Here is a 72089-nt window from a genome sequence, read left to right as displayed (position 1 = left end):
TATATGAGCAAGGGTGTAGGGTCAAGATCATGATGGGAAACCCCATAGAGACAACTGCCCTGAGCTAGTGGGTGCTCATGGATCCTGGACTGATAGCTGGGGAGCCTGTATGGGATAAACAAGGTCCTCTGAATGTGGGTAACAGTTCTGTGACTTGGGCAATCTGTGGGGCCACTGGCAGTGGGACCAGGATCTATCCCTGGTGTATGAACTGGCTTTTTAGAGTCCATTTTTTTTTTTTTGATGGAAGGATATCCTGCTCAGCCTTGATGCAGGGGCAGGGACTTGGTTCTGCCTCAATTTGATATGCCAGGCTTTGTTGACTCCCTATGGGAGGCCTTACCCTTTCTGGGTGGGTGGATGGTCAGGGGGAAGTGGCAGGGGAGCAAGAGGAGGGTAGGGAGGGGGAACTGTGGTTGGTGTGTAAAATGAATAAAAAATTTAAAATAAAAAAATGAAAAGTCAGAGAGAAAGAAAAAAAGAAAAATGAAGGTTATGGGGTATATACTGTGGCCCAAGTAACTAAAACAGTGTAACAAGAATGTTTCATTCATACCTCGATTTTTCACCTTCTGTCTCTAATTCCTTGTCAAATGTACTAATTTGGGTCTGAAGTTTCCATTTTCCCTCCTCCACAGGTCAGCCATCCCCCATGCAAGTGCCCTATCAAAGACATAATCAACTGTTTAGATGCTTATTGGAAAAGTTGATGTTTAATTTTATATTATATTAATACGCTTTTCTCAAAAACAACTTCAAGTTTGGATTGTCTTGACTTACACAGAACCTATTACTATGATACAGTTAACTGAACAACGTGGAAAGGGGGAACTTTTCTGAAAGGGACCCGTAAGTTGGGTTTTAACGCATTTTTGTGTTCTTTCTAGTTTCCCAGGAAAAGAGAGCTCCACATCACTCAGAAGGACTAGCAAATAAAACTGAATATTTTTAGGGTTATTTCTGCCTAACAGCCACACTTTAGGAGAACTGAAAGAGCTCTGCTAAGAAAGTCCCCTTCCCCACTGGCGTTTTTTTTTTTTTTTTTTTTTTTTTTGATTTTCGAGACAGGGTTTCTCCGTAGTTTTTGGTGCCTGTCCTGGAACTTGCTCTTGTAGACCAGGCTGGCCTCGAACTCACAGGGATCCACCTGGCTCTGCCTCCCGAGTGCTGGGATTAAAGGCGTGCGCCACCACCGCCCGGCTCCCACTGGCGTTTTTAACGAAGGTTCCAGTCCCAGGGTAAGATGAACTGTCATCCAAGTAGAAAAAACCTACCGAGTTAAGTCCTAAACCAGATAGGCATGCTTTGGGCTTTGCAGAGCTACCAATCTAGGAAGGAGGCCGCTGTTGAAGAGTAAAAAGCTGTGTGTGTCTAAGAGGAGAAACCCAGAGTGCCTGGGAAGGCGCTAGAGAAGAGGCCTGGTGGGCGAGCCATTGACCGTAGCACCTGACGGCCCACCGTGCTGACTTGGCACTGTTGCGTTGCTTCACAGGGATCTTGATTGGGCTGTCCTTTGTCTCATCACGTGTCTTCTGCACTGTATGCTCCCCAGGTCCCCGACAAACTTAAATCAAACGTCCTAAGGCGTTTAGATGTCAATTCTAAGCCTAGAGGAGGATGTAGTTTGTGTTCATCCTATCTTTTGATGGTTTTATTTCAAAACCAGATCCATCTCCACTCCAGTCGGTATGAAAGCAGCGAGAACCTAAACGCAAACACCTAAAGGCCGGGCCTAAGGAAGAGGAGTCAAGAGGTCTGCTCTCTTTTCATCTGGGCTTTCCGCCAAGGACAGAGAAGGAGCCTTGGAGAGCCGGGTGAGTCAGCTGAGCTCACTAGGCCCTGCTTTGGTGCCAGAGGCCTGCCGAGAGGAATGTCTGTGCAGGCCAACCTTGCAGTGGTCCCAAGAAATCAAAAGATGGACTGCTTTTCAAGGCCTCAGGGGTCTCAGAAAGGCTTTCTTCTCACTGAGTTCGTAAGACACCAGACACACGGCAGGATGAAAGCAGGACCAGCATTTTCCTGTGGGAGATGCACTCCACTGTTTGAAGTGTTTTTCCTGCTCTTTTAGATGTGGGCGCCCACATCCATACTTCCCATCCTTCTAGGGGAGGTAGATGTGTGTTCTCATGCCTCACGGTCAAGGCCAGGCTGAACCCGACCCTGTCCCTCCACATTTCCCAGAACAGTTTTAGCAGGTGTGCCTAGCCTCAGGAGACTGCATTTTAAAGTCGTTTTGCTTTCATTTTCAGAGAGAAGGCTGACTGCAAATCCTGGGTTCACTATCTGCCAAGCACGCGATCCTTGACTGTTCCTGAGAAAACAAAGCCTCCTATACATTAACAGTTGAGAACTGAGACTGAAGGGCACATCAGTATGCTAAAATCAGAGAAACCATGGCCAAGAACGTATCAGATGCCCAGAACAAGGGAATGATATGGACACCTAATACAGCTTCTCATGGCACAGCTTCTCACCAACCTATCGTCTGAAACGTGGTTTGGACAGTGAGGATTGAGAATCCTGGACTGAGGGTAGGTCCCCTGCTACTGATGCAGCCCTTTCAATTTCCTATCTGTCCACCTGTTCCCTTGTCTATACCTGTTCCACATCCTGCTCTGACTGGGTCCAGCCTTTTCACGACACAGCTGAATTCTGCAGCTTTGCTCTCAAGCCTGACTCCCACAGCTCTTCCAATAGCAACACCATCAGCAGTTCCCTCCCAGCCGGGGCTGGCCCAGTGCCTTATCTACACAGACGCTCTCAGGCGACTTCTGAAACCCTGCCAGCTTTGCTGCATACTTTTGAAGCTTGTAGTCAGCGTTCTAGGCTGATGCGCGGATAGCTACCTGTATTTACTGTGTGCTAAGTGAAGTGTGGTGTGAGAATATTTGTAAATAAGATTGGAATGAAAAACTGTGTTTGCCTTGCCCAAGGTGCCAAGGTATGCAGACTTTAGAGCAAAGTGCTAAACTTGTAAATTTGTTGTTATCCAATAAATTCTGACCTTGTGGAAAGGCATGCTGTGTTCATGTATGTTTCTGGCATAGCATGGTCATTCTGTCACAGGGGTTAATTGGGCTACCTTTGCCAGGGTCAAAGCTTTATCTGGGTCAAAGCATAGGTCACCACGGCCTTGCTTCCTTCTCTGCTTCGCAGCAACCACCTGGTAAGATGGTATGGGGATAGAGTCTGGGGTCAAAGGCTGAGCTTCCTTTCTTCCCACCCTCTTGCTGAATTTGTAGCACAACCTTGGACTCTTCACCCAAACACAGGTGAACTAAAGAAGCTTCCCCTGATGGACTTTTCTTCGCACTTCTTAAGGGTCTTATTGGAGTCACAGGGAAAAAAATTAAATAAAGGATGACAGAGGGATCCTAAAAGCGAGCCCTCCAGTCTGAGACTACTCGGGCCAATAGGCTCAACATAAGAAGAAAGTCTTTCGTATGCGCAGTCATTTTAACTAGACTTCTGGACTGTGGCTAGAAGCCAATTCCCAGCTAATAAAATTTTTACTGTTGTTCTTTTATTTTCTTCCTTGCTCAGTTGCTTGTGAGACTGGACCTCTCAGAGGTACTAAGGGAGAAAATAGGTGCTTGCAGAAATTAGAACGATATTCTTAATACTCATTGGGAAAACAATGTTCAGTAGTATTTTAGATGAGATCTGGTGTGATCTTCTGTAACCAGGCAAGGCTCCCAGTGGTGGAACTGGGACACTAACCCAGCCACAAAACCTATGACCCATACCTGTCCTGCCTGCAAGCAAGAGGCACTGGGGCAATGTTGGCTCAGAGCTCGTGGGGGTGACCAAACAGTGATAGGTCTAATATGAAGTTCATAACACAAGGACCCATGCCTGGCACTGCCTGGATGGCCAGGACCTGGGATCTGGATGACTCAGCATCCTAGGGTAAAGGCCAAAATTATATTCTGCAATACTCATAGATCAGTGCCTAGACCAAGCATCAGAGAAGCTTCCTCTAGCAACTGATGGGAACAGATGCAGAGACCACAGCCAAACATTAGGCAGAGCTCAGGGAACCCTGCAGAAGAGGAGGAGGAAAGATTTTAGGAGCTTGTAGGAGCCAGAGGATTCAAGGACACCAGGAGAACACAGCGCAGCTTCACAGATACTGAAACAGCAACCACAGCCACAGCGCCTGCATTGGTTTGCTCTAGGCCCTCTACGTACAGGTTGTTAATTCTTTAGCTGAGTTTTTTTTTTTTTTTTTTTTTTTTTTTGTGGGATCCTAACAGTCGGCGGCGGCGGGGGGGAGCTGACCCTTTACCTGCTTTGGGAACCCTTTTCCTCCTACTGGGTTGCCTCATCCTTGATGTGAGGGCTGCTGCCTTGCCTTATTGCATAGCATTGGGCCATATTCAGTTGCTATCCCACAGGGGCTAGTTCTTTCTGAAGGGAAACAGAGGAATGACGGATGGAGGGGGGCTAAAAGGAGAAGGAGAGAGGGGAGGCTGAAGTCAGTGTGTATTATATGAGAGAAGAATAAAGAAAGAGAGAAAAAATAATATTTTGGTTTTTGCAAATTTACTTAAAAAGCCTGAAAGCTTAGGATTAAAGGATAAGAAGGGTTGAATGTGTGACTCTGTTGTTCAGTGTTTGCTTTGCAAGCACACAGACCTGAGTCTGATGCCCCAGGACCTCTGAAAAAGCCAGGCATGGTGACTTGCACTCATAATCCTAGCAATGAAGGAGCAGAGGCAGTCAAATATCCAGGGCTGGCAGCCAGCCTAGCCTGCTTGGTGAGGAGCAGGCTAGTGAGGGGTGTGGATCAAGAACAAAGGTAGCAACTGAGAACAACACTGAAGGTTGTCCTTTCACACACACACACACACACACACACACACACACACACACATACATGCACACACATACTAAAGTGCTTAAAGCAAAATGCTATTTTGTTGTAGAATCTGTTTTACTAATAAAGGCATCAGGGAAAACCCTGGCCTTCACTGTAAACAGTACAGCATACAGCAGAACCAGGTGCTTACAAAAGAGTTGTGAAGGACAAAAACACCCTCACCATGAACCAAAGACTGTTCCCCTTTAACAAATGGTACCCCTGGTCTTGCTGCTGCTCCTCTGGCCTACGAGATTTCCAATCACTGAAAACTAAACGTTGAGACAAATGAACACGGGTAGTGTCTTAGTTAGGGCTTCTATTGTTTTGAAGAGACACCATGACCACGATAACACTTACAAATTAAGCATTTAATTGAGGGGACTTTCTTACAGTTTTGAGGTTCAGTCCTTTATCATCATGATGGGGAGCATTGCAGGATGCTCTGCTGGAGGACTGCAGCCAGACATGGAGTTTTGACCAGAAGGCAGCAGGAAGCTGACTGACTGTCACACTGAGGGAAGCTTGAGAAAAAGACCTCAGAGCCCACCCCACAGTGACACACCTCCTCCAACAAGACCACACCTACTCCAACATGGTCACACCTCCTAATAGTGCCATTCTGCTTGGGGGTCATTTTCTTTTACACCACCACAGGTAGGATCATATCTTTGCCGTGAATCACACTGTAGTCAAGGCTCTCAAGCTCCTCCATAAATGGTGACGTACCAGAGGGTAATAAGCGTAAAGACTTCCCATTGCACAGGGTTAGATGCATTATCTCTTCCTAGCAACAGTATCATATAAGTTCTGATATTCTGAGTCTCAGAGATCTCCACCTATATAGCTTTCGCGGCAGTCTGAGCCACCCTGCGAGGTAGGTGGACCAGTGGTGGATCTTCCCTTCGCGGAGTTCGCACGCTCAATCGGGGGCCCCTTATTCTTCATTAGAGGGTTTACATGCATAGTTTAAAGTGCACACGAGAGTTTCCAGCACAGCCTCATGTTGCGCAACATCTGGGATTCTCTACAGTATTAGACAGCTCAACCTGTCTCCAGCATAGTGTCCTTGACGAAATCTAGATGATATACAGGTGGCACAACACTCCATGTGACCTCTTGACATGATTAGGAGACACAATGGAAGGAGAGAGAGAATGTGGATTGTTGGCAGGGCACAGCATGTTAGGAACCCCAGGGCCTCAGGCCCACGGGGGAGGCAAACCCTTCGCCAGTTGAGGCTCCAAAGGATGACGAGACTTCCTTCGGGTCCAAATATGAATTCTTGACAGCTTGTAAAGAAAATGTCCACCCTTGCTTTTGTTTTTCCCAGATGTTTACAGACTAAAGACTGTTCCCCTACAGAGTCTGCTCCGGATGAGATTAGCCAGGTCCTTGTTCAGCTGTAGACAACAAACTGAACTGTGAACTGTATGCAAGAGCCTCACCTCTATGTTCAAATGAGTATAAGGCACATGAGTTCCTGGGATGCTGCAGCTTCTCCATCAGAGAGCTCGGACCACAATTAAAGCTCTTCTGTGTCTGTGTGTCTGTCTGTGCTTTCTTTGTTTATTCACCTGGAATCAGGGTTCCTGGACCCACACTGTGCGAGGAAATGGCAATGCAGGGAAAAGGAGATGAGGCTGCTCCACACTGCTTCACAGAAAACTCTTATTAGCAGAAGGAACACGTGTTAAGACGATGATTCAACAGTAGAGCACGGTAAGTACAGCAGCCGGGAACATTGCTATGTATTATTACCAGGTGCCATGTATTATACATAATAGTATGTGTTCCACTTGTATAACTGGCCACGCAGTAGCTGTGGCATCACCACAGACACGTGAATCATTAGGTGTTCAATACAGTCACCTGGGGACAAAAGTGTGCGTGCTGCATTATAACCTTGGGAAGTCACTGTTGTTTGGGTGGCCCACTATTGACAAAACCATTATGCTGCATGTGACTTTAACTTAAAAATGAAACCAAATTTTTTTATTTTTAGCTTTGGATCAGGACTTCTCACACTTCTTTCATGGTGATGCATTTTCATCTGAGAAACATTTATACAACCTTGGGAGTAAGCATATATAAACAAGGTGTATAAATCAAGTATTTACTGATTAAAAAAACATACAGAATTTTATTTTAAAGCATTTTTGATATGTATATCAAAATTACCAATCATTTGCAATAAAAGAATATCTGCATATTAATAAAAGATATTCTTATTCATTTTGCATAAATAATAAACCTTGTCAGATTATTTTATATTGCAGGAAAATAGATCTTTTTTTTAAAGTTCTCAGAGTTTTTATGATGTCATCATCAGCATAAGAATATAAGATTGCTTTGCAAGATATCACAGTTATGCTTAGGAAAATTTCAGAAATTGTCTTAATTCTAAACAACAGTCATTTAATACTTTCTTTATGATACCCAATCCAGCAACTCAACCAGCAAGCTTTAAAATAAAATTTAATAATTAAATTTAATAATTTAATTTAATAATTAAAATAATTTAATATTATTCTAGCATAATACAATCCAAAGAATTACTTATTTAATATATGCCAGGGACGGTGGAAGAAAAATACTGTCACCTTCCCCACAATTAAAACATTCTGTTTCTCAAAACCTACAAAAGCGTTGTATGTACAAGAACATGCAATAGTCTTATACCTAAGACAGGTTCCAGCCCGGTGTTTGTTGGCGCTGTTTGAACTGAGAACTATTCAGGGTGAAGGTATGTATTTTATGTTCAGAATCAAGGATACAGGGGTCACACAGTGTGGCACAGACAAGCACTGACAGGAATGCTTTGGGGGAGATGGAGGAGGGAGGGAGGAAAGGGGAGAGACAAATACAGAGCAGGAGGGGCACAGTGAAGAGCAAAGGTTAAAGTTTTCCATGGCAGGGGCAGGAAGGTCTTGAGTTTGTTCACAGGAGGTTGCCTGTGGAGCGCTGAGCAAAGTGCAGCAGGGATCACACCAAGGTCCTTGTGTGTGATTGGTATTATATTTCCAGAGTGTGTTCTTTTTTCCCTAGCAAATCTCATCTACTTCCATGAATTAAAGAATCATTAAATCACTGGCACCCCCAAAACTGGATCTCTAGGCTGAACTTCTCTCCCATTTTCTGACTGATGTGTTGGCTTGCTTAGGAACTCCCTGGAAAATACCCCGGCTCAACTTGCCCCGTGCAACATGAATGGGACTGATGCAACAGGAAGTTTCCTCAGCCACATCTATAGATAGACAGGCTAAAAAGAAGGCAGGCTATGCAGGGACCAAAGGCAGATGGGCACCCACAAGTCTGAAGTGTCAAAACTACTTCCTTCTATTCTCTAGAACACATTTTCTGTGTCTGTGGAATGTTAACACATTTCATTTTAATTTCAAATCATTTTTGTTCTTCAACAACCACCCAAAGTCTGAAAAAAAAAAAAACCAAACCACTGGTCTGATTCCAGCAGACAAGCACGAGGTAGAAGTGGAGAAGTGGATTGATCTATGATAGACATAGACCTTCCACAGTTGCAATGTCTGTATCAGTCAAACAGAACCAGGGCTTATCTGGGGATCTGCTGCTCTGCAAATGTTTACACAATATTTGTAAGGTAGAGCTGTAAGAGCAAACATTATCTGATTTTTTTACAAGAGAAATAGCAATCACTCTGATTTTTACAAAAATGAGTCTCAAAAAACATAAGTCAGAAGATAAGTAGAACATGGAAACAGGAATTCCCTACCAAAAGCAACCTGTAGATTCAATGCAATTCCCATTAAAATTCCAACACAGTTCCTCACAGATCTTGAAAGTACCGTTTCTAGCTTGCAAGGAAGGAGAAGTAGAACACAGTATCATGGGGAGTTAAAGGGGGAAACTGGTATAAGAGGATAAATAGGGAGAGAGATGGGAAAAGAGGGTAAAAGAGGGAATATGGGGAGGGGCAATTAGGGCTAAAGGCCTTAAAGTTATTTCGAAACTTATCACTGTAGGCGCTTCCTAAATTTTTATATGCATAAAAGGCATCTAAAAGGAGTCACCTCAAAATGGGAGATAAAATACCTCAACCTGACATCTTAAATCACTCCATAAAACCTCTAGTGCCATGAATGAGTTCCATTTTGTTGAGTCATCAGCCGAAGGTGTCCTACAGAATCCCACAAACATCACAGGCCTTTGTTGAGGTTCTCAGTTGCTCTCCACAACCTGTTGGGGAGGTCCTACTGACAAAGGCAACACTATTTATGCCATTGAACACAGAGAAACTTCATCCCTACTGACCACATCCAGGTTACTGGACGGCACCCTACTATTATTATTTTGCTAAAAGAAATGACTCCTAATGACATGTTGCTGTCTTCCAAACACAACAGGAACGGACACACATATGAACTTACAGAGACTGTGTCTCCTCATTAGTGTCCAGTAAATTTTCTAAATTCAAACCTATTAAACTATTTCTTGAATTGCAAGATTTGCATGTAGCACCGTAAGTCAGCATCCAAAAACTGAGAAGTGTTTCTTAAAATGTACTTCAAAGACCAGCTGCACCTGGCGATTTGTAAGCAATGCAAATTCATACCCACTCTCCTCAGTCACAGACCTGCAAAACCAAGGTCTCTGGGGATGAGGTCCAGTGAAGCATGCTTTTCAAAGCTCCCCAGGGAAACGTGATGCACACTCAGGTTTGGAACACTGCTGCAAGGCCAGTGTACACTGGTGCTGGTCCCATCCTGTCCTGCAGGCTCACAGACAAACTCTGCATCTACTTCCAGAATATCTCATCCCATCTCAGCCCTGTCTTGCCCTTTGTGTATCCATCACTTGGCACTTTTTATGACTTAAAGATTTACACTACTCTTCTGTGGTGTGGGCTGATCCCATAGGTGATCTTAGATCCTTACATAGGATATAACACTATAGAATATGGACACCTAGGGCCTGTCCTGGGATCATAGTATTTCATTTGTTACTTTTGCTCATTTTCACTCTCTCCCATTTTTTTTCACTGAGATAAATCACCTTTCAGAGAAGATTCCTCTTTAACTAAGGGAATAATTTGACTATCAGTTATCAGTCACATTAAACCTAAAGGCCAGCAATAACTATTAAGTCCCAAATTCATATCTAATAAACTGGTAATTTTGAAATAAACCTAGGTTCAAGTTTAATTTCTGAAAATTCTTTTTACTCTTAGATTTATTTGTTACTTTATGGAAAAGTTTTAAAATTATGTATTTTTGAACTGCTAGAAAATGTGCAATTCCCTTTCTGTCAGTGTGGCTAACAAGTGACTGACTGGCTGCTGAGAAGGTCCAGTGAAGAAAGACACTGGCGCCAGAGACTGATGGCTGATTTCATCCCTGAAACCCTCGTGAAAGTGGAAGGAGAACATGGATTCCAGGTAGTCTGCCGACTTCCACGCTCGGCCACAGCATGCATATGCTGGCACACACATCATGCAAACAAAATACAAATTGAAAGTAAAGAGATTTTTATTTAAGAAGTTATATGTTTGTCTTGTAGAAATTTTATACATCAGTCTTTCCTGTATTAGAAAATGAAGTCTTGTTGGTAATAGGATATTCTGAGTTTTTCCTTTTTGTTCAACTTTAAACAAGAATTTAAAGACATTGTTTGTTCATTTTTCTTCTTAATAAGATAGTGTTAGTGTGGTAGCTAGACCAAATAGCACCTTGTGTGAACATGACCTTGTACAATAACAGAAACAAAATAATGAAAAGATCTGGTATTTTCATTCATTATAAGTGATCAACAGTTTTCTCTTTGGAATCCTGAAATCCCTTTCCCTCAGAGTTTGGACTAGACAATCTGCAAACATCAAGTCATATGACTGCTCTGGACTAAAGGTTGCATCTGTAGAGTCAAGACCTGTGTGTTTTCATTCTCTTCCTGTGAACAACAGTTAGGCAAACATTGACATGGCCGATGTGAATCTGTCCCTCCATCACGCTCTTCTTCTTCAGGGTCAAGCGAATGTGTCGTGAGGTGTGATGTGTGAGGTGTGGTGTGTGAGCTGTGGTGTGTGAGGTGTCGTGTGTGAGGTGGGAGAGAGTGGAGACACTCAGGAAGTTGTGCACTTTCTCAAGTGTGGCCAGACATGCAAATGATGGTGTCGGATCAAGCTTAGGTGAAACTGCAGTATTTTGGGCTAGAAGAGAAGAAGCAGTTGAGGTTGGCTGCTTTCCCAATCAGCTCAAGTGCTGAAGAAAGCCTTCAGCCTGAAGTGTCTAGTGACAACACTATTGGAAAGTCTCCGTATGTCTGCCACCCTAACCCTCAAGTGGCCCTTTGATGTTGTTGTCACAAGGGCTTTGCAATGGAATTATTGTTCTCTATATTATAATAGGATTGCATTCCCCAATGGTAGAAGTGACTTTAATTCATCCTTTTGCTCTTAGAGGAGTCTGCCACAGAATATATTCTCAGTGTATCCTGTAATAAGCTGAAAACCCATCATTTAGAAAGAATTAGTGATTAGCTTAGAAAGGCAATGTTACGCAGGATCCGGGTATATTGTGCGTATTTAAATCATATAGCTCCAGTGAGCCTGAAAACAAAGACACTTGTCTCCTATAAAGTGCACCCAAACTGTTTCCCTCACTAGAGCCACTGAAGAGTAGCACTGTCATCCCAAGTCCACCTGCCTGTGTGTGTATGTTTGACTGTGTGGAGGGGGAAGGGGTCTCACGTATCCCACGATGACTTTATACTTGCTATATAGCCAAGGATGACTTTGAACTTCTGCCACTAATTCCCCAAGTGCTAAGACTACATGCATCCCCCAGCCCTGGTTTACGAGGTGTAGTTAAGGAGGGACCTTGAGCTTCTGCCTCAGAACTCCCAAGTGCTGGGATTAAACGCATACCCTGTCAGCTCTGGTTGATGAGGTGTTGGGGGTCAGGCCAGTGCTTTGTACATGCTAGAAAGGCATTTAATCAACTAAGTCATGCCCCCAGCCCACAAGGGCACCAATTGATGAAGGGTTGTATACGCACCTAGCTGTAGTCTTGTCTGGTACATGTGTTTACTTGATAGGAAGGTGAGCAAAGAACTCAAGACTTCTGGAGTTTTTTAACAAAATAAACCAAGTCCTAATTTGAGCCCAGAATGCTAAAATATCCCCAAATCTACTATTTTAAAAGTCAGCAAAGGAAGGCAAAAACACCCCAGACCACCATGCCAAAGCAAATGGACACCTAATTTCACTTGAGAGATAATTGGCCAAGTAACACCAAACCACAGTGAACTGTTATCAACAGTTTCAATATCCATGTGTCAAAATTATTATGGATTTACTTACCTTTATGTAAGTATATATAGAAAATACAGCACATAGAAAACCATAGTTTAGATCCTTTGGAGGGTGGAGAGTAATTTGCCATTCAATTTGCTTTTAATAGCACCTTCCATTTGGCATTTAAACAAGATTAGTTAACAATGTTCTTCCACCTACATTACAAGGAACTTAAAAACCTTTGCCTTTTGTATGGTTGACAAAAAGCTGGGACCATAAATCAGCTCTCCTTAATGTTCAAGAAAATTTATGAACACTGCCCCAGCCTATCAAAGGAGAGACAAAACTATCTGCATTCTTCCAACCACAGCCAAATAAAACCTCAAATGACAGAGCCCATTCATGCTATACAGGATGGAAAACAGGAGAAATGGCTCCCCTCTGACTCTTAGAGAAAATGTCTTGTCTGCTGTAATCTACTCCGTATCTTAATCCCCAGCGTCTCCTATCTCCTGCTCAACCTGACACAGCCCTTACATCGTCTCTTGCGAGCCTTAACCTAAATTTGTAAAGATAACCGGAGTATCTGAATATCTGTATCCTTCTTGCCCTGCCTTAACTTTTAGCTCCCTTCCCTTCTGTGAAGATTATGAAAAGCTATTGAACTTTGTTCCTTCATTGCCCCCTTTTACTTACACTCATGCTTTTAAGAGAAATACGTAAGGGATCCTCACTGGCCCTTTTCTCGCCTTGATCTTTCACTACCTTGGGCGATATTGGTCTTCCTTCCCTTCCCTCTCAGCTTCTCTTTCCCTTGTATTTCTAGTATACAAAGGTTTTCTTGATTCCTTCTACTGCTTGAATTTATTTTTACTTTGAAATCCAGTCCTACCACATTGCCTATGTGGCCTTGGCTAGGTTACATGAAAAACAAGTGTGGATTGTACTGAACTGGTCAGCCTCTGACTTGCCTCTCAGGGTTCCCCCGGCTTTTGCCTGGAACAGAAGCAGCAGTGCAGCTTTACAGCTTCTTGTGCCAGCCCGACTGCATTGAACGGTCTCTAGATGATTAATAAAGTGTGTTTTGGGGTGTGCCTATAGAGGTGTTTACAGAGAAGACTGGAGTGTTGGTGAGACAAGTGAGGAAGATGGACCCTGAATTTGGAAAGTACCACATGGGTGGAAAGGAAAGGAGAACAGAAGAATCCCTGCTGCCTTGCAGTCTGCTCCTGGAGAATTTTTGATGTTATTTTGATTTGGGTTATCCTTGATGCTGCTATTCCATGAGAACCTGAGATTTGGGAACCCTGGGATTGGTTCTGTATCATTTGATCCATCTTGTTAGGAGGATTCCCTGGACTGAGCAGCTACTGCTGTCCTGTACTCTTCCGTCTTCCTTGGCATACAGGCTAGGGTTGGTTGGCCTCTGATGACATACATCATTCTCTCTCTCTCTCTCTCTCTCTCTCTCTTTCTCTCTCTCTCTCTTTGAGACACGGTTTCTCTGTGTAGCTTTGGAGCCTGTCCTGGAACTTACTCTGTAGAGCAGGTTTCCCTTGAATTAACAGAGATCTGCCTGCCTCTGTGTCCTGAGTTTTAGGATTAAAGGTGTGTGCTACCATCGTCCAGTACATAAGTCATTTGTAATATAGCTCTTCACATTTAAATATTCTATTGGTTCTGTTTCTCTGGAGACTCCTGACAAATACAATCGGCTTATCAAAGAAGTAAGGGAATGGTGAAAAACCATTGTCAGAGTTTAGAGAAAATTGGGAACTTAGGAAATAGGAGTTCTTTCTAGGTAAGGACACAGCTAATGCCAAAATCACAGAGAGAACTGGATTACCTTTTATTCCCCTCCTCCTATCTTCTGCTGGTGCTGACCATTACTCAAACCTATGTGGGGTGGCTGATACGCTAGAGGTCCACCTACTTAAGTGTCTATCAAGGCAGGAAAGGATGGAGGGTGAACCTTGGTGGGGGATCAGCCGAGGATGGGCAGAACACGGGCACACTGTCCACACAAGCACACTGTCCACACAAGCACACTGTCTATCTCTCCTTGATGCACGCAAAAATATTTATTCTATCACTTCTGCATAAATGGAAGATCAGATGTTGTCTCCATGTGGCTTGGTAGAAGAAGAAAGTTTGAATAAAAATAGGACTCTATTCCTGTGGGAAACAAATGAATGAATAATTAATAAGTTTATCTCAGTGAAATGTACAAATTTTCTCTATGGATCAGCATCCAGGAGAAACTGTCAATTGTCCCTCAAGACAATCATGCCTGTGCTACTGAGCTAGGTCAGGAGTGAATGTGAAGGTGATGTGACTCCCTATTGACATGAACACTAAAGGAGGAGAGGCCAGAGAAGGCTGGCATAGAAGGACATGCACGCCTGGCATCCCATGGGTGAAGGCATGATCAGAGAAGGCTGACACGGATGGATATGCACGCCTGGCATCCCATGGGTGGAGGCATGACCAGAGAAGCACTGCCTTGGAGACTATGGCTGAAGTGCAGCTTGGGAACATGAAGGTGAGCATCTAGAAGCAGGTCCAGGCTGAATTTTAAGAATATGCCACCTCTGACAATGCCTACATGAGTGAAAAGAAAATCAGAGATGAGGCCTGGAAGAGAATGCAGATATTATCTACCCTGATACTAAACCTGGATAAAGACACACAATTAAAGAAAAATATAGTAATTTCCCTGATAAGTATAGATGCCAAGAGTAAGGAATCATCAAAGAGTTCACATATTAAGATGAACTTGGTTGAATCCTAGAGATAAAAGATTGATTCAACATAGGCAAATAAATAAATGTAATATAAAACATAGTTTAAGGACAGAAACCATATGATTAGCATAATAGAGAAAATCTAACATCCTTTCATGATGAATATTCAGAAGAAACTCAAATATAAGGGGCATATTTCAGGTCAATAAAGGGTCCATACCACAAACCAATAGCCAATATTATACTAATTGGAGAAAAATTGAAGCATGTACTCAAACTTGGAATGAGACAATAGTGCTCACTCTCTCCACCTTTATTTATGGTAGTGTCTGAAGTCTTAGCTATGGCAACAAATCAAGAGAAAGAAATAAAAGGGATACAAATATGAAAGGAAGAAGTCAAATATTATCACAATTTGTAGCTGGCATGATCCTTTACTTAAAAGATTCTATAAGGAAAAGATCTAATAAACACTTTAAGAAAATAAATACAAAATCAATATATAAAGGTCTGTAACCTTTCCCATATGCCAATAAAAAAAATTTGCTGGAGAAAAATATCCTATTTAACTTAGCAAAACAAAACAAGAAACACTAAGACTAAGCCCAAAGTGATAAGTTGTTAGTATTGATTGTCAGCCTGACAGATAGTAGACAGGGGTCCATATCCGTATCTGTGAAGGGTTATCTGGAGCACATTCATTGGGGGAGAACACCTGTATCCTGGCTGGGACTCTGGGCTCTGTGAGAGGAGAGGAGGAGCTGAGCAGCGGCAGGCATTCACTGCTCTCTGCTTTCTGATTGAGGACGTCATGTGACTAGCTGTTTCAAGCTCCTGAGGATACACTGTGAGACAGAATAAACCCCTTCTCCCTGAGTTACTTTTGTCAAGGGTATTTTATCTTAACAGGAAGGCAAACAAATACCTGACCAAGGATGGGAAAGATACATCCTACAAAAACTTTAAAACATTAAAGACAGCAATGGGAAAAAAATGTTAGGGATGGATTCTCATTGCTTGTGGTTTGGCAGAATTAATATTTTAAAAAGGCTACAGCAAAAATGATCTATAGACTCAATGCTATTCTTAGCAAAATTCACTCCAAAGATATACTTTATAGAACCAGAAAAAAAATTTAGTTCACAGGAAAGCACAAAAAGCTCTCAAATAGCCAAATTAACCTTCAACAGAAAGAATGATATAATTAATGAGTCAGAATAGAAAGATAAGGAATAGTGGCAACATGGAGGAATGGACACACTCTTCCTAGACCTTATTGCCGAGAAAGGTAGGGGAGTTGAGACTTATTTGTGGAATAATCTTTTTGTACACTGTGAAGATTTGTCACTCAGAATGGTTTAATGAAAAGCTGAATGACCAATAACTAGGCAGTATTTTGGGGGCAGGGAGGAAGATGGGATGAAGAAGGTGGAGACATAGAGAGACAGGGAACGAGCAAGACATACATGAGGAGAGGTAACAGTCATGAGTCATGTATCAGCATATAGAAAATATAAACGGGCTAATTTAGGTTAAGTGGACTAGTTTAGGTTATAAGAGCTAGATAGAAACAAACCTAAGTTTTGGCCGAATTTTTATAATTAATAATAAGTCTCAGTGTGGTTATTTGGGAGCTGATTGGTGGGACAGAGAAAGACTAGCTAAAAATGGTGTCCAACATGGAGGCACGTATTTCCACATAAGACCTGGGAAAGCTTAAAAAAAGGTTTCAAACACACACACACACACACACACACACACACACACACACACACACAAAGAAAACCGAACTGAAAGCTGCTTCCTAGTCCTGCAGTCTCTCATGTGGGCTGCAGTACATAAGTTGTGTGGTCGCTTAAGTTTAAGTTTCTGTTTCTCCTGGAAACAGAAAATGTTACAGATACACAGAAAAGCAGGTTCAGACAGAAACATCTTCTCAATAGGTTATACTGTGTTTAAAAAAATGTGTGTACGCTTTAAAAAGAAAAGAAAATGGGTATAGACAGTCATAGAAAAAAATAGTTTATAAATAATAAGGTAAAGTCTTCAAAAAGAAAATGAAATATCAGAAGGATAAGCCATGGAGAGATGAGAACTACTCGGGGACTCTGGATGCTGTGTGGTGCTGCGTTGACTTTAAATCTTTTAATTGTTGAGACACTGAATTATGACAACTGTCAAATTAAACCAACCTATATATTTTAGAAATGTCTTAATTTCAGAATGAAGGTGGAAAATAACGTTGAGTTGGGGAAGAGGCTATGTTTTTGTTTCCACAGAAAATGAAAGGGTGTGTATTCATTCAAAGTTGATAGAGATCAGATTTGATTGGCAGACATGCCCTAAAATCCTGGCTACAGACATAAACAAAAAACCCCAGAAAAACTATGAGACAGGTGATGTATACTTTAACTGATCAAACATAAAACAAAAGAATCATCTTTGGCTCATTTATATATAATATACAGTCTGGACTTGTATTAATACATATATGTATATTACCTTTAAAACCTTGTGTGCTTCCTGAGCAAGGGGACCAGACACAAAGGAAAATGGGTGGTCCAGGTGATCCAACTTCTCAGAGTGCCTCTGTTGCAGTTTCCTCAGAGTTCTATATCCAGAATCGCTTCAAGGCTGCTGGTTGAGATGGTACACCCTCACAGACTATTCGAGCCAGGTTGTTTTCTTGGCCATTATCCTAATTTTCTCAGGGTCTCCTCAAAGATTCCAGTGCTCACAGACAACAGGAGACAATCTAGAGGATATGATGCCTACATTCCTAAGAGGTGGGGTGGGTGGTTTTGGTTATTTGGTGGGTTGAAGATGTTTGTCATTGTTTATTGGGGTTGGTTACAAGCTGTTGTTGAGAATGGTCAGAAAAAAAAAACTGAACAAAGAAGATTAGATTCAAGGATCTTGTTCTGAAAAAGAGGGGCATAAGAATGATAAGATAAAAGGACAGATTATTGAATCTACTTTTAAACTACAAAAGCAACTGCTAGCTTAAATATTTTATAGTAGTGTGGATTTTTATATTGATACAATTTTAAGGTATTTTTAAATTATACTTAGTGTATGTTTCTTCTCTCGTTTAAGGTACTGTACCTATGCAGTTCATTTAAAGTAAGGTAAAGTTTTAGTCCTTGAAAGCTATTACTATAAATCATTTAGACTAATTAAAAGCACAAGTTAGTAGTTAGTCATCTATAACAATCAAACCTGTAGTTACATTAGGTGGGTTTTCAAGATCACATAGACATACATTTTAGATAGATAGATGGCCTTCAAACATTTCAAAGATCACAGAATATGCATTTAAAATATCCTGCTAACCTACAGCTTTTCATGATGGTGGGAGGCATGTCTACTTCTGACAGCAACAATCTACTAAAAGGAGAATGGGCATTGAAGAACCTTCATGGACGGTTTGCTTTCACTGTAGCAAAGCTAGTCATTTGATCAAGAAACTGCTCTTGCTTTGACTACTGACATTATGCTCTACAAACTGGACAAAGAAAAAAGACAGCCGATCAAGTCAGAAAAATCTTTCAAAATTCCTGCTTCATAGAAGAAGGTGCCAGACATTCTGCAGGCCACACGGGAAAGTGACTGCTGAACTTTACCAAGACTAGTTGGGAAAGTCCTGCGTAATTCCTGCTTCACAGAAAAATCGGCCAGATATTCTAGGCCTGTCAGCAGAAGATGGTTGTCCTAAAGTTGCAGAGGAACCTCAGGGTGACTGACCAGGCAGCCAGATGTCTCTGTTGTTTCTTAGTGTTGGAAGTTACTTGCCCTGTACTTACCAAGGACTCAAGTAATAGTAAATCCTTTTGGGATCTTTGATGGAACTGAAGACTAGATAGTTAGTTATAGTTAAAATTTTCTTTAGTTATGATAGAAGATAGATTAGGTAGAAAACTTTTAAGTCATCAAGAAAGAATAGATAATGGAGTATTTTCTCTAAATTTGCCAACTACAAATGGTCTGAACATTGTAAAGGTAGTTCTTACTTGATAATTGTTCTTATTGTACATAGTTTCATTTTTGTATCCTTGATAAATATGTATTTATACAAAACAATCTGACCCCAAATACCCAACCCTGACAAGGAACATTCCCTTCTTCTCTTCCCTCTATAGAAACCAGAGTTTTCCAAAATCGGATAATTACAATTTCATGTTACCCAAGTCAAATAAAAAAAAATAACAAAGTAAAACATTTCTCAATGAGTTCAGAGGAAAGGAAATTATTGAGATGTTTAAAGACTTAATTTCCAGGAAATGAAAGTAGGTGGCAGTTACCAGAAAAGAGTCCTTCCTGACAGAATTCTATTAGAGCTGGTCAGTGGTAAAAAGAAAATTGGCGGGGGGGGGGCTTGTTTTATTTTTTATTTGTTTGAAATTTTTAAAAATGAAAAAATATTAATTTTATTTTACATTCCAACCACAGTTCTCCCCATCCCCCTCCTCCTATCTTCATCACCCCCAGCTACCCCATCTACTCCCTTATTGTATATAGTTTCACTGTGTTAGAGTTAAAAACTTCCCTTCTTATTTAGACAAAAAGGGGGAAATGTTGTAGAATAACCTTTTTGCACACTGTGAAGATGTGTCACTCAGATTAGTTTAATAAAGAAACTAAACATCCAGGCAGGGTTTTCAGAGCAGAGAGTACTGGGAAGAAGGCAGAGACACAGAGAGATGGAGAACAAGCAAGATATCCATCCACAAGGAGAGGTAACAGCCACGAGCCATGTGTCAGCACATAGATGTGTAGAAATGGGTTAATTTAAGTTGTAAGAGCCAGCTGGAAACAAGCCTAAGCTATTGGCTGAACTTTTGTACTTAATAATAAGTCTCAGTGTGGTCATTTGGGAGCTGGCTGGTGGGAGAGAAGGACTCACTACACTCACTGGTAAGGACCTAATGTCCTGCAGAGACAAAACTTATTTTCTACAGACATCTTGTCTAAGGCAGTAAATCAATTGCTCTCATTTGAGGCCAGATCTTAGAAACTTATCAGTCAAGGAAATAAAGCTAGGCTTACATAGGGCTAATATGATGTATAATCTTATATTCCTAAAACTAACTTATGCCCCTCATAAATTCACCTTACAACTTTGTTTACCAAGAGCGTTTCTTTGCCCTTTAATTTTACTACAGATTATACGCGTAGGGAAAGTCTAGAAAGTGGGGGTGTCTTCTCTAACAATCTTTGGAGATGTAACTAAAGAGTCACCCAAACCCCATATATATCTGTTGTTTTTCCATTGTCTTATCAGCTGCACCTTAACCTATGGATATTGTAACTACTGTCTGCAGCTCTGAGGCCCCACATAGCACCTCATGATTCAGGCCGCAGCCTGGCAGGACTTCTGGTTCTGTTGGCACCAGTTCTGCCACTGTGTGCATTCCTTTTTGGCTAGAGACCCAGCAAGAGACTGGCTCTCCAGCTGGCCCAAGTCACAAAAGCCTGCAAAACTCCAAGACCCTCTCTACTCCATTTTGTATGTGTCTCTATCTGTTTTCTTGGCTCCTCTGTACTCAATTATGGCTAATTCTTGTCAACTAGTTGCTGGCTCCAACATCTGATTCAAGGTTTATTTTATTAACACAATCTTGGGATTTACAGGGTGATCAAATATCCCATAACACATACCCATTGTTATGTGTTCAAAATTAAAACCCAATTTTGACTTTTTCTTAGAGAAGCTCATACTTTTCCTACTGCGTGTGCTTGCTCCTTTTCTCTTGGAGAATCTTTCTATTCTTAATAATTTCAATTATGCTTCATATTTTGTTGCCTTGAAAATTGTTTCTTTATAGAACCATCAACCCAAGTTTTGCATGGGTAGAGGATTTTGTAGAGAACTTCTTAAACAGCTGCTACTGTGGTGTGGAGATGTGGTGTAGGAGAATCATCTGTATTCTGTCAATTATGTATTTTAATAAAACGCTGATTGGCCAGGCAGGAAGTATTGGCGGGTCAACCAGACAGGAAGTAGAGGCGGGGCAATGAGAACAAGAGAAGGCTAGGAAGGAGGAAGCCTATTCCTCCATTCTGGTCCAGACCACAGAGAAGCAAGATGTAACCTGCCCCGCTGGAAAAGATACTGAACCACATGGCTAACACAGACAAGAATTATGGGTTACCGTAAGATGTAAGAATTAGTTAAGAAGACTGAATTAATGGACCAATCAGTTTATAACCTAATGTAGACTCTGATTTTATTTGGGGCTTGCTGGCTGTGGGGTACTGGGTGGGACAGAAACCCCAACAAGCCGGCCCTCATGTTACAGAGGTGTGCTCCACTTGCCAGTGAGAGCATCACAGTATCTAATGCGCCAAATTATGATGCAGACATGTGGCAATTAGAACTGCACAGCATGGTGCATGTGCACTCCTGTGCTGTGTGTGTGCATGCACACACACACACACACACACACACACACAAACACAGCACACATGCAGGAAAAAAGACCGGATTAGAGGACCTATAAGCAAACACACACACAAACACAGCTATATCCACCTAGTTTTTAATAAAAGTGCCAAGAACATACATTGGAAAATGACAACCTCTTCAATAAATGGTGCCAAGAAAGCTGAATATGAAATTAGATCCATATTTCTTACCCTGCAGAAAAATCTGTTCAAAACAGATCAAAGATCTTCACATCAGATCAGAAGCTTTGAAACTGCCAGAGAGAAACTTCTGAATATGTGAGCATAGGCAAGACTCTGGGAAGGACCCCAGCAGCACAGGAAATAACTCTAAGGCCTGACAAGTGGGACTTTGCAAAACATAAGAACCTTCCACACAGAGAATAAGACAGTTACCTGAATGAAAAGGAATCCTATAGAACAGGGGAAATATCATTGCCATCTGGGTGCCACACAAAGCTTCATCTCTGGAGCACAGGAAGGTCTGAGACACACTCCCAAATCTTCTGATCAATAAGTGAACTGATGATTTGAATGGACAGTTCCCTACAGTCCTCTAAGGAAGAAGCGGCAATGAATTCCTTTGCCATTCATGAAATGTAAATTAGAATCATTCTGAGATTCTCCTTCCAATCAGAAAGCAGGGCCAATGCTGGGGAGGACGTGGGGAACAGAAACCCCTAGGGAATCCTTACTGCTGGGGTGAAGCTCAGCTACTAGTGTACTGCCAGCCACTATGGAAATCAGAAGGCAGGGTTCTCAAAAATAAAGAAAAAGCAAAACACAACAACAACAACAACAACAAAACAACCCAAATCAAAACAAAACAAAAAAATGAACCAAGGAAACAAAAACCTCTACACTATAAACAAACAACAACAATACAAAACGAAGAAACTCCTGGTTTATATTCTGATGGAGGAGGGTTATCTGTCTATTGTGTTATTTTTATTGGTCAATAAAGAGACTGCCTTGGCCCTTTGATAGGACAGAAAATTAGGTAGGCGGAGTAAACAGAACAGAATGCTGGGAAGAGGGCAATGAGGCAGAAGCCATGGAGCCAGCCACCAGGTCAGACATGCTGAATCTTTTCCGGTAAGCCACTACCTCATGGTACTACCACGAGATTATTAGAAATGGGTTAATATCAAGATATGAGAGTTAGTCAGTAACTAACTCTCTAGAGATAATGGGCCAGGCAGTGTTTAAATGAATACAATTTGTGTGTTGTTATTTCTGGGACTAAGCTAGCTGTGTGGGAGCTGGGCAGGATGAAAAGCAGGCCTGCCTGCAGCCCCTCATTACAATATTCCCGAAGGGCCCTGAGGTGCTTGCGCATTCATGTTTATGACTGCTAAGAAATGGAACCACCCAGGATACCTCCCAGCAAATGACTGGATAAAGCAAAACAAAACAAAACAAAATGGGATACATATGTAATGCATATACTTAAGGGAATTTTACACAAAAACGAAAGATGGAACACACTGTATAATGTTAAATAAGCCAGACTCAAAGACAAATTCTGCATGTGCTGACCTATGCAAAACATAGGTATGCTGTGTGTGTGTGTGTTGTGTGTGTGTGGGTGTGTGTGGGTGTGTGTGTGCACGCGTGGGCGCGCCTGTGTGACGAAGCTAAAGAGTGGGAGGCTAAGGGAAGTGGGGAGGGGTGAAAGAGAGATGATTACTGGATATATGAATTGTACCATGAATGCAGAAGGGAATTATTGAGGACTGGCGGGGAAGGAGACTGCTAAGAGTGGGTCAGGGGGCAGAGGAAGACAACAGGAGAGGTGGCAAAATAATAACTAATTATTAAAATTTCACAATGAAACTCATTCATTTGGCTCTTAATTAATGGCAATAACTAAACTAAATAAATCAAAGACAAAAACTTTATCGGGTATCCTAGAAAGCTAGGTTATTGGGGTTCACAAGACAGTAAAAATGATTTTCACAGTGTCTTCACTTGAGGGACAGGCGATGAACGGCAAATACACAAGGCAATGCCATGTGGGGGTGGGACTTAGGCGCAATGCAGGGAGCACCCCACTCTTTGGTAGGCAGATTTGTCCTTCAGATAAAAGTCGTCAGGGATACCACCTCTGAGTAGAGGCCTGCGGAGCTTAACATGAGTAAAACAAATAAAAGGGGCCAGGGCTGGGCTTTCTAAGTGACCAGGGTGGCTTGTTCACCTGAGGGAGATCCACAAGAATAGAACAATCTGAAGTAGGAAACTTGCCCACGCAGGAGAGGCAGCGGCCAGGGGGCCACTGGGTGAAAGGGCAAGGATGAAGTCATAAACACCTTTGTAGGTCAGGGAAAGAGTTAATATTTTCCCATGAGGGGTTTAGGCTGATCCTGATGGGCTGCTGTGTATGGATCAAGGCATGCCTTATCTCCTCTTGTGAAGTTTTCACAATCCTATGAAAAAGAATTATGGCCAGACAAGAGTGGAAACACTCTATTGCGGTGGCCACAGCACTATGCTCCATAGCGACAGATAATAGCTTGGATAGGCACAACCCTGTGTAGATAAGGACTCGTGATCCTAGATTGGCACATCCAGGTCGGCTGGCAGCCCACGAGCTGGCTCAGAACCAATGGCTCTGCATCTGGATTATAGTCTTCTGTAAAATGTGAACTGGAGACTAACTCAAGGCTTACTTACCGAGTTGGTGTCATGGTAGTAAACCAGGACTAGAGAATACAGTGAAAAATATTCCTGGGTTTATAATAATAATAATAATAAAATAATAATAATAATAATAATTTAATATCGAGGCAGTCTTTCAGACTCTCCTCACAGAAGTCTAAGAAGCACAATACTGTCTCAATTTTCATTTCTTAGAACTCTTCTCATTCACATCACTGAGAAGTGAAAAAGACCTGCCCTGGTAATAGCGTTCTCACGTCGGTTGTTTTCCTTCCCACTCATGAAGTAACTGAGATTCTTATTCCTCAGTATCTTTCTTCCGAAGATGAAGGACCGCAGAGCTCAGGGTCCAGAACACTGATAGTTGACACGACACAGAGGGAAAGTATTTTGGAAAGTCCTGGCATCCGCATCTAGAAGCTACTCGCAATTCACTGGCAAACTATGTCGTGAAGATGGACCCAAACGTAAGGCCTGGACAGACAAGCCAGCCTACCACTTACTGAGAACAGGGAGTGTTTGGCGCACCTATCAGCATCCACTTGCCCATAACCATGGTCTGTACACCAATGCCAACATTACTAGGAGTGATAACTCATGTCAATGCCATAGTCGTGTTTTCAACCATCTACTGGAATGCCACATTTTGGATGGTATTTTGGACATCTCAACTTTTACGCATCAACCTCTTTTTTTTTCCCCCTGCATAGTTATATTTTCCTCTGGTCAATGGCTCCTTATCTACTACCCCAAATAAGAACTCTAAATAGGATCCTTGACTCCTCACCCTGCTATAGCGCTGCGTCAGCCATCAATCAGTTTACGGCCAGTGAAAAGGGATACCCTGGTTAAGAGGAGCTCTTAACAGAGGTCTTCCAAGGATCTTCTCTGCTATCCCCAGCACAGAGCTTGGCACTCAGCAAAGGACTAGGGACTGAGAAGACACTTTATCTGAAGGGTGGCACTTCACAACCAATGCCCTGGGCTCCTAAAAGGCCGAGTCGTGTGGAACACACTGGGAGAGACCTGGCTCTCTGGGAAGGCATATCAGCCCTCCTCTGAAGTCGCCAGACGGCCTCGGGTGTGAGCGACAGCAGGAGAGCTGACTTCGGAAACCGCTAGGCAGGCGCTCGGCAAGAGGGTCAGCCGCTGGGGCCAAGGATCTTGGACACGCAGGCACGCACGCGCCCGGAGAAGCGGGGAGCGCGCAGCCCGGGGTCCCCCTTTCCGCTTCCCGTGGCTTCCCCTCCGCTCGATCCTCCGCCCGGGCCGCCCACGAAGGCCTCCGCTGCCCTAGAGACCCAGGCCGGGCGTCACGGAGGCGTGGCCGGCCGCCCAGCAATGGCCCCGCCCAGCGATGGCCCCGCCCCTCCGCGCGCCCCGCCCCCTCGGGCCAACGGGGTGGGCTCTGCGGGCCGCCGAGTCCAGACTCGACCGACTCCCGGCGGGACCGCGTCTTCGCCACCCGGGGCCGTTCCCTCCCCGCCAACGGACGCAGGGAGCCGAGGCCCGGCGTGCGGGGTTGCCATGGAAGGCCGCCGAGCGGCGGACGCGGCGGGAGCGGAGACCCTGGCGGGCTGAGGCCCAGGCATGCGGAGTCCCGGCGGGAGCCTGCTCCACTCGCTGCCCCGGGCCTTGCAGCACGCCGGTCGACTGGGCGGCGCGGAGCAGCCGGGCCGCCGGGCACCGGAGCGGACGGTGGGCGGGGACCGCCCCGAGGACCGCCTTCCCCGCGGGGGCGGGGCCAGCGCGGCGGCGGCAGCGGCGGCAGCGGCGGCCTCGGGCGCCCTGCTCGGCGCCTATCTGGAGCGCCACGGTCCGCCCGCGGCCTCGGGCTTGCCGGCGTCTGCCGGGGCGTTGGCGGGCGGCCCCGGGAGCAGCGGCGGCGGCGTGGTGGTCGGGGTGGCCGAGGTGAGAAACTGGCGGTGCTGCTGCCTCGGCAGCACCTGTTGGTGCCGGAGCCTCGTGCTGGTGTGCGTGCTGGCCGCCCTGTGCTTCGCTTCCCTGGCCCTGGTCCGCCGCTACCTGCAGCACCTCCTGCTCTGGGTGGAGAGCCTCGACTCGCTGCTCGGGGTCCTGCTCTTCGTCGTGGGCTTCATCGTGGTCTCCTTCCCCTGCGGCTGGGGCTACATCGTGCTCAATGTGGCGGCCGGCTACCTGTACGGCTTCGTGCTAGGCATGGGGCTCATGGTGGTGGGCGTCCTCATCGGCACCTTCATCGCTCATGTGGTTTGCAAGCGGCTGCTCACCGCCTGGGTGGCCGCCAGGATCCAGAGCAGCGACAAGCTGAGCGCCGTTATCCGTGTCGTGGAGGGAGGAAGCGGCCTGAAGGTGGTGGCGCTGGCCCGGCTTACTCCCATACCCTTTGGGCTTCAGAATGCAGTGTTTTCGGTAAGTGGGGTCCCCTCTCGCCGGCCTCTCTCCCCAGATCTGTCTTTTAGCGACCTTGTGGCCACCGTGGGAGACCCTCCATCAGATAGATACCCAGCAGAGGAGTCATTGACATTTTTATGGTACCCTGAGAAATTTATCCTATAAATGCTTATAACGCAGCCCCTCGGAAGACCTGATAAAGAACTGTTTTTCTGGGTGCGTGTGTTTGTGTATGAGTTTGATAGAAAATGAAGTATCCTTTTCACTTGGGTCAGGGGAGGCGGGCAAAGGTAAGTGTCCCGTTGCCGTTGTGTGTCTGAAGCAGCTTTGGCAGCTCTTGGGCACTTGACCGCCCTACCTTACTCTCTGCCCTGCATAAAGACATCCAGGTTTTGATTGAAGTATCTGATTACATGGGGCTGAGGGCCGCTTTTAACAGTGCAGGAGACAGCAGTAGGCTCCAGTTTTTGGAGTTTCCTAGATTTGTTATTCTTAAAAGTAATTTGCTGTAATGCTATGTAAAAGCTAAGAGTTCTGTTTTGACATCAGTCGGGGGAGCTAATAAAACAAAATGAGCATCTCTTTTCTTACACCAGCTTAAGACTCCCTCTTGCCCTGTTTACATACCTTTGCCTTATTCTGCATAGGTCCCTCTAATAGCTAGTGCGCACCTGATTTCAGGCAGAAACACGCTGGTGGGGTCAGGACTACTAGATGGAAAACTTTATGGCTTTAGGACAAATTATTAAACCAATCTGACTTTGTTTTTTCTTAAGGCAGGGTGTAACTCTAGCCCAGACTATACTAGAGAACTCACTGTGTAGCTCAGGCTGGCCTCAGACTGGCAGTGATTCTCCTGCCTCAGCCTCCTTAGTTGAGGAGAGCTGATTATCCAGCTTTGACTTCACTTTTACAGTAAAGGGACTAGATGACTCAGTTTCCTCTGTTTGGTGATTCTAAGCTGGGTTCACATGCGAGATTCCCATGTATTCAGCCCTCCAACTAAAAGAGAACCGCATGAAGTATTGAGATCCAACAGTAATTTGGCCTCAGCCTTTCAACTTTTACCTTTTCGCATTGTGAAGTGTGAACATAGATTTCCATCAATCTTAGAATACTGTATAGTTTCCTTCTGATAGTGTGCTGTGTCTCCAGCACAGCCTGCATCTCCCCTCATCCCCACAGAATGTGCTAACTGCCCTGCTAGGCTCTTTGAAGGTATCTGCCGTTCCTCAGCCAGTAGCAGCGACTATACAGGTCTGAAAGTTGTTGCCTACAGCCAATGAGAGCACTGGGCTGTCTAAGTGTCTGCTGACCTTGGCTAAGTTGTCCGTTCTTTCTGTACCTTGGTTTGTGTGTAAATGAGGGAAGTATTGGACCGTGTTTGATAGAATACCAGGATTACATAAGATACATATATGCAGCAGAGCCTGGCTTGTCTGCTGTGTGCTCTTTCTGCTGTTACTTCCTATGGTCACCTGAAAGTAAGCGGTGGAGCCAGACTTTGAACTCTGACCTAGAAAGAGCCTCAACCAATGACCCTCCCTGTTTCTCATGAAATATTTTTCAATTTTTCAATAAATTCATACACATTGAGAAAGATATTTATTGATTTACAGTGTTACTTTTTTCTGTTACAGTGTTAAATTTGTAAGACATACTTTACTACTGGAAATAGTTTAAGATTATTCAGTATGAGTTTTGGCATTACTGGATCAGGAGAAAAAGAAGACTTTGCTATTGAAGAGGGCATTGTTACCACAGAAAGAAAGGAAGGAAGCTGCTCTTACCCTGAAACTTGTAGAGTCACCTGCCAGAGGCAGGGCTTCGGCTCAAACACGCCACCGGCTGTGGTAGTGTGTGTTGCCATAAAATTCTCACAATCACACAGGACGGCATAGGAAGCCACTCGACAAGGTCTGGTCATTGGCATCATCTACGCTGGTTTATGACAAGGAGGCCTTTTGTTGTGTTTACTCAGGAGTACGAAGGGTAGGGTAATGTTGCCTTTAACATATTTTCCCCTTTGCCTTCTAGAACTTCATTCTCGGCTTCATGCCCATCCTACCTACCCAGATATACTTCTTTTGTCTTCTACTCTTCTCCTTATTGAACCTTTGAAAGCACCCCATTCCTCCCCCAAGTTGAAGCTGTTTTCTCATTTACCCGATGACCATGGATAAAATACTTAGTTCAGAGAGGAAGTTAGGTACAAAGGCCATGCAAAGCACAGGTTTTGAAAATATCTTTGCTTGGTTCCTGCTGTGTGAAGTCCTTGCTTCCTCAAACACGCTGTGGAGTCATGTGTGTCTATTAGGTACCGAGCTGAAGGCATTATTTACCTGACCTAACTGTTGTTGGTCAAGGTAGTTACATTTTAGAGGAAGAAGCCAGTCATAAAAGTTGAGTGTGGGAGTATGCGGAAGACGGAAAAGGGCTCTCTTTGCTTCTAGTTCTTAACCAAATTCTTTAATTATCCTAGTGTGCTAGAAAGAGATTAGCAAGCTGACGCACAACATTTGAAAGTTTCAAACTAGAAATAGCACTTTATAGATTTGGTTCTTAAGGTATAAGAAATATAATTCTCCAAGTCTGTATTTACATTTTTCTGTTCCATCATTTCTTCTTGGAAACCGTGAAGAGTCTCCCTCCTCACAGCCTCTTTGGTGGAATCTTGTATAGGCAGGTCTTGCTGCCCATCGCTGTGGATCTCTGACCTTAGAGTTTGCGTGTTGCTAAGTACGGTTCCTGCCCAGACACACACCTGAGATAACTGTACCCTCTTCTTACTGGATAGTTGATGGTAGGCTAAGCTAGGCCACAGTGACAACCTCCATTTCTCTGTAGGCTAAAAGCAAAGGTTCACATATTCTGCTTTATGCAGGTATAGGTCGAACTTTGTTTTGGGGAGGGACCCACAGCCCTCAGAGTTCTGACTCTGAGGTTTGATCTGGCAGAGCTATTGCCTTGCTCTTGGTGCTGTGAACACAAAACTGTGTTGTGTACTTTCAAGCATCCCTAGTAGTGATTTCACTTTTTTCCGGCCTCAGCAAGTCGCCTGCTCTGTTGCGTGAGTCCTCATACCCAGCTCTGACTGTACTTTTAAAGGGACTGGATGGCTGCTTCCCACGTTTAATGATTCTAAGCTAGAATTCACACTGAGATTTCCAGGTACTCAGCCCTTCGACTCTTAACATTTCACAGTGTGAACTGTGAGCATGAATTCTGACCAGCCTTGGGATAACTGTATCAGGACTTTGAAAAATGACTAGATCCAAATACAAGTTACATTGCCTTGCACATGGTTGCTGAGAATAGTGAATTAATTCTGAACGGTGAAGTCTCTTGCAGTGGCTCTCCCTTTTTGCTGGCCTAAATAAGTTGTGTGGTCATGACTCACCTCACAGGAGTGGTGGACATGGTGGCAGGAGAGAGGTGGAGCACCTAGTGGCTCTCAGTGCCTCGGGTACTGGGCACACCTTCCCCACCCCAGGCATTGTTGTCCCTGTCCTATTGCCTCCTGACACTTCAGCCACCCCATTGCCTCTGCTCTGTCCAGGAACCTCTACCTCAGACCAGATGTCCCTGCCTTTGCTTCAGGCTTACACTCTCCTGTCTTTACCTAAAAAATCACTGCAGCCCAAATGTGATCTGGTCAGCACCATCTCTGCATTCCTCAGGAAGTTCTCCGCTCCCCCCACCCTGGGATGACTTCTACTTCTCTTATCACCTACAGTTAGTGGCTGTACGCCTTTTGATGTCTTCATTTAGTTAATCCCCGGCACCCTTAGAAGCAGACACTATTTAAATTTAGCAAATGAAATCCCTCCTCTCCTAAAAACTGCAGGTCTCACTTTTCTCAGTCTAGTTAAAAGGGACTCAGATCAATAAAGAGGGATTGTTCCTAGTAGGTATAGGAACAAAATTCTTACAGAGTGAAATCAGAAGGGCTCTGAGAAATCTTCAGACTGCCTCCCCTTCACCTAATAAACATAGAGCTGTCCTTGTAATGTCTACTCTGTGAGACCCCTCCCCTTGGAGACTTGCAGTTTAAAGTTACTTCCAGTAAAATGGTGTTCTTGATCCCAGAAGACTCCATGATTGTGGGTTGTATGAATAATTAAATTCATAATAATATTTCCACACCAAGTGGCTCTGTAAAACTGTGCACGGGGAGTTCCTAAACATCTTTTCTGCTTTGGTCAAAGAAAAAAATCATACAATGTCAAAAACTATAGATTCTGTCTTTCAAACAAGTGTACATGGGAAATTTATTTTCACTGACCTTAAATATAAGAAACATCGACGGTAGCGTACACAGCTGTCTTCCTCACGCACTGTGCCACTTCCACGCACAGAGCAGAGTTACACGCGTGGTGTCCTTTAGCTTTCCATCACAGCAGTGGTCTGAGACACTGGTCTTAGGAGGTGGTGGTTCCTGGAGGACAAGTGTCACAGTCTTGAACCAGACTTGGCCCCAGCGTCTGCTTAATCATCTGGGGAAGTTGTAGTTACTCTTTCACGATATACTTTGTATTGTAAGTCATGTTTAATAACATCTACTACAAAGCTGTGATATGTTTGCTCATTATTTACTATTTCTTTCTGCTCTCTACAGCCCCCAAACAGGACATGAAGCTTATTTGTAAACGTTTAACTCTGTCTCCACTGTCTGTATGGAACACTGGGCACCAGTCTCTCAAGTACACGTTACTTATTCAATACTCACACCTACCTTCATTTTAGAGTTGAGACAGTTGAAGCACAGAGTGATAAAATAACTTGCCCTTAGCTAGTGCCTCTTACAGTTTCGTGCGAGAAGGACTGGCTTTCTCAGAGTTGCTGTCCTTAGGAGCCCTGGGTGTCAAGCATATTGGACCTCCTGATGTCAGATGCTGTACAGGGTTCTGCAGAACTGAGTAAGTTGTCAGAAAACTGTACCACAGGGTATGTGATGCATACGATTTCGTGCACATGAGCATTCTGTGAGACTCAGATTCGGGCATCTGTACATCATGTCTGTTCTTTGCATCCCTCCCTCCTTTCCTCCTTCCTCTCTCTCTCTCTCTCTCTCTCTCTCTCTCTCTCTCTCTCTCTCTCTTTCTCTCTCTCTCTCTCTTGTTGAGAAAAGACTAAAAGTTCAGTTGTTGAGGTCGACCCTATGCCTGCACAGCTTAAACATTTACTACTTCATGCTCTGTGGAAGGACTTTAGCCATTGCTGCTTTATATTCAGTGCAACAAAAGACCCAGCAAGCCTCAGCTACTGCTGCTGCAGTGAAGAGAGGCCTGTGAGTTTTTAAATACATCTCAACTTTTCAAGCCAGAACTGTTTAAGCAGAAGTAGTATGTCTTGTGTGTAAAGTGAAAACAAAGTAAAAGTAAGTAAATGTAAAAATACAAAGTGTTAGCTGTCACCCAGCCTGTCTCCGTGGGGCACCTTTAAGGATTAGATGCCACCCAGCTTTTCATTACTACAGTTGTTTACGTGGAGTCTTCGAAGATTAGAAGCAGCCACAGAGAGACTTTGCTTCTTTATTTGATTTATTCTGAGTGAGAGCCCAGAGAGCCTGTCCGGACTGAACACTGGCAGCCAAAGCTGTCATTATAACGTAAAGCAGACATAATGATCCTTGAGTTCATTCCCCCAGAGTTTGATTTATCAAGAAGAGTTTCTTTTAGTAATTTTATTCACTTCACAGTTGAACTTTCATTTATTACAATTAATTTATTAAAAATATTTTGGCAAGTTTGTCTAAAGCCATAAATGTGGTGATGTCGTAGCCTGGGGACTCTGGGAATTTGTAGTTCTGTGTCAGCTCCTGCGCGGCCATGATGAAGTCTTTGAGTGCATCTGGACTCCAGTTCTCTGCTGGTAAATGGTTAAGAGTAGGCACGGTCTCCGAGTTTGCTTTTTTAAAAGCAGGGATTTTAAGCAGTGGTGTAGCATTACCTTTTTAAAACTTTTTCTAAAGAATTTTATTGGGAGCATGTTTTATAAAAAATGTCATAGACTGGAGTAAAGATTATGATACTGGTTCTGAGGTAATGTACCACATTATTGTTTATTTCCTGTGAAAATACGCTGATTTGCTGCATGTGGGTTGCAGGTCAGACTAGGACCATGGGCCACTATTGGAGAGTTGGTATCTGCTCTGAAGGGCTCGGGAGGGCGAGGAGATTGACACTCTGATAGTATCTTAGCCACATCCTCAGCCCTTCCTGTCCCACTGTAGACAGCTGGCTGTCGATTTCCTGGAAGCTCTTCTCTCTTTGATGCTCAGCAGTTATCTAACCTACCCTCTGGTGTCTGCCGTACACAGCCTTGAGTTCCAGGCATCTCCATCTGTAGCTCAGAGCTGTGTGTGGGGTTAATAACCTTCCCGGACTGAAGACAGAGGAAAGTAAAAGTAGAGATATGAAAGAGATTTTAACGTGGGTTTTCCCTTTACAAAGTGTATTTGTTACAGAGGGCTTAAAACCTACAAGTCAAGCAAACAGTGCTTAGCTTTTTTGTGCTTACTTTGCCTTGTAGTTACTGCTCCATGTTTTTCTAAGGCGAGTTAGTGTTGTGAATGGTTTTTGTGATCTTCTTTTCCTCAGTGTGCTCGATGTGACTTTCTGACCACACAGCTGTGTTTATCTTCACCCTTTAAATTCCAGTTTAAAGCTGGATCTTACGCATAAAACGGTGTTGGACCAGTTTTTGTTGAATGCATAGGAAAAGTCATCAAACTATGTAAAGAATTTTCAACTTGTGTCCTAGAGGTTATATTTAATAAGGTTGCATCCCTCCCCCTCCCTCAGGAAGAGCCTGTGCTATGTGTTAATCAGGGTCTCAAATGGCCCATTGTTCTCCAGATTGCTTGGGAGCCATTAGGAGCACTTCCCACTTTAGGTATGATGAAATCTGCCTGTGAAATTAGATTTTGATCAGAAAACCAAGCCATTTCTGTCAGTAGGACCCCGTCTGTCCTGAGACCTCTCTGTCAAATACGATGGGGTCCCCAGAGTCCTACCTTTTACTAGTAACAAGATTTTTCTCTGGAATATCAAGGTTGCCACTTAACCAGAGTATCTCACTTTTGACGTAGAAGTTACTGGAAATATTTTGGTTCCATTCAGTATCCATCCAGCAGGCAATTAGTAGGCACCAACTGTGTGCTCACTGCTGCTCTCGATGCTGCCCATAAATGACTGAATAAATCAAAGCCTAACGTCCCGAGGCGTGAACACTCCAGTGGAAGACTAATCACATGTGAATTCTAGTCACATGTGTAAATTCTGTTGGTGGTGAGTTTCTAGGCAAAATGCTTTCTGTTGTTAGGGCCTGAGTTTCTCAATAGTTTATTACAAGTAAACTTTTCTTTTTTAAAACATCCTCAGACTGTTTGTAAATATCAACCTTTATTGTTTCGATATTTGTAAATAAACCAGTTTTGAGATTGATACCACTAGCCCCCAGTAGTATATGTTTGCAGCTAATCTTTATTAGATATTTACATACTAGTCTAGGAGAATAAAGAAAACAAGATAGACGGCTTTCTTCACTCAGATTTAGTCTGGGCCAGGGACACACACATTATGATACCTCAAGTTGCTTCACACCTCAAGGGGCATCACACCTGCTGGGAGCACTTCTTAGGGCTGTTGTTTGGGTGTCAGAATTCCTTCAAGGAATCTTTGACTGTGCAGCGAATGACAGTTGCCCTAGTCTAGGGAGTGGGAAGAGGCCTGAGTTCTTTCCAGGAGCATAGGCTGTCCTAGGAGCTGAGAGCATTTAGGTACAGCTGGAGCCATGAGACCTGCAGCAGCGTGTCCAAGGCTAGACTGCCGAGATGAGGCGGAGATGACACTGGGGAATCCGTCCCATCAGACCACAGGCCAGAACCGACTGGGGGTCAGCTCTGCCTGTAAGGAAGGACCTTTCTGTGGGATTCAGTCCTCACTGGAGAGGAAGACACTGAGTGAGGGAACTGACGTTCAGAAGATGCATTTAACAAGTCGTAGTAAATAGAGTGAGGGATGGGGATGTTGCTGTGTGACTGATTGCTGGGGGTTTGAACCTGGGCAGCCGAGACTGGGAACGCAGTAAAGGAGTGAAGAAGAGGGGTGACACCTGGGGTGTGTTTGCTTTCAGTGGGTTTTGTTTTGTTTTGTTGTTTTGAGACAGGATCTCCAATATCAGACATCTGTATTGAATTCCTCAGTAGTGGAACATGGCCTTGACTTCCTGAGAGCCTCAGGCCTCCACCACACACACACACACACACACACACACACACACACACACACACACACGTGCAGGCCTGCATTCCGTGGACGCCTCTGTGTGGATGATTCCATAGCTTCGTGCATACCGTGCGGGCATCCTACTGACGGCTGACGGAGCTACACCCCAGTCCCTAGGCAGTTGGAATACTTTACATTTTCCTAAGAGTAAAAGCTACCTACTTCCTTTGAACTCTTTCTCCCTCTTCTCTGACCTTTCTGAAAAATGGACAGTGAGAATTGGGGGTTGTCTGCAGGAAGAACACATGCTATATCAGGAAGCTCACGAAAAGTAGGAGCTATGGGCCCTTGGACTACTTTGGTCTTTGCAGAGATTTATGATTTCCTGTGTAGTCTTAACAGCAAGCAGCAGTGCCGACGCACAGACCACGCACTGTGCGGAGCACATGCTCGGTGGTGCAGTTTGCCCAGCAGTGTTGACGTACAGAGTGATGGATAGAACTTGAGGCTTCTGAGCTCATTGCTGGATGCTCTTCAGTATTGTCGAGCTATTCTATGCAAAAACGAGAGTTTGTAAAACCCTGTGTGAGAATGGTAAACTTAAAAAATGAGCTTATTTCTAGAGCAGAATTCTCAGGGCTTATACTCTATGCCCTGCCTGAGAAGAATGCAGGGTCCACGTTGCTCTGCAGGTGAGTCACAGAGACTCTGGCAGTGAGAAGACAAACGGCACTTGCTGCTCTTACAAAGGCTCCTGAGAAGAATGCAGGGTCCACGTTGCTCTGCAGGTGAGTCACAGAGACTCTGGCAGTGAGAAGACAAACGGCACTTGCTGCTCTTACAAAGGCCCTGGTTCCCAGTGCCCACACTGGGACTCCAGCTTAAACCTGATACGCTTTTCTGGCCTCTTCAGGTACCTGAGTACTTGTACGTCACAGCCATACTCATACACATAAATAAAAATGAATATTTTTGCAGTACATATTTTTATGTCATATCCATATATGTGTCTATCAGGTAGCACTCAGACTCTGAAAACTCTCAATAGGTAATTTCTGTCTCTGACCATAGCAACTCTCCAGCTCATGCTGAGGTTCTAGGTTGACATTCCCATGGGCTCTTTGGACTTGGAGGACCCCTTGGCAGCCGAGACCCCAGGGTACTCTAGAGGGCAACCCCAGTGGCAGTGCGCTCAGTGGGTTCCTGTTCCGAAAATGAGGCAAGGGGATAGGCACTTCTGTGTGGAGAGAACGTTGCGGGAGGTCTCTGTAGGAGGCTGTGTGTGTCGAGGACTGGAGAAAGTGCAGGATCTGACTAGGATTTGGGCCTGTTGGAAATTCTACATTAAATAACTGGGAGTCTTATCTTCAGTAATGTAATTAATAGCTTAGGAGCAGATAGTTTGTGTTCCCTCTAACAAAGCTGTTCAGACTGATGTCTGGTTTGCCATTTGCTTCTCTGAGGTAACTCTTAGAAACAGTACGTGGAAGTGGGGGCACTTTCCCACGATGAGGGTTCATCCTGAACACTTTGATAAACTTGAACTTGCTCATGGGCAGTAGTCGTGTTAAAGAGTTGAGGGTCCGAATCTGTTCCAATTGCTGAAATCCATTTACATTCTCGTTTGGATGTTTTTTGATGTCCTTTGAATAGCAATTATGGCTTCTGTTCAGAGACATTCCATTCCATTGAAGACTGGTCTGAAGGTTTATATTAGAAAATTTTGGAATGTAGCATCAGTATTTTTAAGATTTACCTTTTAAATTGTGTGTGTGTGTGTAAACTGGTATTTACACCTGAGTCCCCATACCTCTAGAGGACCAGAGAGGACCCAATGTGGGTGATGGAAACCAAACTAGGGTCCTCTGCACCAGCAGTAATACTCTAAACCACTGATCTGTCTCTCCACACCCCTTGTTGGAGGGAGAGGGGTCGCTTGTTAGTTTCCCAGCTACCCAGACTCTCAAAATAACCACACAGAAACTGTATTAATTATATCACTGCTTGGCCCATTAGTTCTAGCTTCTTATTGGTTAACTCTTACATCTTAATTTAACCCATTTCTATTAATCTGTGTATTACCATGTGGCTGTGGCTTACCAGGAAAAGTTCTGGTGTAGATGGCGGGAGCTGCCTGGCTTCTCTCTGGTTCCGCCTTCCTTTCTCCCAGCATTCAGTTTAGTTTTCCCTACCTAGCTCTGTTCCCCTATAGCTCTGCTATAGGCCCAAAGCAGTTCCTTTTCACAGCATACAGAAGGGAATCCCACATCCCCCCTCTCCAATTGTTAGTTTCTTTATGTATATATGTATATGCTAAACGTGTATATGGGTATGTCATGGGGGGCAGAAGAGGGCATTGGGTTCCCAGAAACTGGAGCTACTGGAGTCACAGGCTTCCTCTCCACCCCCTCATATTTATTTTAAATATAATTTTGATAAATTTTATGTAAACCATTGCATAGGATTTTTATCACTCATTTTTGCTGTATTTTTTCATTGTAAACATTTAACACATTTATCCTAAAGAAGAACGCTCTTCTGTGAATAAACTCCCTGGTTCTTTTCGCGTGTGTGGCTTGGTCCTCTGTATCAAGTCTGCTAACAGGTTTCATCTTAGTGACTCTTAGCATCTTTAGTGCTCACGATTCTCTGGCAGGTGTCTAAACAATCCAGAATGTACTGCCAACTTCATTAATGTGTCTGTACTTTGCCTCCCGCACTGTCTGTGTTCAGGCTTTTCCCAGAACACCTGCCTTCCTCATGGTACCAAGTTTGCTGCTCAACCCACACAGATTTTCATGTCCATGCCCACTGCTGCGTTTTTCACAGAGCTGTCCCATGGCCTAGACTCCCATATGATTCTGATTCCTCTGTGCACTTCAGTGTCCTGCACTCAGTCCGTCTCAAGGCCCCTGTCCTTTCTGCATCTGTGGTTGTCGTGTGTTATGTGTGTTTCCTTTGAGGATAATTGCTGTGTCTTATTCTGTATCTTTCAGCAGGTATCAGGGCGTCCTGTGTGGACGTTACAGGCTCAGTGATACATGAAATGAATTAGCGACTTGTCGCAGTAATGTTCTCTCCATCCCAGTGCTGCTTCTCCTGTGTGTTTATGACTAAAGGTTGATTCAGGTGTAAAGAAACTATAAGTCACACAATTATTGAATTTATTTATGATAGTCATAAAGCAACTGTCTGTAGGTAACTAAACTACTAGAGCTTAAAATAGTTTTAAAAAGTTTAATAGTGTGATAGCTTTCTTTTGTAACAAGAATATTTAAATAGGGGTATGGTGAAGTTACTCTCACAACATAGGCGATTAGAATTAGACTAATAAATGCATGACACATGGATTAATTAGTCAAATTTCAATAAAACATGTTAAAGATTTGAGCACTTATGCAAACATTTCTGGATAAGGATAGGGAATATGCAAATCTTCCATCAACACCCAGATTTATTATAAAATTTAATTTAGTTCTTTGAATAACAAGGACGATCAGTAAGAATAAACAGTGAGAATGGATGTGGTGAATAGTGTGAGTAGTGTTGATGGGAACAGGACATTTGTAGAGAAGCCTTGATAGTCCAGTGTGTAGTGCTAGAAAAATCAGCCACTGGGAAGGGGAAGGAATGCACCCACACGTTACCGTTAGTGTGAATATATTCCAGTGTTACATAATGGTGAATATCAAGAAGGAAAACTAATAAGAAAGCAATTAAGAATAGAAGCAAAAAGGCTCCATAAAAAGTAACAGAAATAGTGTTTTCCCACAGCAGTGTTTGGTTTTATGTTTATGTTTCTCTAAGATGAACATGAACCAGGTACTATGGTGCCAACTCCTTGGAAATGCCTGAGACGGGAGAAAAGCTGGAACCCAGCATTTGAGTCTGCCTGGACACATAGTGAGACCTCGGCTCAGAAGCTAGGTCTGGGGACAGTACCGTAAGAACATGTGATACGTAGGAGAGATAGAAGCATGTTCTCTCCATGTAAGGGACACTATGAATTTAGGGTCTGGGGACAGCACCGTAAGAACATGTGATACATAGGAGAGATGGAAGCATGTCCTCTCTATGTAAAGGATACTATGAAGGAAAAAAATTCTGAGAACAAGGGGCAAGTACAAACAAACAAAACCATCGAAGAACATTAAAAATGTATAAGAAACCCAGAGCGCAGATGGTGTCAAGGTAAGATATAATTTCTCCTTATTGCCAAGGTTGTCATTTATTACAGTTAATGAGCATGAAGGACTCAGATTATGACACACATTATTACTTGCAGTGAGTATGCAAACCCCTGTGATTTGATATGCATCGGTAGGTACTTTCCTCATGATCTACCCTGAGGTAGCTGAGATGCGTATTTCTTTCTGTTTAACAGGTCACTTCAGAACTTAGTAGTGTTGGGGGAGGGGGATGAGGACTCTCTACAGATTTGCTCTCCCATAGTTCTACAGTTAGTGTGAGCCAGGCCTCTAACCATCTTGAGACTGAGAGCCCACTTCGGGCTGGGCTTTTGCTAGTTCCTTTTACCAGGTCTCTCCAGAGCTGCTTCTGCAAAACAGCAGCTGGCCTGCTGGGGTGCGACAGGTGGAGACCTTCTCCTCATTTTATCTTGGAAGTGGTTTCTTATTTTGTCTGCTAGAGTCTGTTTGCTAAGAAGTGAACAGGATACAGCCCATATTTGAAGAAAGAATTGCCCAGGCCATAAACACTGGAAATTAGATTCTTTTTATATTTTTCTTTTTTCCCGAGACAGGGTTTCTCTGTGAAACAGTCCTTGACTGTTCTGGAACTCATGCTGTAGACCAGGCTGGTCTTGAGCTCATAGATCTGCCTGCCTCCACCTCCCAAATCCTGGGATTAAATGTGTGCGCCACCACTGGCCAGCTGGGAATTAGATTCCACTTGTTAATATACAGATGCATTCACTATGGCTTTGTGTAATAGGCTTTCTTTTAAGTCACCAACCAGCTCCTAAAACCATGACACGGAGACTTTGTATTAGTTAAGAAGGCTTAGCCTTATCTTAGCTCTTATTTTAATCTTTCTCTTTATCTACATTTTGCCACGGGGCTTTTTAGTCGGAGACTGCTTGTTCATTTCTCAGCCTCCCAGACCCGAATAATAACACAGAAACTATATTAATTACAATACCGCTTGGTCAATAGCTTAGGTATATTTCTAGCTAACTCTTACATCTTAAATTAACCCATTTCTATTAATCTATGAAGCACCACGAGGCTGTGGTGCCTCTAGGTAAGGTTCTGACTGGTGGCTAGTGGCTTTGTCCTTCAGCATCTACATGGTGTCTCCCTGACTCCACCTACTTTGGATCCCTGTTCATATTTCCCACCTAGCTTTATTCTACTAAGCCATTGGCTAAAAAGCTTCTTTAATAACCAATGGTAATGAAACATATTCATAGCATACAGAGGAGAATCCCACATCAGGGATTTTTCCTTCTTCCTTCTTTCCTTTCATCTTACTTTCCTGCTTCTTGTGCCTAGTTGACTGTCAGCTGCCTGGCCTCTGGTTCCAGGTGTGTCCTTTCTCTTCTCTCTTCTCTCCTTTTGCCTAGATTTCTCTTCCTACTTAATTCTCTGCCCTCCAGCACCACCTGTTTCTCCTGCCTAGCTACTGGCTGTTCAGCTTTTTATTAGACCAATTAGGTGCCTTAGGCAGGCAAGGTGAAGCAAATGCAACAGATCCTTCCATAACTAAACAAATGTAACACAGTCTTACATAGTAAAAATAATATTCTGCAACATAAACAAATGTGACGCATCTTTGCCTAGTTAAACAAATATTCCACAACAGCTTTGTGGATTTATTTTTTAATAGCAAGAAAGCAGAAATTATCACAGACACCAAGGAATACACACTGCTGCTGTTTCTGCATTGAGAATGATGGAGACAGTAGCGACTCCAGGCGTTCTCAGCCCCGCATTAGACTGTTCCAGCCTTCCTTGGCTCCAGAGTATGTAACTTTATTGCTACTTAAGAATGTTGATGCTTACTTACTAAGACAAGATGGACTCAGAGAAGTTTAGTGATCTGTATGTGGATTCTATTTATAGGTAAGGAAAATGGGTTACTAAATGTTCTGTTTTAATAGTAGTAGAATAGAACAGCAAATTTTTGTTTATCATAAGTTTGGGTGCTTCATCCATGCCCAGCTCTCTGCCCTGATAGAGACTTGGAGAGGCCATGCTGTGACTTTGTACTTCGATCTGCTTCTAGATTGCTGATCTTTCCTTACCCAACTATCTGATGGCGTCTTCACTTGGACTGCTTCCGACTCAGCTTCTAAACTCGTACCTGGGCACCACCCTGCGGACGATGGAAGACGTCATTGCAGAACAAAGTGTTAGTGGATATTTTGTCTTTTGTTTACAGGTGAGTGTAAGGCCAGGGGTTTCCCGGCTCTACCCTCTGTATTGATGATTTAAACCTGGTATTTCCTCACCACCCCTGAAGGATTTTTTCACTGTAGATAGTTTGATATTTGGATAATAGTTTTAATTTGTGGGCACCTAGAAGTACATAGATTTGGTCAGATGTATTGAATATCCATTTCAAAATGAGAAAAGAAGAATCATAAAAATAAGCTTTTTTTTTTTTTACAGAGACTGTTTTTAAAATCACTGCAAGTCAAGTGCTGTATCATGACTTTGTATGAAAGCTTTGCCTTCAAAAATTTTTGTAATATTTGACATTTAAGGAGTTGGTTTTTAGAAATGTTGTTTTGCTTGCTTTATTTACATGGATAAGCATGCTAATCACTTAGTGTTAAATCTTGTGTGTATCATGCCTACAGCATATTATGTGTAGTTTACTCTGTTCATTTCAAAGTACGGTGAAAATTCTGGCATAGAATGCGTTTCCAAGTTTTCTTAAGATAAATTAAGTATTATCTTGTTTTCTTTTCTAGAACTTAGAAGTCTGTCTAAAATATTTTAAAAATACTGTGTTAGAGTGAAATTCCTCACTGGTTTGCACATTTTCATTGTTGAATTTTATATTTTTATGCTGTCTTTGTAGATTACTCAACTTCAATCATTAGTGCTTCCAAAGACTATAGAGCCATCTCTTTTCCATAATTTGTTAACCCCTTTGTTTGAGCGGGCTTATTTAAACATAAAGTACATTGCAGAAAGGAAAAGACGCACAATTCTTAGCTCAGACAGTTATAGCGGCTACAGCGATGCTGTGGGTTGGCGTTGGTCTCGGCTGCAGCTCAGGTTGTTTCAGCAAGGATTTCATGCCACTGGGTTGTAAAGTGGCGGCGGGGGCGGGGGAGTCATGGTGGTGCCATTGGCAAGGGAAAGGTGAAGCTTAGGGTACAATTAATAGAGCAAGTACGCTTGACAGATTCTCTCTGTGCTAGAAATGAGCCACAAATAATTTGCTTCCTGGGTTTTACAGCCAACAGCCCAAGGAGAGCAAGCTCATTGGAAAACTGAGACATTCCCTATGTCTGTCCTTGTCCAGACGTCCAGCATCTCTCTCCTCTTGCTCATGCTATGTTTCTAGTCTCTCTATCCAGAACTCCACTCCCACAGAAGTCCAGGTTTGATCTGCTTTGTATGTGTTATGTATGGTCAGAGGTACCACAAGCAGATGACTAACATGGCATTCATGGTACAGACTTCTCCAGTGCTCAGCTCCGCACATCTGCGCTGCTCCTTGTCAGCTTCCTCCTCTCACTTGTCCTCTCCCGACCTCCCTCTCTGTCCTCAGTAGACTGCCTCTCTCCTTCCTGAGCGGTCAGGAGCCTCCGTGTATCTAGATCTGTTCTCCTTGATCTTCTCCCATACTCTAGCCTGCTTTTCAGTCAGTGACGGAAGAGGCGCTTGTGTTTCTGCAGAAGTCTTGTTCCTCTTCCTCCTTTTATTCTTCAGAGAGCTTTTATACCATGCTTGTTTCTTTCCTTTTTTCTTTTACATTCATTGAGATGAAGAAAGTGAATGCTTGCTGGAGAAAGCCAGTGTAAAGTATGTGTCTCCTGCCCTGCACACTGAGCTTAGCCATTTCCTATAGCTCCTGTGTCTAGTACTTACCACAAATTCATTGTGCCTTAAACAGATTTAGCATCTTACACAGCCTGTAACACAGATTCGGCTACCATGGTCTCCATTTCTTTACATGGCATTACAGTCTACTAAAAGGTCTCAAAACTTTTAGTTTTGCAAAAATATATTATATTTCTTTAGGAGAAATAAAACAACTACAGTATTAGAAACCTGCTTTTCTAATGCCCAGATTAGATTTTATTGAACAGTGACTGCTCATTTAATGGCAAATAGCTATTTAAAACGTGTGACTTCCTACCATCTATGTGAAGCTCTTTTTATGCCACATATTTATTGAATCCATAGCCTTTACTTTTGCGCTGTTGGTAACGGCTGTTCTGTTTCTCCTCGCAGATTGTTATAAGCATAGGCCTCATGTTTTATGTGGTCCATCGAGCTCAAGTGGAATTGAACGCAGCTATCGTAGCTTGTGAGATGGAACTGAAAACCTCTCTGGTTAAAAGCAGTCAGCCCGATGCCAGTGGCTCTTCCTTCTACAGCAAGAGGACCCTCACGTTTTCTGGAGGTGGAGTCAATGTTGTATGAGTCTCACAAGCTGTGGTTGGCAGGAGCTAGTGTGCTGTCCAGGCCTAGCGGTCACCTCCCCAGTGGCGGGTGCAAGTGCTGCTTGCTCAGTGTGGCACAAACAAAACTGACTAGTTTTTAAATTGCACAATTTTCTAAAATCAAGAATCATTTTCTGGGTCTGTCAATGTAGAAGCCGCTCTGGCTGCCCCTGTTAGACCTGTAATGCCAATAGTGTGCACTTTAGTGTTGTCGAATTGCTTTATTGCTGGGACTTAGGAACAGAGAAATAACCAGATATTTCTTTCTGTTTAGTATCTTTATTTATAAAGCCCATGGATAGTTGTCTGCATCTGTCTTCAAAGAGGAGTAAAGTCTGCAGTCCTGCACGGATCCTTGCTGGATGCTCTTTGCTTAGGTGGTTTTTCCAGAAGGAGTAAACTGATGTTTTTGTTTTTGTTTTATTTTTGTTGGTGTTCCCTTGTTTGTTTTAAGCAGGACAACTTTACTTCATTTTCTTTGCTTATGAGAAAATAAGTGTATTTCAGTTGAATGTATGTTATGAAGCATTATATCATTGTGGGTCTTTACACCTTTTCATATAAGCTTAAATCCTACATTGTGGGACTGAAGTGCTCTTAAGATTCCTTTTTGTTTCCACTGTGTTATATGCAAAGCAAAAGGGAAATGATTTAGTGGGTGGTGGCTCAGAAGAAGAACCCACGTGCTTATTTCTTTCTGTTGTTTCACCGTTAGACCTCATCAAAGGGCTGTGTGATTAGCACTCTTACTAAACCATTTTCCCTTTTTATATTAATAATTAGGCTTTGAAATAAAAATTATTCCTACAAAATGATGGGCTTACCATCTCTGAAGTTGTTGTTCAGGTGGCCTTGTTTAGTCAAAACGCCTTGTTAGACAGAAACAAGCTTTAAAATCATGTATATAGTTCCATTAAAGTTCTTATATATTTGTCCCCATAGTCTTCAGCTTTAAAACTATAAACATATTATCACAATGCCCATGTTTGTGTTGTCTGCTGCGTTACTGCTGTTTGATTTGGGGCTTTGGTATTCCTTTTCCCTGATAGGACTCAGGAATTCTGAAATGTGAAATTCTCGCAGTTCTTCTCATAGCACGCGTGTTTACTAACGGCACCCATGACTGCAGAAACAACAGTCCACATGGATTCGCACGGCGTGCGTTCACTATTCAGCTTTATTTTGAAAGTAGTTTAATTTTGAACTTAACCGCTAGTTGATTTGGTTACAAATGAGACTGTAGAGATACAGGAACATTTTCTGTTAAGTTTTTCATTTTCCCGACTTTTCCGGCTCTCAGAGCTCTCTCCTCTGCCTTTCCCTTGCAGTAAAACCTTTGCCCTGTTTTCTGCTGACCTACGGAGTAATCCTTTGCAAGCAGATTTTCCAGTCTTATGCTAGAGATGAATTTGATCATGTTGTTGTACAAGATTTTGTCCTATTCAAGTTGTTTTCTCCCCTTACTTATGCCGTGGTGGGAAGCACTGGTCTACAGCACGTGACTGGTAGAAAAATAACTGTATACTTTGAGACCCCGTTGCTTATTTTGGTTTTAAATTTTGTTTTAGTTTGACCATCCCAGTAAAGGAAATATTTAATTTATTCTCTTAGGGAGGACGTAGCACCATTTTTTCTTGTATTTCCCATTAGTTATTTTTTGTTAAAGGAATCTTTATGTAAGATCGCTGCTTCCGTGCCTGTGTTACAATTCATGCATTCTGTTCACTGAGCGTCTGTGACTTGGACAACTTCACCAAATGAGTGTCCTTTGGTGGTGTGTAATGAGTTCCTCCAGATGTTAACACTTTCCTTGGGATTTGTATTAAATATGTAAAGGTAAAAAATACTTTTCTGTATTCTGCCAATCATAACTTTATATAATAAATCATCAACTTTTGTAATACTATGGACTGACCGTTTCTAAAACACTACGCTGACTGTACTTTCCCAGGTCCCAGTAACAGCAGCCCATTTCCCCATCACTGTGACAAGTGCAGCGCGGCTCTGCCGTGGTCGCCCTGCCTCTGACCCTGGTTGTAGGCTGTGTTTTCCTGCTGGGTACATACCCTCAAGCTGTATGTATGTATGAAGTGCGTGTTCACAGGTAATGGAATGCTGCACTTCTTTTACACTGGCTCACTACAGTCTGGAATTGCTTTATATTCGTCTGGAGTCCACCCAGTTTCCAAACTGGTGAGAGTTTTGTTCTCTTTTCGCCGAGATTGCCACTTTGACAAATTTGCATTACCTCTTTCTAAAACCAAGTTTATACTGACTGTGATTTTTATGTCATTTTTATTTGATCATCTGATTTGTGAATTATTGAACTCTGTACTGTTGATGGAAAGTCCCACCACCAAGTCTGTCGTTAGAATGCTCATTTCGAGTTTGTGTTTGGAAGTGGCTGGATTTGCAGAGTCAGCCATACTCACTCCGATGCGCCGTGGCCATCTGCTCACGTCCACGGTGGCATCCCCCTTGTGTGTGACTGCCAACAGTTTGCTCCCGCGAAGCTGTTAAGGTCAGTGTTTGTTTGCCCTCACTGTGAACGAGCTAAATGGCTAAGGTGTGCACGTCCCCAGCCTCATCTGTATTTACCTTCCTGGGGAAGTTACTAGGACTGAAATTTGTTGTCCGCGAGACTATGTTTCCGGTTCTTGAAAGCTGTTAGGCATGTGCCACGTTGGTACAAATAAATCCTTACTGTGTGGCAGATGCCGCTTACAGAGAAGGGTCATTTGAGGAGAAGAGGTTTATTGTGAAGCCGGACAACTGTAACTGGTTGACGGCCTTGGTGCTGAGATTTTGTTCCAGCTGACGGTAACTCCCAGGCTCTGAACAATACTCCATGTAATTCTGTCCAGCTTCTCAGATTAGACTTTTCTGGTTTCTCTTATAATAAGGTAGTTAGCTTAGATATTTTTAAAGGTCATTACTTCAAGCTGAAAAGTTGAAGTGGGGAGAGGAATTATTTTCATAGGATATTTACAACTCAGGAGTTAAACGCACACATTGAACAGACACTGTTGACTTTGCCCCTGAATTATAGCCTGGTACCTGTGACCTGCGAAGTGATTGCTGCGAGCCGTTCCCCAAGGCGGTCGCGGTTTACAGCAGACAGTTCTAACAGTGATGTAGCACAATGTCTTGAAACTTGGTATCCCACATCACTTGTGTGCCTAAGAAAATAAAAGGAAATGTTTTATTTTTCTTCTCTCTTCTCTTCCTTTCCCATGGTTGTACAGATGTGTTTATGGGAGGGAGCAATTCTGGGGTACGTGGATGCACCCTGCTCCTAGCACATCGGCCATGCTGATGATCAGACTCATGACCTTATGCTGGGTGTTAGGGTTGTAGGAAAGACGCTGTGGACAGGTGATTCTGATTTCTCGTGTCAGCCTCTGCTCTTCAGCTCCTGTGTCATAAAATGCCTTCTGTGAATTAACACAGTATGAGTTTCTTGATGCTTTTTCATAAAGACTTCTCTTAATTTAATTTTCTGTTGACTTGTGCCGGGTTTCTCTGTCAGGTCCCTGGACAGCACCTTGTAGCCACCGTAAATCATCTTGGTAGCATCCAAAGTGATGCTTGCCTGTGTTTCCTTCTACCTGACCCAATGCTGTTTTCATCTTTTGCTGTCAAAACGGCCTGCTGAAATAGAAAATTAAAGTTTGATGATGTATGCCTATAAGGCCAACACTTCTAAAAACTGAGGCAGTGAGTTCAAGGACAAACTGGGTCACATTGCGTAATCCTGTCTTAAAAGCAACAAACAAATAAACAAGTATCAAAATCAAAATCAAAATAAAGAAGCCACAGGAGAATAATCACATATTGCAGAAGCTTAAGACTGGGTGTCACATCAGTGTCCACATCAGATAAGCACCTGGCATTGGTGGTGCTTGTCACCCAAGTCTGTGCACCACCAGACTGGATCCTCTGCTGGTTGGTACTAGAATCCGTCCTAAGCTTAGGAAAATGTGTGTTTGCAGGGTATAGACTGAACTGAGTTAAATATGAAGGCATGGCATTGTGTGTATTGTAGTGTTGAGCAAGGTATGTGCATCTGATATATTTGTATTGAGTCACCCTGTCAGGTTCAAACAAACATAGTTATCCACGTTTAGTAATAACCAGATAATACTACCGCTTTAAAAAGACTCAGAATTCCTCAAGATAATATACTGAATAGGAAACATGAATACTCACAAAATATGTAGGAAAATTGAATAGGAAAAGTGTGCTGCATATGAATAAGACCAAAAATAAACACTCTGAAAATATTTTTGATTTCTCTGTATAACGTTGGTGCCTGTCCTGGAACTTACTCTGTAGACCAGGCTGGCCTCAAACTCACAGAGATCTGCCTGCCTCCCGAGTGCTAAGATTAAAGACCTGTGCCTCCACTGCCCAGCGTGAAATTCTTATAGACTGGAACACTTTAAGCATTTAACATGCCTCAAGTTTGTGGCCAACATGAATGCTTGGAGCGTGGTCTGTTGTGAATCTCTTGCAGTCTTCTCCAAAACCTTGGCAAGGGAGGTAGGGTACTAAGTTGTTTTCCACTCACTTCTTCAGTTTGTTACTTTGATTTCAAGTTAATTATCTGGTTCTGCAGCGTCACATTCCTGCTGTGAACATGCAGCCGTGCAGCTTAGTGTGCAGCCAGTGTCTCGGTGGGCTGCAGGAGAGCGTCCATTCGTTAGATAGCCGCGGGCCGGGTCTAGGAACACTGACTCTCAGGCCCACTGTTTCTCTCTCCTACCCTTGGCTGCCGGCTGAAGATGAGGCTTTGTTTCTTAGTAGACATCTCAGCAGAAAAACCAGGGCAGGGCTTTTTCTGGTGCTTGCTTGGATAGTGTCAGTGGGTGGAAGGACAGGAGTCAGAGGTCCTGGGATCATCCTGGCTTTCAAATCTGCGAGCTTCTGCAAGGAAGTTTGATATTGTGCTGCCTCTTGGTAGAACCATCCTCTGTGACACCCAACAAGTAAAGAGCTGATGGACCTGAGTGTCCCTGCTATATAAGGAGGAGAAGATTCCGGAAGAGTAGGTGGAGAGAAGTTCCCCTCAATGACCTCCACATTGGTCCGCTTCCCATCCCCCGCACTGGCGTGTCTGACAGCATGTTAATGGGATCATTGTTCCTGTGGTACCTGGAGGCAGGGTGAGCCCAGCACCCAGAGGACTGATAGAGCCGCTATAGGAGATTTAGCTTCCTTCAGATAGGCTCAACTAGCCCATACCAGTGAGCTAGTGGGAGTTCTAGAAAGTTACTTCGGAAAGAGGCAAGATGACACACCTATAAGAACAACGAACACATCTTGCTCCGAGGTCCCATGGGTTTGTAATCACCCGAACGAGCAACATTCACATCAGCCCGCAGGATGTAGTCGTGAAACTGCAGAAGGGCACTTTCTAGTTAATTCGGGTTCCTTAACTGGTAGTGGAAAGTAGGGGCTGGTGTCCCAGGAGCGAATGGAGAACAGTGAACATAAAGCTGAAAACGAAAGGGAGGAAGAGTCATACATGAAAGTAAGATGGTGTGGCAGAAGTTATCCTGGAGTTAAAATGTGCCCATCATGGGTTTTTCTGCCCGAGGCCTTGTGGTGATGCAAGGCTTTGCTGAAGAGTGGGCCGGCTCCAGGTCCACTGCCTGGTTCATATCCCAGGTCCACTACCAGTTCCTGAGTGCACGTTCTTGAGAAGTTGTGAAGTCTTTCACTACCTGGGAGCTAACAGTCAGCCTCCTGGTCTTTGGGAAAGCAAGAGGCCTCGTGGAGAGAGAACTAAGTGTCAAAATTAATGCACAGAACTGTTAGTGCCAAACCTCCATCCTCCTCCAGAGCTGAGAGAACCTGCCAGTGTGTGGATGTAGAAGACTAAAGATGGCCCAGACATTTCTGAGCCAGAGCAGCAGAGTTGCAGGAAGTTGCAGACACAACGTAAAAAAACAAACCCTGCATGGTTCATACAGCGTAGAAGAAGAACATAAAAACTCATTGGCATGAAATGGCATAATAAAGGAAAGAAATGCTTAGACAAGTCACTGCATTGGGTGATGTTGGGTTTCTATACTGGTTTTGGCAAAACAAGGGAGCCCCTAGCTGAAAAGATGAAAAGGTGAAAGTCCTCAAGAGGAAAGAACATCTTTTGTTGTTTTGTTTTGTGGAGTGATGAGTTTCCAAGTCAGAACTTCTTTCCCAGATAACCGCTGCCTCCACCAGTAGCTTTGAATTGCTAAAGCTAGTGTATCATGTGGACTACCAAATTTGTTACAGCTTTTGGGTTACACACTCTTCACGGGGCTACTGACTTCATCCATTCTTGTTTATGATGCCTTTTGTATCATGTCATTATAGTTCTGTGAGTGACCAAAAGAAAATTTAAATTCTCGGACTTTGCATTTCAGACAGTCTCTTTTTTCTGTAGAAAGAGAAAATTGGATAGATATGTGCTTGACCAGGTCTTTACGGCAGTAAGAGTAATAGGAGCTGAACTCTCTCTATATGACCAGGGCTTACGGAGGTTAGAGTAATAGGAGCTGAACTCTCTCTCTCTATGACCAGGACTTACGGAGGTTAGAGTAATAGGAGGTGAACTCGCTCTGTATGAGGGAGGTGGGGAGGGCAAACAGTAGCCGCGTAGCTGGGGCAGGAGAGAGATGGCTAGGACTGCAGGGGATGGACCAGAATTAGAAGACAGACCAGAGTTAGTAATCACTGCATTGACGTCTGAAGGATAAATGCAGATTGTTAGGGAAAGCGGAGGGATTTGGCAATCCAGAGTGCAGGAAAGTATCATAAAAGTTTAAGTACAGCAAGAACGTGAAGGGCAGGAAGCAAAGTATTAAACCAGTGCTGGAGTAATAGATACGCTGCTCCTGCTGTAAATGCAGAAATGGAGGCATATGTAATACAGGAAGCATAGGTGTTATATTTATGGAGCAGGAAAGCACTGAAGGAGAAAGTGTCTGAATTTTCAATCACACACAGTAGATTAGGGAAATAGAAGAAGCCAGACAATTAATCCAGAGATTAATCACGGGAGACGTAAAGACCAGAAAGCAGACTTGACGGTAAATATAGAATGTGTCAAGTGTAGGATGCAGTATGGGGGTGGAGCTGGGATGACTCACACTTTCTGCAGTGATGGTGGCATAAGTTAAATGAGAACAGTTTAAGGCCAGAAACTCAAAGAGGAGGGGGTGGTAGTTGAAATGCTTCTAGGGGTATGGCATTCAACAAATACAGGCTAAGTAGATGCATAGATCTGAAACTTAAGAAGGCATAGGGCTGTGACGGAGGCTTGGGAATCAACACAGAACGTGTAACTTTAGAGGTAGCTTTGGTACCAAGTGAGGATAATAGTGAGCAAGGATAGAACCAGAAATGAGGAGTCTAGGCCCGGTAGTACAGCCTGGAGAGCCCCCAGCAGTGTGACATGGAAAGTTCCAGAAAGGACTCAGTGGACTACTTCAGAAAGGTGAAGTGCAAAGCACCTCAGTGTGTCCATTGAGCTTAACCATTAAGAAGTTGTTGGTATGTTGGTGATAGTACATTGGAGCAGGAGGCATGAGGTCTGAACTGACCTGGAGATGAGGAAATGGATGCTGAGTAACTATGGCAACTGAAGGAGTAACAAAAACCCTAAGTTAAGGGAGACCTGCTTTTCAGAGAGAGGTGCATTGCTTCACCATGTGATAATGAAACTGATACCCTGGGCACTAGGCAAGTCCTCTACCAGTCAGAGATATTTAGTTTCTCTCTTTGAGACCAGACTTTCCTAAATTGCTCAGACTGGCCTCATACTTGAGATCAGCCCGCTTCAGCCTCCTGAGAAGAGAAGCTAGGATTATAAGCATGTACTCTCAGGCCTGGCTTACTTTCCTCTGACTTCATGAGTCTTTTCAATTAATTGTGACAGTGTAAATTTCCAAAACAGACCGAAGAGGAAGAGAAAGCACAGTTGGGGAGTAGGGAAAAGATGAGTTAGGACTAGGATTCTTTCACATTGAAGACACGTGGGAACCCAAAGCACTTGCTACACCTGGCCGTTCTTGCCTTCAAGTTCTGATATCTGTAAGTAGGACCTAGGTGTGGAAACCTTTGAAGAGCCCCAGCCAACTCTGGTGCTCACTACTGAGGAAACCACCGTTCAGATGGAAGGACTGGAGGGTGTTTAAACGGTGGGGTAAATTGCCACCCATAATTTATGTTAATAGATTAACTCAGTGGATTATGTCCTTAGTTTTTCTCACAAGATACCATATAAAGCATTGGCCTGGAAGCTGTGGCGTAATTTGCCTATTTCTGACTGTTGCCAATTAACTACATAATGCAGACTCTCTCCACAGCACACTGCTCCTTTATCTGATAGAATCATTGTTGATGTGTTTTATTCTTTCCATTCAGCTAATGCTTCCAGATGATCTGCAGTAGTGATTGAAAATATGCCCAACAATTGTTTGAACTCGCAAAACTGACTTAAAATTCTCTTCTTGCAAAGGAGCACGGCTCTAGAATATGTAGCCTACTTGTTTCTGTGGTTAAATGTAATGCCAGCTTCACTTGACCTTAGGATGGCTGTTACGTATTCTTTTTCTTCCATCTCTAAAATGAAGATATCAAAAGGCTCAGAGAAGCAGGCAGATCCAAGACCATCCCTACTAAAATTATCCTAAAGATTTCCTCTACTCAGTGTTTATAGTCCAGTGACATTTATTTTGTTAGTATAAAATAAGGGCAGAAACGGGAAAACAAATACCACATCTTTCCACTATATTGTGGAAACTAAAAAGTTGACCTCAGAGAATAACCCAGATGAATAGTGGGTAGAACTAACCGCTGTTACACCAGAGGGGAGTGGAGAGAGGGGTGGTAGGAAGTTAAGAGCTCTAAAATATCAGGAGGAACTGATTCACCATCTCTATAACAGGACTCGGGTATGCTACTCCGTGGTCTAGAAGACTACATAGTTCCCAGCAGATAAAATTGAGCCATGTTTAAAGGCGTGGAAATGCTCTTAGCCTGACTTGACCACTCCACCCTGTATACGTGTATCGACTCAGTAATAATACACCCCATGAGAACGCATAAACATCATGTCTCCATAAAAATGAGTTTAAAAACTTTTATCAAAAATTTGGTTACTTTTAGGAAACTGTCTTTAAGGCAGAATGCTGTTCAGATTTCTCACGTCAGGAGGGGCAGTTGTTTTCTTAAAATTAGAAAGGGGTTGGCAGAGCATCCTCTGGCCTTGTCAAGCTTTCCACAGTACATCAGACCTGGAGTATCATTGAGAGCTTGCCCCCTGAGTTGTCCACAGCAGGGACTTCACCTTCAATTAGTGACACTAATCCCCTGCACTTCACTCTAGATTCTGATTAAAGCAGAAGTCTCTGAATATATTAATCCTATGAAACATAGAGTAATTACAAAGGCTTTTAACACATAATCCGTTTTTTACGTTTCAAATTCTTAAGATGAAGAAAAAGGATTTGGGACTGGGGAGATGGATCAGTTGGTAAAGTGGGCAGGGCTGGCTTATCACCAGAACTCATATGAAAAAAAAAATTCCATGGAGCTGAAGACTGAGGGATCCCTGGGGTTCACTGTCTGGCCATCCTAAGCCTATGTGGTGAGATCTACGCCCGCAAGAAATTGTGTCTCCAAAATGGGTGGGCAGCGTGTGTGTGGTGGCGCACATCTTTAATTCCAGCACTCAGGAGGCAGAGACAGGCAAATCTGTCTGAGTTCAAGGCCAGCCTGGTCAACATAGCAAGTTCCAGGATAGCCAACACTAAGTGAGAAACTGCCTCAAAAAAATTTAAGAAAAAGGTGGATAGTACCTGAGGAACAACACCCAAGGTTGTTATCAGGTAGCCTCCACCGAGAGACGAGAGAGAGAAAGAGAGAGAGAGAGAGAGAGAGAGAGAGAGAGAGAGAGAGAGAGAGAGAGAGAGGAAGAAGGAGGAAGAAGAAGAGGAGGAGGAGGGAGAGGAGAATTGATTTTTTGTAGCACATAGTTAAGGTAAAGGTAAAGTTATGTCAAAATAAGATTTTTCACTGCAAAAAAAGGAAAGAAGCAAAATCTGTGCAGATGCAGGGACATTTATAAGAAATAACTGAAATTGTGGGAATTGTGTGTTGTAGATGCAAGCATTTTCTTCCCTCCCAGCCTTGTATGTGTGGCCTACAGTCAGAGAGAGGGCAGCTCCTCCACTGTCAGACTTGAACTAAGTGACAATGAATGTTCTGCTGATTGTCATGATCCTAACTTGTATATGCAGGGAAGAGAAGAAAAGAGGGGAGAGGAGGAGGGTGGCAGGGGAAGAGAAGAGAGAAGGGAGAAGGAGGAGGGTGGGAGGGGAGGGGAGGAGGGTGGGAAGGGAAAGGAAGAGAATGTGCTTTGAATACTCAGGAGCAGATTCATAATTAGGTGTTCTCTTAGCTGGAAGACCTTTTGAGCATGTTTGTTTGCTAGAGTCAGAACCAAAATGGGATTTTCTTTCCCCAAACATCCAAGGAGCCTATTTTCCTATTATATCTTATTTGTAATTCTACAGAAAGATTACAGTGTTTTAGAAACTGTTTCAGCAGTTGTTGAAGGTAGCTCCTAGCTGCAGACAGGAGGGGGTGCCTGGTGAAGTTTCCCGTGTGTCTTTTAGTCGCATTCTTCCCAAGAGGCTGTGCAGTGGCAGTGACTTCTGCAAGGCAGAAACCATGACAGACATGTGGAGCGGGCGTTCCGTCCTCACTGCCCCTCTCCATTTACCAGATTACCAGTTACCAGATTCATCACCAGTTCTGCAGAGCACAAGGAAAAAGGAAAAAAGGCCCAAATATTTTCACTCAGGCTTGACAACAAGTTATTTGCAATCATGTCGCTGTTGAGTGTTTAGTGCCGGTGACCTGTCAATCGGTCTGTTGAGGTGTAGGTGTTGCCATATAGCAACACTGCAGCCTGCGGTAGACCGGGCTTCTCTGATGCTAACGACAGATGAGCCCCACATTAACATTAACATGAAGTCCCGAGGTTAACATCAGGTTTAACTGAATTACAGTCACCTTTCCCCTCACAATTTGCTCTTTCATATTCCTCCTCAGGCTTAAACAATGTTGAAATTATTAATTTGTAACAATAAAAGTATATACTTGCTAAAGATCTTGGAGGGGTTATACTTTTTTTTTTACTTTTATTGTTTTTCATTTTTTTTTACATGTGGGTGTGTGGTGTGTATGTGTATATTCATGTTTGGAGTACAGATGTGAGGGGTTCACATGTAAGTATGTGCCCATACATGTAAAGGATTGATGTAGATGTTGATCAGTTATCATCTTAACTGATCTTCCATTGCATGCATTCAGTTACGGTCTCTCAATCAAACCCAGAGCTCATCAATATGGCTAGCTCTTGTTCTGGGGGATCCCCTGTCTCTGCCTTCTGGGGCTGAAAATACAGGTAAGCCACCACAGCCACCTGGAATTGACGTGGGTTCTGGGGATCCAGACTGTGCTCCACATTTGTGCAGCATATGCTTTAACCCCTGAGCCATTTCTGCAGCCCCTGTTAAAGTGAGAAATGCTCACAGGTCTTGGGCAGTGCTCTGTGTCCTTGTACTCTTCATCATCAGCCACATGATAAGCATTTTTTCTCATCGGTTTATTTTATCCCATCTAGTAATTAGTCCTCCTTGTATTTATCTGAATATTTGTAATTGCTAGTTTCCATCAGTAATTATATAGATTCTAGTTGTAGAGTTTTTAATACTTGACATAAACACTTGGCTGCTTCTATCTGGCAGCTCTTTTCTATGTGCATTTGTAAAATATTCATATACTATATTTTGATCATATTCTTTTCCCTCCCCCAACTCAGATCCTCTCCCACCCTTGATCCCATTGATAGAATTTCCCTGACAAGTCGAGAAATTTTTACAAGCAAATGCTTCAACACTAAATATTACATATGTAAAATGCCTTTGGTTAACTTGACTTACTTAACAGCTACATTGACTATAGACATCACCTGCTACAGAATCTTAATACAATCTTTAAGATCCTTGTAAATGTTCTGTGGTTGTAATAAGCAATGCAGACAGACAGCATGTTCCCCAACAGGACCATCTTCCTGTACTTATACACTGTATCCCAGCCAGCATGCTGACCTTGATAGAGTAGAGAACATTTGCATAACAACAAGGAAAGACCTTCCTGGATGCTCTGTGACAGCTGTGTCCACCCTGGCAGTTGGGAATGCACTCTCTCACTCTGCAATTTGTTACTTTAAAAATATTACATTAATGTTAGGATACAGTATGCAATCTTGGCAAAATGGCTTTTATTACTAAATGTGGTTCTTTAGATACCCACTGAAATTGTCGTATGTATCAATAGTTTCTTACATTTTCCCCTAAAAGACTATGTAGTTTTATGACCCATCCTTGACATTTAATAATATCCACAAAATGTTTCTCTCTCTCTCTCTCTCTCTCTCTGTGTGTGTGTGTGTGTGTGTGTGTGTGTGTGTGTGTGTGTGTGTGTGTGCGTGTGTGTGTTTTGAGACAAATTATCACTATGTGTTGTAATAAGCTGCTTGTTGGTTCCCGGCTGCTCAGCCCTGAAATAATCACAAAGGAACCATATTATTTGCAATACTGTTTGGCCAATAGCTTAAGCATATTTCTGGCTAACTCTTACATCTTAATTTAACCCATCTCCATTAATCTGTGTATCACCACATGGCTGTGGCTTACCAGGTAAAGTTCCCAGCGTCTGTCTCTGATGGAGATGTGTGGCTTTTCTCTGACTCTGCCCTCTCTCTCCCAGCATTCCGCTTAGTTTTTCCCACCTAACTCTGTTCTATCCTATCATGGGCTCAAGACAGTTTTTTATTAACCAATGGTATTCACAGCATACAGAGGAGAATCCCACATCACCTCCTCTTTTCTGTTTAAATAAGAAAGAAGGTTTTAACTTTAACAGTAAAATTACATAAAACAGTTATCAAGAAAGAATTACACGTACAATATTTATATCTAATTTATCTTTTATCATAACTAAGGAAAACTATATTATTACTATCTATTCTTCAACTCTATCAAAGACTCCAGAAGACTATACTATTACCTAAGTAAACAGAAAGTGCATTGTAAGCAACTTCCAAAACCCTAAAAATGACAGAGACATCTAACTGCCTGGACAGTCACCCAAAAGTCTTCTGTACCATTGGGGCATCCATCTTCAGCCTACTGGCCCATAGTATCCAAAAGACATTTCCATGAAGCAAGAAATTTCAAAGACAGTTCTGCCTATATTGGCAGTTTGTCAGTCACTTTCTTCTGTGTCTTGCAGAATGTCTCTCATGAAGCATTCTGAAGACTCTTTCATGAAGCGGGAACCCTGAAAGATCGTCTCACATTTAGGCAAGTTCAGCAGTCATTTCTCTGCAGACCCTGCATGTCCAATTCATCAAGCAGTCCAGGCAAGAGCAGTTTCTTGCCCAAAATGACCAAGTAGCCCCATAGGGAGCCTCTTCGAAGCCCACCTTTCTCTTAAGTAATTGGTGCTTCCAGGAGCAGATGTGTCTCACTGTAATGAAAAGTCTTAAGCTCTTAAAACATTTTTAAATGCCATATTCTCTTGTCTTTGAAAGGTTTGAAGAATGCCTATCCTTCTGAAATTCATCTCAGTACATCTAGAAAATCTAACTAACATGACTACAAGCTTGACTATTATAGATGATTTTCTTTTAACCTATATTACTTAATTATGCATTACATTTTAAAATGAGCTGCACAAGCACAATACCTTAATCAAGATCAGAAATATACATATAACAAAATTGACCTTAAATTTGTATCAGTAAATGAAGATCCATACCAATGCAAACTCTATAGCATATTCCCCTTTAAATGTAAACAAATATTTATAGAGAATATTTGGGAATTTGGACATAGTTCTCTAGACTACTTCCTGCTGGTTGGGGTGCTGTTAATCAGGTCTTTCATGGTGTATCCTGTGTGCTAGGTTCATCTTGGTCAATCAAACCAAATCAGTCTGGAAGGATTCCACAGGTTCTCATCCTGTGTGGAAACAAAAGAAGAACCTCTTTTCCAAACCAACATATCCTTAGACACAAATTCTGAAGTCAAGATACCTTTATATAATATACATGCTTGTTTAGCTTAGCAGCCCATATAATGAAATGTCTCTCTATACTTAGCTACTTCACAGTCAAAATTTCAAAGAAAACACAATAATATATATAATTCAGATTCTCTGTGAATTTTCCATCTTTATGTGGCTTGTTCTTTATTCCTTTTAATCTATGACTGTCTGTACTGTCTCTTTAAAGAATTTGTTTTATAGTTTTTAAACCATTTACTTCTTTTTCAACCCTCTATACTCTTTCTCTTCTCTCTCCCAAACCTATGTACATTTATCGAACACTGTGACCCATTTAGGGGTCTTTTATGTCTGGATCTGCCCTATTGTGTAGCTGTAATTCTTTACTGTCTTAAAGAGCTTTTAAAATGGTAATCAGGTTGGTTGCAGCAGCTCTGGATGCCAGCTTTGCCTCTCTCCACTTTCAACATGGTGGAGGTGCCATTACTGCCAGCTCTGGGACTGCCATATTCAGCACTTTAACTCTGAGAATGAGTATGGAGCACAGAAAACCTTTTTTCCTGAGTAATAGCTAGATATGCCATGCATATCATGGCCTGGAAATACTCTGTGTATGGGGGCAGGAATCTCCCATGCTCTCCTGCCTGTGCACTCCTAGCAGTCCTGAGTCGATTGCCTGCCAAGGCAGTAGGTGCTGAGCTGTGGGCATGGTCTCAGCTACTTTCCCAACCAGGCATACAGCACCCGGGCTCACAAACCCCATTCAAGTGCTCCATAGGTGGACCTCAAGAAAGAGAGTTTGCACTGGCAGCATGGCCCAGAAAGCCAGCATTTCAAAATGGCACAGCTTTTTTCTGCTATTGCTGAATCAGTAAGATCTCTTTTAAAGGAGCAGCAGCATGCTGCCAGCAAGCAAAGCCCATTGGGGAAAATAAATGCGGCTAAACTTTGTTTTTTAGTGTCTAGAATTTCTTTCTAAACCCTCACAGGTTTTACATGGATTTAGTCCATCACGTTGGGCTCCAGTTTGTTGGAGGGAGGCCGCTTGTTGGTTCCCCTCTGCTCTCAGCTTGTTTGTCCCCCACCCAGAACCGAATCCCACATCAACTATGTAGGTCTTGATGGCCTGTAACTCACAGAGATATACCTGCTTCTCCTCCCAAGTGCTGGGATTAAAGGTCTGTGCTGTCATGCACAACATGTTTCAATCTTGACTTCTGCATATTTTCTTATTTCTCTAATAGCGTGTATTCTCATGCATTTTTCTTTAATATCTCTGAAAGCATCTTCTGTCATAATTTCATCAGTAATTATGCTTTTCTGAATCTATCTTCTCTGCTATTCTTTTATTTGTGTGTTACAACCAGATGCTTGTCGGTTCCCGGCCACCTGGCTAGCTTAGACCCAAAATAATCACAGAAACTGCTTTATTTAAATCACTGCTTGGCCCATTAGCTCTAGCTTCTTATTAACTAACACTTACATCTTAATTTAATCTATCTCCATTAATCTGTGTATCACCATGAGGTCGTGGCCTACCAGCAAAGTTTCAGCATGTCTATTTCTGCTGGCGGCTCCATGGCATCTCCCTGACTCTGCCTCCTTTCTTCCAGCATTCAGCTTAGTTTTCCTGCCTCGCTAAGTTCTGCCTTGCTATAGGTCCAAAGCAGTCTCTTTATTCATTAATGGTAATCACAGCACACAGAGGGACTCACACATCATTTGTGTCTTTTTTTTCCCCAGCCTTACATCCTCTTTCTAGGACAGCACTCAACACATACACACCATACAATCATGTATTGCATATTTCAGTCAACAAATGTCTTCCATAATTCTCCACTTATCTGGCATTTTTCCTTAGTTTTCATTGGTGTTTGTTGTTTAAATGCTAGTGTTAAATCCAGGTTTGATAATGTAATCGGACTGTTTGTTGCAGTGATGACATGAGTTGTCTCCCAACTCTGTCTCTAAAATGATTTGAGGGGCAGTGCAGATATATCCCAGACGAAGGCAGAGAGCTGCTCAGAGCACAACACTGCTGGGGTCCAAATGAGGTTGCATGGTTGATTTTATGCAGGTGAACTGAAATACACTGAGTGAAGAGGAAGGTTGGTTCTCTCTACGAGAAGAAGTTAGAAACAGGAAAAGCCAGGAAACAGAATGAGCCAGCTGCTGCTTGTTTACAATTTTAATATCATTAGTTTCTAAAGGTAGACACTAGGTAATAGATAATTAGATAGATATGTAGGTATGTCGATGCATAGAGATAGATGGTAGATGGATATGTAGATAGATAGATAGATAGATAGATAGATAGATAGATAGATAGATAGATAATAGATGATTAGATACATGGATATGTAGACACAGAGATGATAGATGATAGATAAATAGATAGATACATAGATACATAGAGATGGATGATAGATAATAAATAGATTTTGTTAGGCTCTATCCATTGAGAATGCCTGGAAGCAAAGACACTACAATAGCAATAAAGTCACCTAGTGTTCAGGTGCTGGTTTCAATGTGCCATTCAACTAAAAGGAATTGGTCTTTGAAGAAATGGGTACCCTAGAGCTGGGGTCAGGAAAGAACAATGGAGTCTGGACCTGTTTTGTTCTGGTAGTAAAGAATGCTAAGGATACCCCCAAAAGACACAGGAGACAGTATCTCATCTGGGACAGTTTGAGCAGCAAAATGACAGTCGCAGCTCACCTTTCCGCCACTAACAAACCAATAATAGAGAAACCAAGCTGTTACCACAGCCCATCAAGAGGCCATTGCCAGGAACAGTGCATCTTGGCCATGAACGCGCCCTGGTAACAGAATATGTTGTGAGGGCCACACATGCTTGACTCATCAGTTTGTCCCTGTGAATGCTGAGGTCATGCTTTTCCTAGGATGCTCCAGCCAACCGCTGAGCATGCCCAGGGAGCTGGGACTGAGCCTAATCCATTCCTACTTCATTTCTTTCTTTATCAGGCAGCTCTGCCTGGAGATACTCCATCCGCCAGTCTGAAGCTTTTTCAGAACTCTGCTGCAGTGTGTTTTTTCCTCCTTTCATAGACCCTGTGGTTCTCTCCCTGCCTCCTACTCCCTGCTTCGCCCTCCCTATCCTTACAGATGTATGCATTACTAACCTATCACGGTTTTTAATCCGTCTAGTCATCCACTTCTTGGAAAGTTTGAACTAACACAACCAGATGATTCTAGCAACAAGGGGGAGGGGCAAGGCAACACTTTGCAGAAATTTTACTAAAAGCAAATAATACGAATATTTCCATGAGGAAATACAAGGCTCAAAAACTTAAATGGTGGTAGACATAAAAAAGCCAGTAGTCTCAAAAGTGCCAAGCTTTACACTAAAAGAAAAATAGAAACCGTTCCATCTTGAAGCATCCTAGAGAGTCTTGAAAACTGAGCAACATGACATCTAAATACAGCACGTGACCCCGATAGAATCTTTAGTCATAAAAGACATTGTTAAGATGACTGGAAAACTTGAACAAGCACTGTGTGTTAAATAACAGTAATGTACTTGTGGATTTGAAGGCAGAAGAAAGACGGAAGGACTCAGGGATCAAAGACGGGATTATCGGACTTGGAATGGTTCAGAAGTCCCTTGCTTCTTTCACTGTTATGGGCAGCTTGACTGCCAGTCTGGAAATCTTGTTGACTTGCGTCAGTCTGGTTGGCTGGAGAACAGACGGATTAGCAGGACACAAGAAGAAATGTCTGGCCACCAGTTGAATGGCTATTTTCAGTGTCTAGACAAGAGCAAAGGCCAGCGGTCAGAGTAAGGAAAGAGAAACCCCAAAGTGCACAGATCCCAGTGAAACAATTGCCAGAAATCTTTAACAAACCGAACATGGCATATTGGGAAAGGCGATTGCAGGTAATGTTTGCCTTTGTTCTTGGCTTGAGCAACTAAGTGGGTGGGCGGGTGTTCGCAATTTAGTAATGAATTTGGGAGAATAGCGAACAGCTCTGCTTTGGATGGGTTAGAGTGCAAAAGTTTGTTAGATGTCCAAGATGAAGTCACCTGGACGGAAAGCCCGCACATCAGACTCTGGTAACCTCCAACATTTACAGGTCACTTGGAAGTGGGACAGCAGAGACTCTGGTGGGACAAATTTAAAGAATTATCATCCACCTTGAGCTTCTAAAGTGCTGGGAGAGAAATGGCCAGAGCTGGGTTCACCGGCTCCTCTGAGTCGCGCAGGGGCCCTCAGTGAGGGCTCCATCCCGGTCTCCATTCCCGGATCATTCTGCTGTAAGGCAGCTGGAAGAGCAAAGATAAACTGAGCAGGTTCTACATGTGCACATAAATAGGCTCAGACCTTAAAGGAGCTTTGGGCATTAACTGTTTCTCAGGAGACTCATTAGAGGCTTCCTAGAGTTACAAACAGGCAACCATTTGCTTTATTACCTACCTAAAGGGAGGCCCGGTGTTCCTTCACTGGCTTCCTACCGACCGTCTGCGTCATCATGAATGGTCGTGAAAATTTTCTTAAGGGCACAACACGTATGAGGCCACTGAGGTTCTCTTTCACAAAATTATTATTTTTAAAATTGTGATAGTCTTTAAAATGCAAAACAAGTGCATTGTTTTCAACTATGTTATGCTTGTCATTACACAAAGTCCTTGGAGTGCTAAAGATAAAAGTCAGTGATGGACCACCGCCAGTACCACCTTAGCGGGTGGGGAGGAAAAACAGGTGTGGAAACACTTCCCAAGGCTGTAGGAATTCAGGACTCTGGTACCTTGTGGGCACGAGGGTGCTAAGAGGCTGTCACTGACAGTCCTAGTGACAGACTGCTGTTTCAGAAAGTTCCAGGGAGAGCCAATGTCCGAAGACTTTAGCCCTGTGCTCAGTTACGTGAATGGCATTTACAGTCAGTCATGCAAAACCAAAGAAGCCACAGGGGTAACACCTTCTGTTGCCAGTCACTTGGGCACAGTTGCTTTTCTTACCTTTCATGAGAGAAACTGGGGGCCTCAGCTAGCGCTCCACAGAGACTGTATGTGGAAGTGAAGACATACGCTCAAGGCATCTTAAGAGATACCTCGCAAGGCATACTCGGTCCGTTTACATCCTACCTTGCTCTCTCTGAAGCATCTCTCTCTTGTCTCGCTTTTCACTGTATGACTAGTTCCTAGTGGGTACATTAGAAAACTGATTGCCCTACTGAAGTAAATTGAATATCGCCTTCTATAAGTAGCACATGATTTAGTAAACATTCAGAAATGTTCACGTCCACTTTTTATGTGTGATGAAGATGTCAGGAGCTGTCAATTAATGCTTACAAGTGCGCCACACTAAGAGATTCGCTTTTTCTGCATTATTCAAAGCAAAACCCTATCACTTTCTTTTGAATGTATTAGAAACTAATACTTTTAATGAACTGAACGAGGAATCTTAGAATTAAGCATAATAAATGCACTCATTAGGGTTTAGAAATGAACTTTAAATGTGAAAATCTAGTTTTGTTTCATGTGTATATGTTTTGCATATACGTGTGTAAGTGCACCAAGTGCATGCCTGGTGTCTTCAGAGGTCAGAAGAGTGTGTTGGGTCTCTAGAGCTGGAGTTACAAAGGGTCATGCGTGAATTGCCATGTGAGTGCTGGGAACCAAACCTCAGCATTCTGCAAGAGCATCAGGGGCTCTTAACCGCTTTCCACCTGTTCCATCTTTCGACCAGTGACAGTTAACCTTTTGAGGAAGCTGTGGAGATAGCTCAGTGGCTAAACCCTTGCCATGCAAGCAGATGGACTGAAGTTCATCTCACCTACATAAATGCTGGGTGGACATGGAGGCCTGCCTGTAATTCCAGCTACGGAAGGCAGAGTCGGGATCCCTGGAGCAAGCTTGCCAATGAGACTAGCCATATCAACAGCTCTGGGTTTGATTGAGATGCCCTGCCTCGCAGCATAAGGTCAAAGAATAATAGAAGATTCTGCACATCAACTTCAGATTAATTTCAGGCATCTACACACACACACGAAAATGCATATACACAAACATGACATCATATGCATGAAAAACAAAAATGTGCTTGTATTTTTCAGTAGTTTAAATGCTTATTTTCAAAAATTGACTTTCATGCCAGACATTGTTATAGTTCACAAACAAGAGATTTATATCAGATATGTGGAGAGGTTTTCCAAAATGAAGAGAAAATGAACCACTTACCATAAAATCATAGCCCACCAAGCAGTGTTTTAAAACTTGGGCATTTTTGAGGGAACTGGAAGCTTACATCACTTTAATGAATTCCAGGCAACTAAATATTTGCTTCAGTGATTTTTAAATTTGTATAAATGACATGCATAATACCGAATATGTTAGTGATCTCTTTTTCTTTCTTTGTGATTTAACCCTGGATCTCATACCAACTAGGCAAATCCTGAGCTCCTAATAGTTTACACATTGTGTCTTGATTCTAGTATTAAAGTGCGAAATATTTCACTTGCTGTTTCTTCTCTCTGCTAAAAGAGTTCAGAAAAAAAATCTGTTTAAAATTAGATTTTGATCCTTTCCATTTAATCTCTGCATATTTAAAGTGTTCCTCTATAATTTTTAAGACTTTGATATGTATGTATGTATGTATGTATGTACCACTTAAAAACCAGGGTAGGGAGGAGATTATGTGGTAGGGTAAACACCACTGTTAAAATGTACACCTTTGATTTTTACTAAACCTAAAGTCACTGCTGTCCGAGCGCTCTGGTTTGCTGTCCTTGCGATTAAGATGACAATAGCTTATCAATGTTCCCAGGTGATACTGGGCCAGGATGAGCTGAATATCGTCTCATATGTGTAAATCACTACAGTGTTTAATTCAGTCAGAGCAGATTTGAATAAACCCTACTAAAAGTTACTATCTCCTTCAAATCTATGAATTTGTTTCTACCTTTCATTATAAGTACCGACAGCATGGGGGGGTGGTGACAATACGACCAGCAGGAGAGGCGAGGAAGCAGAAGGAAGAAGGATTGTAAAACTCACCTTGTCAGAAAGGTCATAATAGTACCTTCAAAAAAAATTTTAAAAAGAAATATTGATTGACAGTGTATTTTTAAAATAATTTTGGTTAAGTACCTTTATAAGTCAATGCTAAAAAATTTGTCATTTGAATCCTCTTTTGTATTTCTTGAGTTCTATATTATCGTAGAGTAAAATTACAATAAAATCACTTTGTAGCAACTTCCTTTTTGAAACTATTGTAGCTCAATTCACAATAGAATTCGTCTATCAAATATATGTTTCGGTTTCCTCAATATTGTTGATTATATCATAAATGCCTAGATAATTAAGCTTCCACTAATTAAATATTAATGTAAATATTAAGCATTCTGTTTAATTTGTAAGTAAAATTCATACTTAATTAAATTCACATTAAAATATTACCAACTTTTCGTATTTTGCTATTGTAATGCAAATCCCATGTTAGTTTTTTTGGTGATGAAAAATACTGTTAAGTCTAAAATAATCATTAAAATGGCAGTTTGAATATAGGAAATGGCGTCATTTCTGGAATAGACATTCGTGTAAGTTGGATTCTATGTACCCATTGGAATTTTGTTTTATTTCTAGAATTATATTTGGAAAAAAAATGTCTGAGTGGAGCTGTGAAGCTGCTTTTAGCCGCAGAGCATGGGTGTTTCCATAGTAACAGTTGGAGGTTTCTCTAGTGACAGCTGCCCCCCATCTCCTGGGAGAAAGAATTCCTCCTTCCACTGCAGCTGATAGGGAGTTTGAAGACAGTGTAAAGTCTAATGTGTTTTGTGCTCCCGCTGGCAAAGGCTTTCCAGGAACGGCACAAATCATGGCTGGGAGGGGTTTGGAGGCCGGCTCTACGCTGAGTTTAGGACCTCAGTGCTTTCCCGCTTCCCAGCCAGAGCATCCTGACCCTGAGTGTGCTGCAAACACTTCTCCAAGTGCAGCCCCTCGGCTTCTCTTCTGGGAGAACCTGGATCCCGGTACCTTGGGCCTAGGAGAAGCATCACACACTTAAATACTGCCCCAGGTGCCCATGCCACAGTATGGAAGGGTCCAGATGTTCAGATCCAGGCATGCTCTTACAAGTGATGTCCTTTATACTTACTGCATTCTTTGTTTTGCCTCTTGTCCAAATATTTCCTATGGAAAAGACATATGTGCGTTACAAGTGGCTCAAGAGCTGAGAGACATAATTTCTTCACTGGTTTCTTGTTATGCTGCATGTTGGTCATTCTTAACTGAGAGTCAGGATGTTGATTATCTTACAGACACACACGCACCATAGCAAGATTTCAACTAGAGTCTCTATATCATGAAAACTGGGATTATATATGCATGTATATATTGTTATTATTATTGTGAACAAATGCTTCCTAGTTCATCAGAACTGGCTAGTGTTTAGGTTTTAATTCTGGGGATTGCAGGAGTGCATGAGGGAATGTTCTATAAAGAAGCAGTTCTGGCATGCATAGTAAGAAGAATCATATGAGAAATGAATTGGATTGCTTCAGAGTGTTTGAGTAGCTAGGGAAGAGAAGTTAGGGCCCTCGCACCACACATCACATCACACTGGTACCTGTGGTGGAAGACAGAATGGTTTGCAACCCCTGGGCACCATAGGAACAGCCCAAGGGAACCCACCTGAAAATCTCAAGTGGTTTAAGCAAACGTGGAGTGATGCACAAACATTTTCCTCTGGTGTTTTATGTTGTGATTAAAAAAAAAGATCTATTTGCAATGCAGAAACTGTTGAAGCTCATCTGGAAGCATGGTTTGTGGCTCTCCAGATTTTGACCTTAACAGAAGCTTCCTAATAAGAGGAGAACACATTGTAGATAAGTCTGAGGCAATAAATAAATTGAGTAAATAAATTTAAAAATTGTCATAATAGACTTATTTTATCAAACAGAGTGCTGTTCACTGAAACATGCCCAACCCAGCTTCTTCCCCCGGCACACAGCACCTCTGGCTTTTGGTCATTTGATATGCCACCCAGAGCCGTGCCCCAATACTCTAGAAGGTAAAATGAAGTTATTGCTGAGGTTGTGAGCCTCGAGGTCTTGCTAACCATGGGCTATGGATAAAGACAGCGCTAGGGGAAGGAGCTGGAAGGGTGTGTTAGAGTTGGGGAGCTCAAGTTAATGCTTTGCTCATGTGTGCATCTGTAAAAGGCAAGAGCCAACTGACTGGCTAACCTGATGATCTCCGACACACCCACTGCCCCCTTCCCCGGAACTTCCCTTCACAGCGTCTGTCTGACCATTGCTCCCATCGTGGTTTCTGTCTTGAGCACTGCGCTTATGGCTGTACGGCACTATTGTTCAGGCCCTGGGGTCATTTGTTGCAGAATACTCGCTGGATGAACAAGAAGTGGAACACGAAGATGTGAATAGGAGTCTCCTGACCGCAGCCAAGTTCCAATAAATTGGTAGGGACATGACATTTCAAGAAAAATGTCACTAGACACCAGGCTTCCTGTGTGCCAGGCCTTCTCGGAACAAAGACCAATGTTCTTAAGGTCAGAGGCACCATCTGTGTCCAGGAACTGAAATCCCATTCACGCGAGTTTCCCTCCATGGCAAGAGAGCTGGTCTCCACGCTTCTAGAGTGATTCTGTCCCTAGTGGGGCTCCTACTTATCACAGGAGTAGAACCCTGATGGGATCTCTTGGGAGAACAGTCCACAATTTCAGAACAAGGGCAAACACAAAACTGTTACGGAAGGACAGTCAAAAAGTCATTAAATGCCACCAAGAGCTTGAAGGGGCAGCTACCTACCCACATCAGGGGACCGCAGGGAAAGAATAAATTTACTTCTTGTTCTCTGGTTTTGTTGTATGTTTATATTTGTTTGTTTGTGTATGGATGTGTGTGAGGGCAGGCATGCACGTACATGCCAAGGAGTGTGTGCGGAGATCACAGGACAACTTTCCGCCATCAGTTTGGGAGGCCTTACTTGCTCAGCTCTCTGCAAGGCAAGCCCCCTCCCTGCATGAGTCACCCCCAGCCCGACGTTGTATTTCCTCATTGTTGGCTTGTTTCTTAGAGGAGCACAGACAATCAGAAAATCTTCCTGACAGACAATTTAAATTCCGCGATGCTTGTGAGGATGAAGACAGCATTTCCCCATCGGAGAGCAGCAGCTTTCTCTACAGAGCCTCTTTTCTGCTCTCCCAAAGTGCCAGAAATCTTGTGGCCAGGAAGCAAACAAAATAGCTGCCGACGAGGCACCAATGTTCCGTGTCTGCTATGAAAACGAAATCAAGTGATTGAACTGATTATTCAGAAGAGGCTCCATTTAGAGTGTGCTTCTATCTGATGTGTAATAACCGCATAATGTTCCTTTCTGTCGTGCGTCTGAGCTCAGAGAGCTGCTGCCCTGATTGCCACGCGGTGCTGTGAGGTCCTAGAAGGAAGCAAGGACTGTGGTCAGATACCGCCCAGTGGAACTTGTTTGTGTGGTAATGGATCACCTGCATAGCACCTCAGGGTTTCCACTCTTTTATTCCAGTGAGCTTTCAGCTGAAGCACGGCTCTATGGGTCAGGTGGAGTGTCCTGCATGGGCCACTTTTAAACCTAAGGTCAGAGGCTCCCCTTAGCTCACCCTCTTGGCACCTCCTCTTTTCCATGTCCAGGACCCAGGTTGGGATAATTCCCCACTCATAAAAAAAGTCCTCTTATATGGTGTTTCTTTAAACAGTCTTAGATAAGCAGCTTAGGACATCTGAACCTTGAGGGCTTTATCTCTAAAACAGGAGGCTAAGGGGAGGTGGTGGAAAGGGCCTCACAGTGGGTGGCCTGCAGGAAAGACCGACCTGCAGCACTGGCACTGAGTTCAGCAAGCGGTGTGTGAGTGGGTCACCTGCCTTTTTCTCCCGCCTTCTCCGCCTTCAGGCTGTTCATTTATTTCACAACTTCTTGGTTCTGCACCAAGAAACCGATCTTTCCTCCTGGTACAGCCGACTTTCAACTTGTAAGACCAGGCCAGACTCAGGCACACTGCCTGGCCTAAGCAAAGCCTTTTGTTAGAAACTACTACCTCGCAATTTATGGATGCATTTTTAACCTCCTTCCTGCCCCTTAGGACTCTGCCTCCTGCCACAGAGCCAGGTTGATGACATTTTTATTAGCTCTGACTCTGAGAAAGGAGAACGACTCTTCAAAAAGACCATGAATGGAAACTATTCGGCAAGGAAGACAAGCTCCTATAATACCTACAGCAAAAGAAAAACAAAAGAACAAAGAAAATAGCGCTCTAATGTAGTCTTCTTCAACAAAATGTGGTATTAAGGTCCTGCAGGCTTCGATTCCCCTATTCCCTTGAGTATTTATGGCAGTTTCATCTACACTGTCATTGTAGAACCATAGAAATATGAATATAAAACATTATATTTAATTTAATACATTGTATTTATAATAATTAAATATTGAGATATGTGCTTTTTTTCGATACAAGGTTTCTCTGTAGATTCAGAGTCTGTCCTGGAACTAGCTCTTGTAGACCAGGTTGGCCTCGAATTCACAGAGATCTGCCTGCCTCAGCCTCCCAAGTGCTGGGACTAAAGACGTGCGCCTCCACTGCCCATCTATGCGTTTCTAATTTGTCCAGGAATTCTAGACTGTTGATGCTGTCCTTTAGCATTTTATAAAGAACAAAAAAATCAAGTTGAATAATTGCCAGTAAGCGGTAGAACTACGTCAAAACCCGTCCAACCCGACATCCAGGTTCTGCCTTCCACTCAAGATCAAGTGGTCTGTTCAGGTGCGGTTACCCGGTCTCGGGAAGATGATAGCTCGGGGTCCCTTTCAGTGATGGTTGTCTCTGATGTACATTTTAACCTCTTAACCTTGAAATTTTGCTTTCACTAGAGCCCTTGGGATTAGTTTCTAAGATACTAACTTACCTGTTCTTCTGTGTCCCTTGCAGCAAGAAGCATAAGGCTTAGAGAAAGCCACGGCACTGTACACGTATGAAATCCCGTGTGAAGGACACAGCAGCATAACCTGTCGAATCTACTCAGGAATAAATGGTGACTCAGTGAATCACGTGTTTGGGATTTTTCTCTTGTGATCTAAATAGTAAGGACATTTGCTTAGCTCCGTATGATGATGTTCCTATATAGAGAGAGGTAAGGAACTGGTTGTATAACTCAATGATGGACTTCATGCCTGAGGCCCTCAGTTACATTCTCAGCACCATACACAGAAAACATACCCAGTGTTCATTTCTCCGTATTGGAAGCGAAATGGCTCCTCTCTGGAGCTTGTGCATGAAATAGAGAATCAATAGGAATCACATATATAAGATACCTGAGTCTCATCACTTGGGAAAGAGTGGACACGCAAGGCACCTTTCAAGAAGTTGCTGAGCCGGGCAGTGGTGCACGCCCTTAATCCCAGGGCTCAGGAGGCAGAGGCAGGTGGATCTCTGTGAGTTCAAGGACAGCCAGATCTACAGAAGAGTTCCAGGACAGGCTCCAAAGCTACACAGAGAAACCCTGTGTCAAAAAAAAAGGATATTGTAATCCTTTTTTTTAAAAAAAAAAATCTTTTTTATATATGGGCTGAAGAGATGGCTCAGCAAGAGCACTGGCTGTTCTTCCAGGGGACCTGGATTCAATCCCAGCAGCCATATGTCAGCTCACAACCATTTGTAGTTCCAGAAGATCTGATGCCCTATTCGGACCTCTGAGGGTACAGATGTACGTGCAGGCAAAACACCCATGCACATACAATATAAACTGTGTGTAAATATTCTAGAGTGAGTAAAATATATTGCTCATATAGAATACTATGCCTAAAGTATATTTATGTATGTGTAACTATATACATGTAAAATATATGTATATGTATGTACATATACATACACATATGGCACTTGCTGAAATAGCCTTTTAAAATAGGCTTATTTTTATTTATGTGTTCGTGTGACTGCATGCCATGTGTGTTCCGGTGCCCCGGGAGAAGGAGGCCTCCGTTCCCTGGTGCTGGAGATACAGGAGGTTGTTGTCATGGGATATGGTGATGGGAACTGAACTTGGGTCCTTTGGGAAAGCAACAAGCACTCCCAACACATGCTGTTTCTCCAGCCTGCCAAAAAGCCTTTTTATTGATTAAGCAAATGATGAGAAACGATCCGGAGTGTAAGTCAGAGACCCTGAGAGCACAAAACACCAGGATTTCTCTTAAATTTGGGAGCTGGATTTCTAAAGTTTCTAAAATATAAAAAGCATATTTAAAATTCGAACAACCAGTCGTTCAAATGACTAGAGAGTTGTTTGTGGCTTTTTGTTTGTTTGTTTGTTTGTTTTTGTTTTTCGAGACAGGGTTTCTCTGTAGCTCTGAAGCCTGTCCACGTCCTGGAACTAGCTCTTGTAGACCAGGCTGGCCTTGAACTCATAGAGATCCACCTACCTCTGCCTCCCAAGTGCTGGGATTAAAGGAGTCTGCCACCACCGCCTGACTCCTAGAAAAATTTTAAAAGGCCATTTCCATGAGAAAAGATTAAGCAATAGAGCCAGTGTCAGGTAGCTAAGTTCAAAGTGTGTTTTCAGAACAGGGTGGCCTCATCTGCATGGAAAGCTAATGGCAATTAGAAGGCCCAACTGGTCTGTCGGTCCTGCAAATGTCTAGGTATCTTCTAGTCTTCATTTTCTCAGCTGCTTCTAATTTAGAAGCAAATTTGTGTAAAAAGAAAAAAATGACAGCCACTGTTTTGAAGTGGCTCCTGCTGTATGTGCTTTGACCCCTGAGTGTCCTGACGGTCCCATCCACCCTCCTCTCCACCGACTGTCACCTCGAAGGCTGAGCTACCTCACTTCCGTGGTATGGCTCTTCTTTCCCATGGATGCTTCCTGAATCCTCTTGGTCTGTCGGAGAAGCTCCTTTCCCAGGCCTGCTCCCTCCCCCCACCCACTCTTTCCCTCTCAGCTGAAGTAGATTCTCTCCCTGCAACTCCCAGTAGAAGCTTCTCTAGCGCTCCTTATGGAATCTTTCCTTTCAGCATTTAGCTACCACACCTTCTCTTCTTTCAACGTTTACCACACTGCTTGTTTCGATGTCTGTCTTCCAGCCCCAGGTTACCATAGTTGGTCTCCATTCTCCGAACCCACGTTTAGGTGGAGAGATAACTCGAGATGGCAATCTGGTTTCTGCCGCGGGTTATGTGGAAGCGGCTGGCGTGGTATCGGACAGCTGTCCTCGCTCCTTGGTCAACACTTGGAGTTCTGTGACCCGTCTTAGGCGCTTCACCATTACCACTTACGCCAGGTGTTTCCTCGCTGTGGTTTGGTGCGGGAGAATTATCTGTATTCTGTCAATCATATTTTAATAAAACGCTGATTGGCCAGGCAGGCAGTATAGGCGGGAAAGCCAGACAGGAAGTAGGGGTGGAGCAAAGAGACTTGGAGTATTCTGGAAGCAGAAGCTCTCTCTCAGCCATTCCTGTACAGACCACCGAAGAGGCAACATGTAAGCTGTCACACCGAGAAAGGTACCGAGCCCATGTGGCTAACACAGATAAGGATAATGGGGTAATATATGTTATAAGAGTTAACAAGAAGCCTGACCTAATGGACCAATCAGTTTATAACCTTATGGAGTCCTGTGTGTAATTTCTCTTTGGGATTTGCCGGCTGTTGGGGTACTGGGCAGGACAGAAACCCCAACAAGCCAGCCGGCCTTCGTGTTACAGTGGTTTTTCCTTTCTCCTCTCTTCCCGTCTTTTCCGTG

At 43.1% G+C, this 72089-nt stretch overlaps 1 protein-coding gene across 3 annotated transcripts; it reads left to right on the top strand.

Moving 5' to 3' along the window:
• The first annotated feature begins 25433 nt into the window (after positions 1–25433).
• Positions 25434–69401, top strand: Tmem64 (transmembrane protein 64). Of its 3 annotated transcripts, none has more exons than XM_048420746.3 (4): positions 25434–26365; positions 40825–40980; positions 43011–43182; positions 69286–69401. In XM_048420746.3, exons 1-4 carry the CDS (start codon positions 25565–25567, stop codon positions 69330–69332), a joined length of 1176 nt encoding a protein of 391 aa, XP_048276703.2. In that variant the 5' UTR covers positions 25434–25564; the 3' UTR covers positions 69333–69401. The 3 variants fall into 3 exon arrangements, with proteins under 3 accessions (XP_048276703.2, XP_085533107.1, XP_085533108.1); XM_085676981.2 differs by lacking the exon at positions 69286–69401 and adding an exon at positions 43497–45128 and having other exon boundaries at positions 25435–26365; XM_085676982.2 differs by lacking the exon at positions 69286–69401 and having other exon boundaries at positions 25437–26365; positions 43011–45128.
• Positions 69402–72089: the final 2688 nt, after the last annotated feature.

Source organism: Myodes glareolus, chromosome 16 (assembly GCF_982192425.1).
Source record: "Myodes glareolus chromosome 16, mMyoGla1.1, whole genome shotgun sequence".
In the NCBI taxonomy this organism is placed as follows: Eukaryota; Metazoa; Chordata; class Mammalia; order Rodentia; family Cricetidae; genus Myodes; species Myodes glareolus.
This window is presented reverse-complemented; position numbering and strand designations above follow the sequence as displayed.

Excerpts from the sequence above, each read along its gene's own strand:
- Tmem64 (XM_085676981.2), top strand. The coding sequence starts at position 25,565 with ATGCGGAGTCCCGGCGGGAGCCTGCTCCACTCGCTGCCCCGGGCCTTG. Across the intron at positions 40,981-43,010 it reads ATTTTGTCTTTTGTTTACAG|ATTGTTATAAGCATAGGCCT; the intron begins GTGAGTGTAAGG and ends TTCTCCTCGCAG. Across the intron at positions 43,183-43,496 it reads GACCCTCACGTTTTCTGGAG|TATCTTTATTTATAAAGCCC; the intron begins GTGGAGTCAATG and ends CTTTCTGTTTAG.